Source organism: Pinus tabuliformis, chromosome 8 (assembly GCF_031772625.1).
Source record: "Pinus tabuliformis cultivar Carrire ecotype Pingquan chromosome 8, CPIR1, whole genome shotgun sequence".
NCBI classification, from domain to species: Eukaryota; Viridiplantae; Streptophyta; class Pinopsida; order Pinales; family Pinaceae; genus Pinus; species Pinus tabuliformis.
In genome coordinates this window covers 742,920,890-742,992,978 of record NC_142294.1, presented here as the reverse complement: position 1 = coordinate 742,992,978, position 72,089 = coordinate 742,920,890, and the positions used below count along the sequence as shown (strand labels likewise).

General features: G+C 35.9%; 1 protein-coding gene across 1 annotated transcript; it reads left to right on the top strand.

Moving 5' to 3' along the window:
- Positions 1–21,875: 21,875 nt before the first annotated feature.
- On the top strand, positions 21,876–28,360 carry LOC149237708 (pentatricopeptide repeat-containing protein At3g12770-like). The gene is made up of 2 exons (XM_089372759.1): positions 21,876–22,322; positions 22,468–28,360. The coding sequence occupies exons 1-2, from the start codon at positions 22,306–22,308 to the stop codon at positions 25,277–25,279; spliced, it is 2,829 nt and encodes a 942-aa protein (XP_089228885.1). The 5' UTR covers positions 21,876–22,305; the 3' UTR covers positions 25,280–28,360.
- Positions 28,361–72,089: the final 43,729 nt, after the last annotated feature.

The window sequence follows — 72,089 nt, the reverse complement described above, 5'->3', positions numbered from 1 at the left end:
AGATGGGTGAAATGACTAAGGAGATGTTAAATAAACCAAGTTGTAAACCATTGTCCTCGCTTTGTTTACTGTTTATGCACATTTGAAAGATGTATTTAAACATGACATAAGTGCTTTTGTGTAATCACTTGATATTTTTCCAACCTTTCTTCTACTTACCCATTTACTTACCATACCATTCTTTCTTCATTTTATTTGGGTGCATTTAAGCTAGCAAACCCTTATCAATCCTTTTCTTTTACAAAGTAGACTATCTAATTCTAACCTTATATCATCTAAGGGCTCAAATTAAACTGATGAGCTCCTTTTATTTTCTCTACCTATCTAATGATCTACCAAGATTAAATTGTTTGGTCAAATTTTATTCTCTCACTATAAACATAAAATTCAAAGCATGGTATAATCAATATTAAACAGTTTGATTACCATAGATTGTGGCATGAATAACAAGCTGCACGCAATCATTATTATGCATAAAAGTAAATAGTAGTGGCATTTTGACTTGCACACTTTCATGGCCTCTTTTGTTTTTGGGGTTCATATACTTTCATTTTTTTGACCTTCTCTTATTCTTTTTGTCATTTGATTTATCTTTTAGGACATACCCTCTTTACATTTTTTACTTTTTTATAATATGGAAAACATTTGTAAAAAGCAAAGGTATGTACAATATTACAAGCTTAACTTTAGTTATTCAAAATTATGACTCCTATTAGTATGGAACCTAATACTGGCTCCACTTGGGGATGACATTTCCTTGTGAAATGTCAAGAACACCGTCGACTAGTAGCCTGATCCATTGGGCCAATCCCACACATGTATATGCTCTGTTGTATAATCTTTGTGACTAAAACTTTTGAATTGAAAATACACCCTTTTTTGCAAACTGAAATCTGATCTAACATAAACTTGTTGCTGAAAACTGAATTTATTCAAACTGAAATCCTACCTACTTACTCTAATCAGCTTTCTAACTGCTGGTTAGGTAAAATGAAACAACCAATGCAACCACTCAAGCATTATATACATTGATGGATTTTGCTGCTTGTGCTTGTTTGTGATTAGAACTGAGGTTCTAATCCAAATATAACCTTGTCAACTAATAAGAAGATAAGGAAATACTTGCTTTCCTTTGTAGGCTCTAAAAACTGTACAAAAGGATCTTCCAAAATATATACACTATTGTTCAACTGATTTAAGAAACTACACACTTGTTTTGGATGGCTTCCATGCCATGAAACTGAAATATCACTTTTATCTTTAACACCCTGCAAACTTTCAAATGAGCTTCGTGATGATACTTCTACTGACTGTAATGTTTGCCTAGTGAAACTTTTATCATCTTGATTTTGACTCCCATAGTCTATTAATGGAGAGAAATTCTTATTGCATTCATCATCCAACCTATCATTTATTGGATCATAAAGAACTTGGAAGGCTTGTTGCAACTTATTACATATAGGTTTGAATGGAACTTCATAGGTGTCTACAAGCTGCTCATCCTTTTCTTTAGAGATGTTATACCACATTTCTTTTAAAAACTGAAATGATTCAACACAAAGAGGCGAAGAAGCTTCACTTATTTCCAAATTTTCTGCACTTTCTTCTTCACTTTCATAGCTGACATGGATTAGATGGTCACTATTTTCAAGGTGGTGAACTGGATTTCCTTATTTTTCAAACTAGCTTATGATTGCTCTATAAAGTTAGTTTGGATTTGAAGAACATGATTTCATCATACTGATCATATTTGGGCAAATCATCAAAGAAGTAATGTCATCAAACATACATATTAGATCAGGAGATTGCTCCTCCATATATTGCTCTATGAATCTATCTTCTGATCTATGGTAGTTGGAGTTAGTAGCAATTTGTTCGTGAATATCAACCTTTCCTTTTGTGAAATAAATGTGTCATGGTGACTTTGAGCAAAAAATTCTTCTTTCATGATGATATTCTGCATCCTTTCCTCTATTTTCTTCATCAAAATGTCGAGTTTTTCCTCTCCAGTGTTGTTTTCCTCTACTTCTGCTTTCAACTTTTCTCTTCTAATTTACATATTCACTTCTACATCTACTGCAATGTTTTGCATCTGTTCTGGTGTTGAGGGGTTTCTTTCTATTAGCTGAAATTCTATATCTGGATCAAATTCTTGGGTAATGTAAAAGAGTTGAATTAGGGCGAGGTCTTATATTTGATGGCATTAAATAATAAACTTAATTAAATATGTCTGAAAATTGTTGTATTGTTTCATCTGGCTGTCTTTTTAACTAATTATATTCTTCTTGTTAGAAAATTATATATTACGGAGCAATGGAACACATAAAATATTGCAGAAATATAAACACACAAAACACAAAAAATAAGAGAGACACAGATATACGTGGTTCACCCAGTTTGGGCTACGTCCACCCCGAACAGCCAGTCCTTCCTTTCTATTATCTAGCAAAATGAAGAGACACAACCTACAGCAAATCCGCTGTAATATCCTCTGTTTTCTCTCACAGTCTCACCTCTCTATTTCCCGCTCACAGAATACACATCTATCACACAGCCTCAAATACAATGCCCTCATACAAAGAGAGGGGTTGCCTTCTAGGGCAAAAAACCCTAAACTAAACATAAGTTCTACCGTCAGATCATCCGCCTAATGAACGGCCCAGATTGACTAGAAATTACTATACTTTTACAAGGCAATTTTATAGTTGTTTTTAGCTTCGAGGGCGCTGCCCCCGAAACCGCCCCGCTAGGGGGGGGGCTCCCAAAGGTCGCAGCCGCCCCCCCCTGGACCCCCCTGCAGCGAATATTTTACAGGCGGCATTGCTGCCCCCATTTTGAACTGGGGTCCAATGTGGCGATACCTTTGAATATAGAAGATAATCAGGCTCCACACCCAACAATCTCCCACTTGGAGACTGATTGTAGCAACTCCACCGCTACTCCATTTGCTAGACAATGACTCCTCTTTGGACCTGGTTGTTTCTCATCTTCATCGTCATCCTTGAAGACCAATTGAAACTGAGCATATTCTCAGTTTCTCCCTGGTTACAACTTTTGTTAGCATATCTGCAGGATTCTGACTAGTGTGTATCTTTTCCAGCTTCAACTCTCCATCTTCCAACACTGATCGTATGAAATGGTACTTGAGCTGTATGTGTTTAGTCCTGGAATGAAATACTGAGTTCTTTGCAAGATGAATGGCACTTTGGCTATCACTGTATAATGTGCCCATATCATGCTCCTTACCCAATTCACCCATAAACCTTTGTAACCAAATCATTTCTTTACTAGCCTCTGTAGCAGCAACATACTCTGCTTCTGTTGTTGAAAGTGCAACAACACTTTTTGAAACCCAACTGACAGTTATTCCTCCAACAGTAAATACATATCTTGTAGTGCTCCTCCTATTATCTCTGTCACCTGCCATATCTGCATCAACATATCCTTGTAGGGAGATGTTTGAACCACCAAAGCATAATGCTTTATTTGTGGTACCTTTCAAATATCTGAGAATCCATTTCACTGCCATCCAATGTTCCTTTCCTGGATTGTTCATGTACCTGCTTACAACTCCCACTGCATGTGCAATATCAGGCCTTGTGCAGACCATTGCATACATTAAGCTTCCAACTACTGATGCATATGGAACTTTAAACATATAATCCATGTCTTCTTGGGTCTTTGGGCACATTTCCTTGCTAAGTTTGAAATGGCTAGCAAAAGGTGTACTAACTGGTTTTGCATTGTGCATGTTAAATCTTTTCAACACCTTTTGTATGTACTCATTCTGAGACAATGTTAATTTACGATTTTTCCTGTCTCTAGTTATTCTCATACCAAGGATTTTTTTTGCAGCTCCCAAATCCTTCATTGCAAATGAATTTGCCAATTTTCTTTTGAGCACATTTATTTCCTGCATGTTAGATCCTGCAACAAGCATGTCATCTACATACAATAACAATATATATAGCTGCCATCATTTTGCTTTTTCAAATAAACACAATAATCAGAGTGACATCTATTATAACTTTGTTCAGACATAAACTTGTAAAATTTTAGATACCACTGCCTTGGAGCCTGTTTTAAGCCATACAAGCTCTTCTTCAACCTGCACACTAGTTTCTCCTTCCCTTTCACCTCATATCCTTGTGGCTGCTGCATATATATCTCTTCCTCCAAATCCCCATGGAGAAAGGTTGTCTTTACATCTAACTGCTCAAGATGCAAATCTTCAGTTGCTACAAGACTTAAAATAGTTCTGATTGAAGTCATTTTTAACAACAGGAGAAAATATTTCATCAAAATCAATACCTTTCTTCTGTGCAAACCCCTTCACCACAAGTCTAGCTTTGTACCTCTGTTTTCCTCCATATTCTTCCTTCAGCCTGTAAACCCATTTATTCTTCAATGTAGTTTTTCCTGCAGGCAACCTGACTAAATCCCAAGTTTGGTTATGCATTAAGGAGTCCATCTCTTCTTCCATGGCCACCTCCCACTTCTTCCTGCTTTCAACCTGCATTGCTTCTTCATAACATTCGGGTTCACCAGAATCAGTCAGCAATAAATAATATAATGAAGGAGAGTATCGTTCAGGGGGTATACTTATCCTGGTAGATCTTCTAACACCACTTTCAGGTGTTTGGGGTGCCTGTTGTTGTTTTTGTGGTTGTTGATTATTATTATTTTCAGGCACCTTTCCTTTTTCAGTGATTTCATCAAGAATTGCGTATTCCTTGTTTTCCTTTTCCTGTTTCTTTTCCTGCAACTGATTCTTATACAAGACCTTTTCATTGAATATTACATCTCTGCTCCTAATGATTTTGTGATTTTCGTAATCATATAAGCGATAACCAAAATCATTAACACCATATCTAATAAAGGTACATTTCTTTGACTTTGCCTCAAGCTTTGTTCTATTTTCTTTATCAATATGGACAAAGGCCTCACAACCAAAAGGCTTTAAAAAGGAGTAGTTTACCTTTTTACCTGTCCATGCTTCCTCTGGAACACCACCATCCAAGGAAATTGAAGGCCCTCTGTTTATTAGATAAACAGAAGTATCTACAGCATCTGCCCAAAACTGTAAAGGCAATCCTGCATGCAATCTCATGCACCTTTCACGCTCCATGATTGTTCTGTTCATCCTTTCTGACACACCATTTTCTTGTGGTGTTCTTGGAACTATCTTCTCTCTGCGAATTCCATGCTCTGAACAGTGCCTATCAAACTCTTTGTTGCAATATTCACCTCCATTGTCTGATCTAAGACACTTCAATTTCTTTCCTGTCTCAATCTCAACCAAAGCTTTCCATTTCTTGAAAGTATCAAATACATCAGATTTATTCTTAATACAATAAATCCAAGTTTTTCTAGTTGCATCATCAATAAAAGTAACATAATAACGAGAGCCACCGAGAGATGATACCTGAGCAGGTCCCCATACATCTGTATGCACAAGCTCTAATTTTTCATTCTTCTTTTCTTTCCCAACTCTGAGAAATCTGACTCTCTTCTTTTTTCCATAAATGCAATTCTCACAGAAGTCCAAATCAACATTCTTCAAACCCGGAAACAAATTCCTTGAGTGAAGAATCTTCATCCCCTTTTCACTCATGTGTCCAAGCCTATGATGCCATAGTGCTGCATCTGCTCCTTTGGAAGTTAAAGCATTAACAGAGTTAGAAATACCATTGCATAAATACAATGTACCAACCTTTTCACCTTTTTTTATTACCAGGGCTCCTTTGGTGACCTTCCAAGCTTTATCTGTGAAAGTTGTCACACAACCTTCACCGTGTAACTGCCCTGTTGAAATCAGATTTTTCTTTAGATCTGGAACATGCCTTACCTCCTTTAATATCCATTGGTTGCCATTCTGCTGTTTTACAAGAACCTTACCCATTCCAACGATTTTACAGGGTTTATCATCACCCAGACGAACTTGTCCAAAATCTCCTTGAACATAGTCATGAAAGTATTTCTTATCAGGTGTGGCATGGAATGAAGCCCCTGAATCTACCACCCAGGAATCAGTAATATTTTCGAAAGAAAGAATCAAAGCATCTTGTAACACCTCACCTGTCACATTTGCTTCATGATTGTTTTCTTGTTGTGCATCTCCTTCTTTTCCCTTCCGAGATATACAGTCTTTCTTTAGGTGTCCTTTCTTTCCACATTTCCAGCACACTATCCCCGATCTGGACTTGGATCTGCCTTTCCTTGATTTACTGCGATATCCTGAGCTCTTTCCTCTTTCCATTTTTCTTCCTCTAGACTCTACACTCAAAGCATTTCCCGATGTCTTTCCGGAGCTTTTCCGTCGCATTTCCTCGCTAAGGATAGCACCGACAACATCATCAAACTTTAAAGTACTAGATCCAGAAACGGAGTTACTAATGGCCATTACCAAACCATTCCAACTTTCTGGTAATGAGCACAAGAATAACAGAGCTCTAACTTCATCGTCAAAGTTTACCCCTACAGAACTTAACTGACTTGTAACTGTATTAAAATCATTTAAATGGTTTGCAACAGATCCACCTTCCGACATATTCATATTAAATAACCGTTTCATAAGAAATACCTTGTTTGAGGCCGAGGGGTTTTCATATAGTTTCGACAACGTCTACATCAAACCCTCTGTCGTGGTTTCCTTCGAAATGTTGAAGGCGACTGACGCAGCAAGGCACAACCATATTGTTTTGAGTGCCTTTCTATCGAGAAGGTTCCATTCTTCATCTTTCATACCCGTCGGCATCTTTGTTTTTCCGCCCAATGGCAGGTATAGATCTTTCTGATACAGATAATCTTCCATCTGCATCTTCCACAGTGAGAAGTTTTGGCCGTTAAATTTCTCGACCCTAAACTTACCATCTTCCGCCATTGCTCCCACTCGAACCAGGAACCCTTCTTTCCTGTGAGTTTATCAGCCAAATAGACCTTCGGCTCTGATACCAGTTGTTAGAAAATTATATATTACGGAGCAATGGAACACATAAAATATTGCAGAAATATAAACACAGAAAAAACACAAAACAAGAGAGACACAGATATACGTGGTTCACCCAGTTTGGGCTACGTCCACCCCGAACAGCCAGTCCTTCCTTTCTATTATCCAGCAAAATGAAGAGACACAACCTACAGCAAATCCACTGTAATATTCTATGTTTTCTCTCACAGTCTCACCTCTCTATTTCCTGCTCACAGAATACACATCTATCACACAGCCTCAAATACAATGCCCTCATACAAAGATAGGGGTTGCCTTCTAGGGCAAAAAACCCTAAACTAAACATAAGTTCTACCGTCAGATCATCCGCCTAATGAACAGCCCAGATTGACTAGAAATTACTATACTTTTACAAGGCAATTTTATAGTTGTTTTTAGCTTCGGGGGCGCTGCCCCCGAAACCCCCCTGCCAGGGGGGGCTCCCAAAGGTCGCAGTCGCCCCCCTAGACCCCCCTGCAGCGAATATTTTACGGGCGGCGTTGCGCCCCCATTTGAACTGGGGTCCAATGTGGCGATACCTTTGAATATAGAAGATAATCAGGCTCCACACCCAACACTTCTATGATCACAAGAAGATTGACTTTGATTATCCATCTATCAAGGAGAACTTTGACAAACTGTTGGAAATTTGAGATGCTTGAAATAGGTAAATTATTGAACCAACTCTTCTCTCTACTTTGCAAAGAAAGAGCAAAAAGTCTGATAATAATTTCATCTTCATCAATTTCAAATAAGTCTAGATAATTCTCAAAACCTTGAATATGTTTTTGAGCAGTGATACCATTCTCTCCATCAAACCTAGGGAGATACTTGTAATAATTGTTAGGGAAAGCATGGAGTGTAGGAGGTAAGATGAGTGGCTTATATCTATCAGGAACTTTATGAGGTACTAAAATATGTACAGGGATTGTATGATTAGTCTTGATTGTTTGATGCTCCTCAATTGGAAAATGATCTTCATAAGAGTTAGAAGATTGTTGTTCAAATGTGTAAGGAGACTTTATATCTACACTTTTCAAAGGGAAATAATAAAAAATTAATCTAAAATATTCTCTAAAATACAATATACATTGAAAAAATTTATCAATGAGAAAGAACATAATGTCTTGGATAACAATCCAAGTTAAAAGCCTGATCTTTTCATACAGTTCTTTCAGGTTCATTCCTCCAGTGGAGTCTAGATTGTAAAATTGATTTGGAGTCGCCAGGTGGATGATTTTAACCTTTGTGTCTATGATCACTGCCCACCATCATAGATCGGATCTACACCTATAAAACAATTCTAAATAAAATGATAGTTTTCCCTAGTGGAGTCGCCACTATGTTATCCCCCAGTAATTTCCCAAGGTTAAAGAAGGAGATCATCGGGGTAACCACTAACCACTTTTGGAGATCAGGACCTAGCCTTCCTAATGCTCAGAGAAGGCTCTCTCTATATGATTTAGCTTTGTTTGCTAGGATTTTAGGCTATTTCTTAATGTTCATTGGGGTTCTGGTTTTGAATTGAAGGTTGGGTGGTGGAATTCTTGGAACAGATGGATAGAGCAAGGTCTTTAAGCCATTGGGCTATGGAGTCAACAAATGGATAACAGAACTGGACCAATTCATTAAAGGGAATGTTTATAAGGCAGGCTAGCAGAGCAAAATGCAAATCTTTAGGCTTGATGGGTAAAGTAATTCTAGTCAGGGTGAAAGGGCACTTAAGAATCCTTAGGCCGAGATCATAATGAAGAACAGAGGATAATCATGAACAAAGGGCAATTAAGAATCCTTTGCTATAGATCACAAAAAGTCACCTAAACTAAGGAGCAATCAAGAATTTCTTAACTTAGATTTGTGAAGAAAACATATAGTAATGCATAACAGTCAAGATAGAGTGCATTTAAGCAATTTCTGAAATATCATGCCATGTTATAATATTTAGATTTAGAGATACATAAAATATTATGGAAAAAACTTGAAGAAAAACAACATTGAACATGAGAGAATACTTATTTGTATTTTGCTTTACACAAGAATCCTGTAAAATATCTGATCTTTATTCCTTGATCCAACAAGCCAATCCAGTCATTAATACAATAGAATTTCTGATTTGAGAGAAAAATTCTATAGAAATGTTTTGGAATCCACCCAAAATACTTCAAATGAAGAAGTATTTATACAAATTCTAAACTGAAATACCTTGAAAAAATATCAAGATTGGTTTTACAAATATCTCAACTATTTTACATTAATAGAACTTAGATAAATGACACTCAAAACTAATGAATCTATTTGGCACTATATTTATGGATTTATGGTGAAAAAGAAGAGAAATTCGAATTTGATAGCAACTCTTAATTGATGATGAGGCTTCCAAGTCACTAACTACCTCATTCTTTTGTACATTTTGCCCCAAAAATTCTGCAAAATTAGGGTCCAATGATACCTTTTTATATCTCAATCCAAGATAGATATGTAAAAAGTGAAAGAGGTTATTGTAGATAAATCTCTTTCAGTTTCCAAAAATTCATCTCCAATTGTTCACAATATTCTCTGCAAAAAGATGTCAAAAACAGGACTTTGCATAGTTTGAAAAATAGGCTCTGAAGATATACATTTATCTCCCTTTTTGTAATACCTGTGTAAAAAGTGAGATAGGATTTTGTAGATTGGCCTTTTAGGAACACAAAACTCCTCCAGTTTCTCAAAATGCATCTTGGATTGGCCACAATAGTTTCTGCAAAATTATGGCTTAAACAGGAAATTTCTGGAAAATGTACCATTTTTGCTCTGTTTTTCATCTATCTTCACTTTGATTTTTCAATCTGATACACTTTTACTGATACTCTTTCATCTGATACACTTTTACTTTGATGACCTGTCAATATCCTTTACTGTGTTTTTACTTTTATTGTACATTTTAACTTTTTACTATGTATTTCAACAATAAATTATTTTGTTTTTATATGTATCAACATATGGTAATGGATATTGATCAAGTCTCTGAATGTTTTATATGTTTGTCTTCTAACTGCAATTCGGTATGGTTCCTCTGTTTTGACTGTCAATGCTCTGTGTGACTGTTTTCTTCTCAATTCTGTGTGTAACTGTGTTCTTCTTCTGAATACAGGTTTTTGAATAGGTTTCCTGTCGTGTCTTGGAGTAAACAAGTTTTGTAACTAGTATCAAAATTGTTTATCCAAGCTTTGGTATTCGGCCGATTACCTGCAAAATTCAACAATTGTTAAGAAAGTATCAATCAGCTAGAAGGGCACTTGATTTCTTTATTTACACAGGGATGCCTAGGAAAGGGGTCGTGGCAGCGTTTCGGACATAATTTGAGGTCAAGTGGTGTTACAGAGGTTGAGGGTGGCGTCGAAGGTTTTATGGGTTTACACTGTTAAATAGGCGAAAGGCTTGAAAACATGGGTTTTCAAAGTTTAAAGTCTTTAACGGGAAATTTTTGAATATGGCATGAAATCCATATTTATGAAGGATAGGCGATTTATCGGATCGGCGAGGAGGCGGTTTTGAGGGTCATTGCACCACTTTAGTGGCGTGGGCGGTTTTTAGGGGGGGTCACCCAATGTGCTTTAGAGCATGACACGTAGCCATAGGGGGGCTGGGGAAAACCACCTTATCAGGCAGGTAAAGATAGGCTATCAAACTTCGACCAATATGGCTTTGGGTTGTTCGATGGGCGGGAGGTTGATCTAACGGCTATCGGGCAGGGGAAACGTGCAGGTTATAAAAGCTCTGGTTTAGGAGGGGCCCAACGCTTTAATCTTCGGCGGTATAAGATTATTTAAGGATTGATTGTAGGTTTAAAATGATCGAGTCAGGCTCAATGAGGGACTTTAACTCTTTGGGTAAATGTTTGGGCGTCAGGTGAGGCCGATACAACTACGCATTGTTGGATTTGAGCGCGGATGATCAAACGGTGGTCAGGTCGATGAAGAAGCACAGGTGAAATGTACGGAGGCTTAAGGGGGGCCCGAAGCTTTTAATCAGAAGTAATTTTGGGTTTATTTGGGGTTAATGGGGGATTTATATGTTTACTCAAGATAGGGGGTAATTCATACAGTTTTCATTTAAAACTAAGGGATGGGGTATTTAAATAGGGATTTAGTTTATATATGGGGAAAAGGGTTATATCGGGATTTATATAATGAAATTAATAATTAATATGAAATGCGATGGGCAGAGTGGGTTTCCTAAGTAAAAAGGTAAAGTGTAATATTTGCGATTATGCTTTATACTTAGGATAAAAGGCTTTTTGTGAGTTTTTGAGCGAAAAGGGATTTACATGGGGGGTTTTCACTTTCCTAGGTAAATGGTGTTTGACCTTAAGAAATGGGGTTTTCTTAGGGTGATGAGGGGAAATGGATTTTATGAAGGGGGGATTATTTTATGAAGGGAATTGTAGAACTTGTGTCCATAAGTCATTAAGCCAAGGGTCTGATCCCACCAAAAGTTAGAGAAATGCTCTGAGCCTCTTTGACTTAAAGGATTTAAGTACTCTGAACTTATTTATGGGAAATTAGTAAGTAGATGGGTGAAATGAGCAAGGGGATGTTAAATAAACCAAGTTGTAAACCATTGTCATTGCTTTGTTTACTGCTTATACACATTTGAAAGATGTATTTAAACATGACATAAGTTCTTTTATTAATCACTTGATATTTCTGCAACCTTTCTTCTACTTACCCATTTACTTACCCTACCATTTTTTCTTCATTTTATTTAGGTGCATTTAGGCTAGCAAACCCTTATCAATCCTTTTCTTTTACAAAGTAGACTATCTAATTCTAACCTTATATCATCTAAGGGCTCGGATTAAACTGATGAGCTCCTTTTATTTTCTCTACCTTTCTAATGATCTGCAAAGATTAAATTGTTTAGTCAGATTTTATTCTCTAACTATAAACATAAAATTCAAAGCATGGTATAATCAATATTAAACAGTTTGATTACCATGGATTGTGGCATGAATAACAAGCTACACACAATCATTATTATGCATGAAAGTAAATAGTAGTGGCATTTTGACTTGCACACTTTCATGGTCTCTTTTGTTTTTGGGGTTCATATACTTTCATTTTTTTGACCTTCACTTATTATTTTTGTCCTTTGATTTATCTTTTAGGACATACCCTCTTTACATTTTTTACTTTTTTATAATATGGAAAACATTTGTAGAAAGAAAAGGTATGTACAATATTACAAGCTTAACCTTAGTCATTCAAAATTATGACTCTTATTCGTATAGGAACCTAACAAAAGGTATATGCAATATTTGTACCACAATACATCATTTTTCCAGGTAAATGTATTAGATGTACTGGGATATTGCTGCAACTTTTGAATGAGTGCCCACACTTCTTTGTCATTCTTTCATTCGTCCCTTGCTTTGGTTATCCAATCTAGTTGGATAATATAAATGGCACAAAGAAATTATTCCACATCCTCATCCTTTCTTGAGGGTGCATCTGAAACAACAATTTTCTTCCCTTTTTTGTAGATGATTTCAAAGTCATAACCCAACATCTTTGTGACCCATTTTTGTTGCTCTTCAGAAGATAATCATCAAAAAATACTAACACAAATTTTCTAATGAAGGGTTTGAAAATGGAATTCATCAAACCTTGAAATGTGGAAGGTGCATTAGTAAGGCCAAAAGGCATGACCAAAAATTCATAATGAATCTTATGAATTCTGAATGTTATTTTCAGAATTTATTCATTCTTCATTCTAATTTGATGATATCCTAAATGAATATCCAGCTTGGTAAAGTAAATTGCTCCATGTAATTCATCAATGACATGAATGGGAAAATTATCTTTAATAGTGAGCTTGTTGAGCTCCCTATAATCTAGACACACGAACCATGATCCATCATTCTTGTGCACCAATACTGTTAGAACATAGAAAGAGCTTAGACTAGGTTGAATTATACTGGCCTCTAGCATTTCTACAACCATATGTTCAATTTCACTCTTTGGGTATAAGGATATTTGTAAGGCCTCATGTTTGGAGGAACACTTCCTGACATCAAATGAATAGCATGATCATGATCACAAATAGGTGGGAGGCCTTTGAGAGTCTCAAATACATTGGAATGATTGTTCAAGACTTTTTGGAGATCTGAAGAAATAGATGATTTTGATGTTTGAACCTCTAGTGAGCATAATTGTGCAATTACGACCCGTTGTTCTTTATTTAGAAGCTTTGTCATGCCATTAGAGATGATTATATTTCATGGTTTCCCTGCGATACCCCTTAATTCAACTTCCTTTCATTCCCAAAAAAAATTCAAGAAAAGTTAGTGAAAATTAAAATCTATCGTCCCTAAAGACTGTGACCATTGAACTCTTAATACAACATCAACTTCACCCATTGGAAGGGAAAGAATTGGACTATTCAATACATATTCCCCCATAGTTAGCTTGATATGATGGCACTTTCCAGAGCAATTTATAGTTCCTCCATTTGAAACCACCACTTGACACTCTGGTGCTGGATATAGGAATCAATTCAATTCCCTGGCTATCTTACAATGAATAAAATTATGGGTACTATCCGAATCAATCAGCACTATTACCTTTTTCTTCTTGATATGTCTCTCTATCTTGAGAGTTTGAGGAGTGGTAATTCCCGCTAATGCATTACCAGATATGTTCAGATTCATTTCTTCTTTCTTCGGGGTTAGTTCCTGGTGTATATCCTCTTCTTTTGACATTTCTTGTTCCTTTTCTTCCTCCTCTTCACAATCTATGTAAAATAATTTCTTCTCAATGCACTTATGACCTTTAGTGTATTTGCTATCACAACTGTAACAAAGCCCTTTTTCTCTTTTTCCTCCAATTGATGTGGTGTCAACCTTGTAGGTTGTGGAAGGCTAGGAGAAACTACACTTCCATATTTATAGTTGTGAGTGGTAGACTTCCTTGTTGTCATAATTTTGCTTTCAACTTTCCTTGCCACCCTGAATGCCTTCTCCAATGAATCAAGTTCCAAAAGGTGAACCTCATGTTGGATGTTATCGTTTAAAGTCCCTATGAAGACATCAATCCTATGCTCCTCTAGAATATCATTTACCCTGATATTCATTTTTTGGAAGTCCTCAATGTGCTTCACCATTGAACCCTTTTGTTTGATATTTATCAATTGGCTAAAGAAGGTGTTGCTCTTTGTATCCTCATAATGTGCTATCATTTCCTCCGTAAAAATTGACCAAGTGACAAGTGGTTTACAAGAACAAAGCCACTGATACTATACAAACTGATTGGGTTCTAAATATAAAGATGCAATGTGTACCTTTTGTGTGTGTTGCATATTATGGAAATCAAAATATTTCTCCATCCATAGTATCCATGTTACTAGATCCTTGGTGGGTCTTCAATCCAAAGTTAGAGTCTTTGAAATCATGATTAACATTCCTTTTTTTCTCATCATGAGTTTTATCTAATAACTATTCGTTATTAGGAAGCATTTCTTGTAGCAACTTTGTCAAACCTTCCTTCAAACCTTCCATCTTAGCTTCCATGTCCGCTTTTAATCTATCATTCAAACCTTCCCTATCTACTTTTAATCCATCCTTCAAACCTTTCATGTCTAATTTTAAACCATTGTTCAAACCATCCATATTAGCTTCCATTTCATTTTTGGTTACTCTTTATGAGAGCGAAATTTGTTGCACTTGGTCTCGTAATTTTGATATATCATGTTGCATTTCTTCCTCTTCTTCATGCATCATAGTAGATATTTCTGGTTTCTTACTAGGTGTTTCCATTTTATTGTTTCAAGTCATTTTGGAATCAAACAATGATATTTATGCTTCACTATGCCCCTTAAATCACTTCAAACTGATTTTTCATACAAAACTTATGCCAATTTTTAAAAAATACACACTTTTTTCTTGATTTGTAGGAGCTCGATATTGAATCTGTTTTATCTCTATAATTTCAGATCTCCAAGGTCTGAAATTTCATCTTGTAGTATCCCTTTAAGTCTTCTTTCCAACCCCACAAGTCAGATTCATATTAGATTCTTCAAGAAATAGTTATGCCCAATCTTCCACGATGGCCTAATTATAAACTAGTTCAGTCGAGTGAACTTGTACAGAGTGCCACGTGTCATTGTTTCGACCTTCAACCTTGAAAATAATAAAAAAATACTAGAGTCCATGCACTTTCAATCACTTTTTACGAAATTAAAATCTGATGTTCGGAGAGAAAGATATGACAATTTTCCCTAGGTTACCTATTTGACATTGAATTATGGAGTCTACAAAAACCATAACTTCCTTAGAACATATCTCCAAAAATATAGCAAACTAAGCTCTAAAATTTTTACATGAAATTCATCACGATTTCAGCTACATGTGGTCAAAATTTCAACTTCTGAAGCTTCATAGAAAAAAAAGTTATGTTGAAAATACCAAGATGATATGTTCGAAGAAGCGAAACCTTTGAATCCAAAAGCTCTGATACCAATTATTATGCAACCAACTCATAAAACAAAAGAAAAGATAGATCAACAACTTAAAAAGTATCATCTTCAAGGGGGACACCTCCTTTACATTACATAAATGAAAAATTCTTGGATGATACAAATGACAATACATCCTTTGTATATATAGGAGTCTAAGGGATCTCAATATAATTAGAGGCTACATAACAATAATAATGTAAGGGCACAACAATAACAATAATGGGCTTCTATGGGGTACACCAATAACAATAAGGGGGCTATACTAGTATTATAGAGACCTATCATATGATCCAAATTTGATCATTGTTTATTATCTATCTAGATGCTTTCAAGTTGGAAAACTAAGGAAATAATCTTATAGGAGTAGCTTTAGCCACAACATCCAATTTAGAGAATTGTGGTAAGAAACCTTTTGAGGCTAGTTTGAGGCTTAAATGACATTTTTTAGGGGTAAAAATTTTCCGCTTACATGTGGCACCCATTGATGCTATTCTACACACATATACATTTCCAATGGTTCAAGAGAGATGTCTATAAGAGTTTAGAAGCAAAATTTATGCATATCAGAAGTTGACCTATCATGATTGACCACCATAATTCAAGATGGTGCCATGTCAGTCCCCGTTACTCATGGAAAAGGGGCTAGCCACGTGTGCAATATGAAGGCTCTAAAAGAGTTGAGTTGTAAATCATGTTGAAGGTTGAAAGGGTCAAATTTAACCTCTAGTTGGCTATTTGGTTGTGTTATAACCACACCACTAAGAGAAAAAAGGGTTTCATTCTATTTGGATGCATTTTGTTCCATAATAGAGTAGAGTTATTGAATGTGGATAGAGAGAGAAGAATAGAGGGGGTTTGTGTTTTGCAGCAACCCATGGGCACATGTCTCAATAAAGTCCAAAGAGAGTGCCTTCTTCTTTGTATTTGCATCCTTTCCATTCTAGACAAAAGAGAGAAAAGGAGCCTCACCTTCAAACTCGGTTTTCTCCTGAATTGGTTTCCTAGATCATATCTTGGTGTCTATTATGATTGATGTTTGCTTATATTTCAATGTTATGTAGTTTTCACATTTTATATATTGTATGCATAAATAACAAAATCAATAATAACAGATATAGAATCTAAAAGAATATAACCTTCACAATATAGATTTTTAGATTATTCTACTAAATATGTTATGACAAACTATCTAGTAGAATATCCATGAGAGTTTACAAATCAATGATGAATAAGTTTACTCCATTTAGACTGTTAATAAGGTCATTAATTCAAGAATTTTGATACCTATTCTGCATAGTGATCTTGTTTAAGGCATGATAGTTAATGCACATACACCAATAAGCATCTTTTGTAACATAAACATAATATAACTACCACAAAGTGGCCTACTTGATGAGACATAAGAGATATTGGATTTGTCTTTGAATTTCATTTTCTAGTAAAACTGTATGGTACATGGATTCATTGGGTAATGATGCTTTGAAAACAATATCAATCTCGCGTTAGACTTATTGAAACTCTATAAGTATTTTTAAACATTTGCATATTATAAGAGTTTCAATAAGTCTAACGCGAGATTGATATTGTTTTCAAAGCATCATTACCCAATGAATCCATGTACCATATAGTTTTACTAGAAAATGAAATTCAAAGACAAATCCAATAATGGTTGATATATTAATTTTGGGAAGGAAATATTTTTTTATCAATAGATAAAATCCCAAATTAAATTTAATATCATATTTTGCAAAATTCAAATTATTAAATCAAATGATTAAATTAGCCTAGATCCATCTTAACACCTTATCTATCAAGCACCGAGAGAAATCAAATATCTCGAGGTGCAAACCTATTTTTTGAGTGCAAAACTTGAGGAAAGGTTTACACCTTGAGAGATTTGATCCCTCTTGGTGCTTGATAGATCCAATGCTAAGATGGATCTAGGCTGGTTTCAGTCATGTGCGGTCATACAAAATTTGTTGAACATCTAATTATTTTGATCATTTTAAATATGTTAAATATTTCTAAGATTAATTTGGTCAATTTAATTTAAAATTTGCTTAGTTACCTCAATTTGTTGAGATGAGAGAGACTGTTAGTAACTTGAATGATGAAAAATGATGAAATAAAAATTTTGAGTGCAAAGTGTCAATGTAACAATTTTGATTGATAGAAAATGTGAATAATAAGAATATAATCAATTACAAACAATATTCATTGCAATCAATCTGAAACTATTTTCTTCTACTGTTCTTATTGTCACACGTATTAGTTTTTCCATTTTCTCATATCGATCATATGAAAAGAGTAGTTGGAATCATATACCATTCAAATATTTAACTCGAGCTACTATAGTAAACAACATACCTTGTCTCTGTTTCTCTCCAATATTAATAGTAGTTTTCTCCAAAGTCAATCATTGTGACTTATGGAGTGTTAAACCCCAAATAATTTTCAATGGTAGTTATTTTCTATTACCGCGTTTGAATACAAAGTAATTAACAATGTTGAATGATGGAAAATGGGAATAATAAGAATGTAGCCAATTATAAATAGTTTATAGTTTCAAGAAGTAAACATTTTGGGTAAGCACACATTTTATTTGGGATGAAAATTCAAGTTTTGTATTTATGGTTGAATTACTATAATACATAAGTCAATGCACGTCATGAATAATTTTTATGTGATTACACTAAGAGAGAGTGTGTATGTTTTGGGGGTGATAAGGGGAGACAAGGGGATATAGAGATATATATGTGGGGGGAGAGAGGGAAGAAGAGATAGGAAAAGATAGGGAGGGAATAAGAGATATAGATATGGAGAGAGAAATGTTAGAGAGAGAGAGAGGGAGGGGAAAGGGAGCAAGGGAGAGAGAGTGTGTATGTTTAGGGGGTGAGATAGAGAGATAGAGAAGGGGAGACAATGGGAGATAGAGATATAGTTGGAGGAGGCAAGCATGTGCTTACGTTGAAATCAATGCACATTATTATCTAATTACTTTGAAATTAATATACATCATACATCTAGTTGCATCAAATCAGAAATCAACATTTACACTAAAATTGATGCATCTAGTGCAAACAATCAAATAGGATTAGAAATAAACATTTATACTAAAATCAATGCATCTAGTACAAGTAATCAAATAGGATTAGAAATCAATACCTACACTAAAACCAATGCATCTAATGTAAGAAATCAAATATGAGTAGAAATCAATATCTACGTTGAAATCAATGCATCTAGTGTAAGGTATTAAATAGGATTAGAAATTGACATCTACACTAAAATCAATGCATTAGTGCAAGCAATCAAATAGGATTAGAAATCAGTATCTACACTAAAACCAATACACCCTGTGCAAGTAATCAAATAGGCGTAGAAATCAACATCGACACTGAAATCAATGCATCTAGTGTAAGATATTAAATAAGATTATATATCGACATCTACATTGAAATCAATGCATATAGTGCATGTGATCAAATAGGATTAAAAATCAACAACTACATTGAAACCAATACATCTATTTTAAGTGAAAATCCAAAATATTCATGATTTTCTAGATATAACTTCTATGTCTGTATTTGTCTTTGTGTCTCTTTCTTCTTCCCTCTCTCTCCACTTCCATTCTGTGTCTCTCTCCCTTCCCCTCTCCTTCTCTTCCTTCCCTTCCCTCTCTCCCCCATTTCTCTCTGTCTACCTCTCCCTCCCTTTCTCTATCTTTCTCTTTTTCCCTCTCTCCCCTTGCCATCTATATCTATAACTCCCTTCATCTCTCCTTATTTGTCTCTCTATCTCATCCCCCTAAACACATGTCACACTCTCTCCCTCTCTCCCCATATCTATCTATCTATCTATCTACCTCTCCCTCTTCCTTTCCCTCTCTATATCTTCCCCTTCTCTCTCTCTCTCTCTCACTCCCTGCCCCCTCCATTTATGTGTCTATCTCCCTTCTATCTCTCTTCCTCCCTCCCTCTCTTTGCCTCTCTCTTCTACCCTCTCCCCCAGCCCATCTATATCTCTATCTCCCCTTGTCTCTCCTTCTCACCCCCAAAACATACACACACTCTCTCCATATCTATCTCCCTCTCTCTCCCTCCCTCTTCCTCTCCCTCTCTCACGTTGCCTTCTCTCTCTCTCTCTCACACACACACACACACACAAACTCTCCATCTCTCCCTTGCCACTCCCTCTCCACCTTTCTCTCTCTATGTCTTTCTTCCCCTTCCAACTCCATCTCTCTCCCCTCTCTCTCAAGTCCTCTCTCTTTTTCCTTCCTCTCTCTCCCCTTTTCTCCCACCTCCCTCCATCTCTCCCTCCATCATACACACACTCTTTCTCCACCCTCCAACTCTGTCACTATCTCCCTCCCTCTCTCCTCTCTCTCACCCCTCCATATCTATGTCTCCCTGTCTCTCTCTTCCCCTTCTTTCCCTATCTTTATCCTCTCCTTTTCTCTCTCTTCCCTTGTCTCCTCTCTCCCTCATTCCATCTTCATCTCTCCCTTGTCACTCCCTCTCTCTCCACCTCTATCTCTTAATGTCTTTGTTCTTCACTCCCTCTTTTTCTCCCTCCAAATTCATCTCTCTCCTTCCCTCTCTACCCCTTCTCCCTCTCTTCCTTTCTCTCTCTTAGTGTCTCTCACACCTCTATGTCTCTCTCCCCCACTCTATTCCCCCTTCCATCTCACTCTCTTTCTTAAATATGATCCCATTGTATTGTATTTAAGAAAGTATCTAAATTAAAAAAAAAAAAAAAAAAAAAAAAAAAAAAAATAATTGGTTGTAAAATATTAAACCTATATTTTGGATCAATCATGTTAAAGAAAATACAATAATAAAAAACTTAAAAGAATCATGCACTATCTTTCCTCTATCATTGTTAATCACTTTGTTTTCTCACTTCGCTTGGATCCTTAGTTAAGATGCATCTATCCTGGTTCTTTATAATATTATTTATATTATATAAATTTCACATATGTATATATAAAAGTATTCTCATTTTTTAATTTATTAAAACCTCCATTTAATATCTATGAGAATATTGTTAGTAGCCTTGAGGATGGAGGGTTTAGATATACCTCAAAAGTAATTATAACCTTTTTTCTCTTAGATTTAATTAATTTTTTTAATAATATTAAATTAAAATAAAGTATTTATAAAACATTTTGATTTTGAAATAAGTTATAGTTTTTGGACATGTGGTATTGTAACAAAATACTTAAAAGCCTAGATCCATAACATAATAATCAAAAGTCTAGATGGCTCATGATATTGATAAACCATGGTATTAGCCCGTGGTATTATAATTTTCTTCCTTCCTCTCCCTCTCTATCTTTCTCTTGTGGGTATTGGTCCATAATATTGTTAAAAAACCTACTTAGAAGTTAATAATATCCATGGTAAATATTCATGATTAAAAATCTTGTGATATTGTAAATATTAAGTTTTTATCTGCTTATTCGAATTTAAGCTTTTGTGATCCATATTTTGAATAAAAATATTTTCGGGAGAAATCACATCAGAAGAATTAGGTCGAGAACCAACCTATGTGATTCATTATCTGCTTATTAATTAAATTTATAGATGGAACACATCTATATTAATTATTACAAATAAATTGATTACAAGTGAGTTGACATTACAAATGTTTACTTACATTACATCTACACATGTGCTCTATACTGGCCTTTAGATGCAAAAAGAGAATCAAGTGAGGAGAAATATTACATAAAATATAATATTGCAATATTATATGTTACCCAATATTTATAACTACCCCCACCTGATAAATAATGGCTAGGGGTGGGGGAAAATACTAATTGAAATGTAATATTATGTAATAATAATAATATTACAATATTATATGTTACTCAATATTTATAACCACCCCCACCTAATAAATAATGGCCAAGGGTAGGGAAATACTAATTAAAATGTAATATTATTAAATTTTATCTAATATTCACTTCAAACCCCACCTTAAATATTACATTTTATAGATATCAGTCTTTCAGATTAATCACATGATTAAGATTGGATGAACATTTCGAGGTTTGGGTCTACTTTACTTTTAAAATGCTAAAAAAAACATTTCATCTATCAGTTAAACTAAACCTATATTTTTTTTATAAATATTTTAAAATTAAATAAATGCCATCGTTCACCCACTCGGCTTCTTTTCATTTTTAAATTACAAGTTTATCTCAAACCAACATGTTTATCATAATATCATTTGCTTCATTTCACTTTTAAAATTACAAGTTTATCTCAAACCAACTGTTTATCATAATATCGTTTGCTATATGTGTAGAAAGTTCATACATGTTAAATGCTTCACGTCTCTCCACATGAAAAATGTAATCAGTGAACCGCTTTGGTTAACCTTTACTTACTGATGTTTTTATATATGGAAAGGTAAATGCAAACTTGTTATGCAACATTTCAGAAGCAATTCTTTTGCATAGCTGATTATACCACAACATGCAGTGGCCAATCGACAGTGCATACGTTTTGTTTGATTCATTTTCGAAAAGAGTTGGGGTCAATGGTGATAACCTTCTTGGCAATGGAACTGGGAAACAACCCAAATCTTTTTAGCTTTTCAAGCAAAATGAAGAGAAGAATTTACAAATGTATCAGGCAATTTATTATTTCTTAGACCGGTTCTACAATCTGTTTCAAGGGCTCTGTATTTACATTCTCACAACGCATGGCATTGTTTAGGCATCCTCACAGCGCTTTTGACCAATTCAAAAGTTGCAGGCACATAAATGCTTATTATATCCATGTACGCTTCATTTCTGGAGTGAACCCTCAATGCACGGAGGAGACAGGTATTTCATTCTTTCCCAACACCAATGCATATGCTTCCCTGTTGCAGTCATGTGACACTTTAAACAAACTGGGGCAAGTCCATGCCCACATGTTCATTAATGGGTATAGTAATAACATTTTTCTAGCTGCAAAACTGGTGAGCAGGTATGCCATGTTCCTCAGTATGGACAATGCACGCCATGTCTTTGACGAAACGAATGAGCGGAATGTTTTCCTATGGAATGTTATGATGGGAGAATATGTGAAGAGTGGGCAGTATGATAGGGCTCTTCTACTTTACAAACAACTACCCAAGGCAGGCATACAGGCAGACAGTTTCACATATCCTCTGGTACTCAAGGCTTGCGCTGGGCTCGGTTCGGCAGCTCTGCAAGAGGGAAAAGAGATTCATGATGATATAATCAGAAGAGGGTTTGAGTCGGATGTCTTTGTGGCCAATTCCCTCTTAGCTATGCATGCAAAATGTGGAAGTATAGAGCTTGCACAACAAGTGTTTGACAGAATGCCACAGAGAGATGTTGTTTCATGGAATTCCATGATCGTAGGGTATGGACAGAGTGGACATGTTAATGAGGCCTTGAGAGTTTTTGGTCAAATGAGACTCGAAAATGTAATCCCCAACGCTGTAACTGCAGTTAGCGTTCTCAGGGCTAGTTCTGCATTAGGAGTTCTACACCGTGGCAAGCTGACCCATTGTATTTTAATCAAGAGTGGCTTAGAATTGAATGTAGCTGTGAGCAATTCTCTTATAGCTATGTATAGCAAGTGTGGTAGTGCAGCAGATGCGCGGCAGTTGTTTGACACAATGCCTGAAAGAAATGTGGTGTCCTGGAATGCGATGATTGGTGGGTATGCTCAGAATGGGTTTGACCTGGAGGCGATCATGCTTTTTAATGAAATGCATTCAGAAGTTGTGACGCCAGATTCCGTTACTCTGCTGGGCATGTTACAGGCATGTGCCCATTTAGGAGCTCTGCGGCAAGGCAAGTCGTTTCATGGTTACATTATACGAAATGAGTTTAAGTTGGATGTTTCTATAGGGAATTCGCTGGTATCCATGTACTCTAGGTGTGGGAGTATAGAGGATGCACGCCAGTTGTTTGAGAAGATGACTGTAAGGGATGCGATATCATGGAGTGCTTTGATTGCGGGGTATGCTCAGAGTGGATATGCCAATGAGGGTATGGCACTTTATTGTCGAATGCAACTAGAAAACATTATACCTGATTCTATGATAGTGGCAAGTGTGCTACAGGCATGCAGCGAATTAGGAGGTCTACAACAAGGCAAGCTCATACATAACTATGTAATTAAAACTGGGTTTGAATCGGATGTCTTTGTAGTAAATACCTTAATAGACATGTATTCCAAATGTGGAAGAGTAGATCTTGCACGTTTTTTGTTTGAAAAAATGTCTACAAGAAATGTGGTCTCTTGGAATTCGTTGATTGTTGGGTATACCCAGAATGGGCAAGCCAATGAGGCCTTGAAACTGTTTTATCAAATGCAACAGGCAGATGTTACTTCAGACTCTTGCACTATGGTAATTGTTCTCCAGGCATGTGCCCATTTAGGGGTTCTGGAACAAGGCAAGTTGATCCATGATTGCATAATTAGAAGATACTTTGAGTCAGATGTTTGTGTGCTGAACGCTCTCATAGATATGTATGCTAAATGTGGGGTTATAGAGATTGCACGCCAATTGTTCCATAAAATGTCTAACAGAAATATAATTTCCTGGAGTACAATGATTGGTGGGTATTCCCAAAATGGGCTTGCTAGTGATGCCTTAGCCCTATTTCATCAGATGCAACAGGCAGACGTGAAACCTAACTCAGTCACTTTGGTAAGTGTGCTCCTGGCATGTGCGCATTTAGCATCGCAGAAACAATGTAAGTTGATTCATGGTTATATAATTAAAGGTGGATTTAACTCTAATCTTGTTATAGTCACAGCCCTAATTGACACATATGCCAACTGCGGCAGTTTAGAGGTTGCACACCAGTTGTTTGACCAGATGTCTGAAAAAAATGTGGTATCATGGAGTGCAATGATTGCTGCCTATGGAATGCATGGTCTTGGTGAGGAGGCAATTTCTCTTTTTCACCAAATGCAGATGACGGGCATACTGCCAAACCACATCACCTTTGTTTCTCTTTTGTCTGCATGCAGCCATTCAGGCCTGGTGCTTGAGGGCAGGCAATATTTCAATTCTATGGTTCAATATTATTGCATTATTCCCAGGGTAGTGCATTATGCATGCATGGTTGATCTCCTTGGCCGAGCTGGGCATCTACACGAGGCATGGGACTTGATTAAAACCATGCCTTTAGAACCAGGTGCGAGTGTGTGGGGTGCTTTGCTTGGAGCATGCAGAGTTCACTGCAATATTGAGCTGGGGCAATATGCAGCAGAGCAACTTTTCGAGTTAGAACCTAAAAATGCTGGATGTTATGTACTGCTGGCAAACATCTATGCTGCAGCTGGCAGATGGGAAGATGTAGCAAGGGTAAGAACAATGATGAAGGACAGAGCGGTTAAAAAGACTCCAGGTTACAGCTGTACTGAGGTAAATAATAGGGTTCATGCATTTGTCATGGGAGACAGATCACACCCTCAATCAGAGGAAATTTATGAGATGCTGGAGACTTTGGAAAGGAAGATGGAGGCAGTGGGGTATGTTCCAGATACAAATTTTGTACTACATGATGTGGAGGAGGAGGTGAAGGAAAGTATGTTGTCTACTCACAGTGAGAAGCTGGCCCTTGCTTTTGGGCTAATAAGCACAAGCCCTGGAACCCCACTTTGGATTACAAAAAACCTGCGCATTTGTGGCAACTGCCATAGTGTTACCAAGCTCATCTCCAAGATTGCTATGCGAGAAATTTACATGAGAGATGCAAACCGTTTTCATTATTTCAAGGATGGAATGTGCTCTTGCAAGGATTACTGGTGATGTTGGTTTCATTGCACTAGCAACATAAGCCCATGATTAGGGACAAATGTCGCTCCACGTGTTGTTTTACATTGTGCAGTAGCCTGTTTGTGGAAGATCTTGTTTCCATTAATTAGGCTTTGGACTTTCTTCTAGGATGTAATGGTGTAACTCCAACAAACCCATGTTTGCATGTGTACATGCATATGCAAGTCTGTCTGGCTGTCTGCCATGCTCTGCAGCTGGCCAATGCTACTATTTAGCAAAAGCAACCAGGTTAAAAGAGAGACGAGGATTTAGCTTGATTAAGGTAAAAAATGAAGTTCAAGCATTCATTTGGGGAGGTAGATCTCACCTTCGACAAAGGAAAATTTATGAAATGATGTAGACGTTTAAGTTCTATGGCAGACACTGTGCAGGTGAGGCCAAGATACATATGCTTCCTACTTTACTGAGAAGGGCCATTGATTTTTCGGCCTATAAAGAAAACCCTGTTACATCACCTTGGATTACAAGCTATTGGGCGTTTGTGGCAACTGCAACAGTGTTTCTACATCCATCTCTAAGGTTATGCTTTTATAAACTCACTGTTACAAAAAATGGATCCTTGGGGATTAGATTTTTATAAACCCACTGTTACAAAAAATTGATCCTTGAGGATTAGGAAACTAATAGTCTTGATTAAAGTAAATAATGAAGTTCAAGCATTCATCTGGGGAGGTAGATCTCACCTTCGACAAAGGAAAATTTATGAAATGATGTAGGCGTTTAAGTTCTATGGCAGACACTGTGCAGGTGAGGCCAAGATACATATGCTCCCTACTTTACTGAGAAGGGCCATTGATTTTTGGGCCTATAAAGAAAGCCCTGTTAAGTCACCTTGGATTACAAGCTATTGGGCGTTTGTGGCAAGTGCAACAGTGTTTCTACATCCATCTCTAAGGTTATGCTTTTATAAACTCACTGTTACAAAAAATGGATCCTTGGGGATTAGATTTTTATAAACCCACTGTTACAAAAAATTGATCCTTGAGGGTTAGGAAACTAATATTCTTGATTAAGGTAGATAATGAAGTTCAAGCATTCATTTGGGGAGGTAGATCTCACCTTCGACAAAGGAAAAATTATGAAATGATGTAGACGTTTAAGTTCTATGCAGACACTGCAGGTGAGGCCAAGATACATATGCTCCCTACTTTACTGAGAAGGGCCATTGATTTTTGGGCCTATAAAGAAAGTCCTGTTAAGTCACCTTGGATTACAAGCTATTGGGCGTTTGTGGCAAGTGCAACAGTGTTTCTACATCCATCTCTAAGGTTATGCTTTTATAAACTCACTGTTACAAACATGGATCCTTGGGGATTAGATTTTTATAAACCCACTGTTACAAAAAATTGATCCTTGAGGATTAGGAAACTAATATTCTTGATTAAGGTAAATAATGAAGTTCAAGCATTCATTTGGGGAGGTAGATCTCATCTTCGACAAAGGAAAATCTATGAAATGATGTAGACGTTTAAGTTCTATGGCAGACACTGTGCAGGTGAGGCCAAGATACATATGCTCCCTACTTTACTGAGAAGGGCCATTGATTTTTGGGCCTATAAAGAAAGCCCTGTTAAGTCACCTTAGATTACAAGCTATTGGGCGTTTGTGGCAGCTGCAACAGTGTTTCTACTGTTACAAAAAATGGATTCTTGGGGATTAGATTTTTATAAACCCACTGTTACAAAAAATCGATCCTTGAGCATTAGGAAACAAATATTCGCTAACACCACCTGTTTCCCCCCACCCCTCCAAATCCCTATTTTGTGAAAGGGAAAACTTCTGGGAGACACTTCCGGGGCTGCTACCTGGGCATCTCATGCTGCCAACCCCGTTCCTTTTTCCTTCTGTTTTGTCTGGTGGCTTTGGATATAAACCAATATATCTCCATTTCTAGCAGAGAAAGGAAAAATAACATGGAAAGAAATAATGGAAACTATTTTGGAAAAATTACGGATTAAGAATGTTTGGCCAAAAGCCAAAGCCTTCTTGTGGCTAGCTGTTAGAGGGAAGATTCTCACTGAAGACCAACCGAGGAAGAGAGGTTTCGAAGGCCCCACAAGACGTGTCTTATGCGAGGGGCAGGATGAAAATGCAAATCACTTACAAATCAGCTTTATTTTTGCTTGGCAGATTTGGGGAGGAATTTTCAATCTGTTTGAGATAAATTGGTGTTACCCAAACGCAGTCATTTATTTGGTAGGAAGTTGGCAAGTACCTTGGAAGTCTAAGAGATTAAAGGGGATTTGGAGTATGGTCCCATCAATGACTTGTTGAAAAATATGTTTGGAGAGATCACAGAATTATCAAAGACAGACTTCAGCATCTGGAGTCTTGCAGAGAATTCCGGCAGCAATCTGTTAGACAGCTCCCTTGCTCCAGATTAAAGTGGACGAGGTTAACCAACAGGAGATAAAAGACTTTAGACAGTTGGCAAGTCCCCCTGATAAATTGATCCCTGATAATGTGGCAAGTAGGAAGAAAGCCGTGGAAATCAAGAATTCCAAATGGGAGTAGGGGAAGGTTGGCTCATAAGAGATAGTAACGGGAAAATCATTTTGTATTTTTATCAGTACTGGGAAGTGAATTCAAATACTTTTGAGGGAGAAGTGGCTTGCATAGGCCTGCAGGCAGCAACATTGTTTTTTTTTGTTTCTTAGTGGCAGGAGATTCACAAGTCATAATAAGGGGAAAGTTAAATACTGTTGATTCCAAGCTTTGGCTGAAGAAGCCTTTTCACCTTGAAGAAAGGTTCATATCATTTAGTTTTGGTTACTGCTACAGAGATGCAAGCAACTGTCAGAGTTCTTTGCAAATCAAGGAATGATGCTAACCAGTAGGAAAAAACCACCCAATTAGATGTCATAACTTGAGTTGTATTGCTATAGCGAATAAGAATTTTTGCAAGTGTTAAGACAATTAGCCTGGTTCAAAAGATTTAGAAAGGACTTGAAATGAATATTTTTGCTCATTTGGGAGTAACCATTGACCCTTTTTCAACTGATAACGATGATGATAATGGTTAACATCCATTGAGACCAGATTTGGTCTATCAGACCTTAAAAAAGGGTAAGGAATTACTTGTATTCTTTTTAATTTTATTTTTTTGTTTGAAAAGCAATAAGAGGAACGTTCCAAGATCACCATAGTTTTGATGAATTAGAAGGTTAGGAAGGTTAATACTATGACAAATAGTTTAAAATTGTGATCTAATTGTTGAAATTGTAACTAGTTTTGGTCTTCATATTGCATAGTTTGTCTTAATCTAAGTTGCACGAAGTGCTGAAACGTTTCAGAGTTTCTGAAATGGGTACGTTTAGATACCTCACCTCCAAAAAATGGAAATGTCAGCTGAAATGTTGACCTAAACATCATGTATATATATATATATGAAATTTATAAATAAGTGAATAACACATTATCTTGCAAGAAAAAAAGGAATAAGACCCGTAGATGACAATTTAGAAGGAAAACCAAGTCTATATTATTTCTTGTAGATGATTTCATGATGGTCGTGTTTTAGACGAGTTTTGGCCGAGTTTCAGAGTTCCAGGACAGGTACAACCCAAAACGCTAGGTTCGTAGAAGTTTCGTGCAACATGGGTCATAATTTGTTAAGCATGTCCTTCATGCTGGAGTCAAGATTTTGTGTAAAAAGAAAAAAATTATGAGAAAGAAAAATTGAATTTTGTCCCTCAAGTAGGCAAAGTCGGCCCTCCAAAAAGATAAGTCAACTCAGCTAAAGTGGCACTATTTCACATGAACATAGGGCTATATATTAGGCCTACTCGCATTCCTTCATGGAGCACATTGACTTACCACGTCTCTGAAGTTCTACAGGAAGTAATCTAAAGTCTTTATCTCTTCTTCAAGCAAGGTTCTGGGCATACATCTGTACAAAGTTCTTGACAGGTTTATGTGATAGTTCAAAGCTCCTTCCTAAAATTGATATGAAGTTTCTGTGGCTAGAACATTGACAAAATTAAAGAATACTAGAGGGTGGACTTGGCACTAGAAGAATGGTTATTTTATTGTACCTGTCAATTGTCTATGACTTGGATTTCCCTTGTTGAAGATGATTCTATAAGGAAAGATTTGTTGGGTTTTCCCCTTGTGGGTTCTGGCCTAATCTCTAGTGTCTCTTGTTTATTTATGTTTTTGAAGGTATAATTGCTTAATGACATAGTTAAATAAAGTGAATACTAAAAGGACACATATATAATATTCACAAGTAATTATCATGATGAGAAATTTTAGATTGTATTTGAATTTTAACACTGATATGGGTATACGAAGGACATTTTAAGGCAATGTGTTTTTCATCTTCAACCCTCTTAGTGTCACAAAGATGGTAGCTTCTTTCCCACGACATTTTGTAAATTGTTCAACATCCACTTTCACCATGGAGCTTGTGAGAGTTTGTTCTTATTTTGGCAACATTAACCTTTTTTTTTATGCTAGGAAAAATAGAGAAATGTTTCTGATCTTCTAGATTAGGGTTGATCAACTCCTAATAATATCTTAATTTCCTATTATCCTCTAAATCTTCTTTACACTACAATTTCTACTTAACTTTAGATGTAATAATGTTTTTAATATTATTGTTATTATTCAAAATGATCTATCCCTTTATTCTTCAATGACTTAACGAAGAGTTGACATCTTTAGGACATCCTTGCTTGAGTTGTAGGTAGTTTTTTTGGAACTTCAAGCAATTTTGGGAAGCCTCTTGTCTTCCATGTTTATCTTATTCTTGTATATTAAATGCCTAGTCATAGCTATGCTTTTAATGGAAGAATTGTTCATTTGTTGAGGAGGATAAGATATGAGTGTTGATTTTAATTTTGAGATTCTAAGTTATAAAATTATTTTGGATTTGCTCTTTCTCCATGATTCTCCAGAGATATTGCATCTCCAGACTTCAAATCCATATAAGATAAAAGGAGTGACAAGCATCTCAAGAAGGAGTTTTTAATTGTACCATAGTCAAAGATATGTTGATTTACAATTGTTTTTGTTGACACCTAATCATCAGGATTGGGTGAATATAATGTAAATAAATAATAAGTAATATGAACAGTCATCGGAAGATGAAGTGAAGAGACTCTCCTTCATGTATATAATAAAGACCAACCTGAAAGAATATAATATACGAATCAATTTTGCTTTGAGGAGTTACTGCCTGGCCTGACATGGTATCAGAGCCAGCTCCCAAAAATAGTTGTAACTCCCTTCTGCCTACTGCGCTCTCTGTCCATTGCCCTTGTGCGCTCTGTCTGCCATAAGTGATTCTGACCCATTCTGCGCCCACTGCATAATTATATTGCTGCATAATTGTTCTACGCCCACTGCATAATTGTATTCTGAGCGGATTGAAGGCGATCTCTGCTATGTGTCAGGATGGAGCGCTGAACCATTGCTCATTCCACGCTGATGCGTTGAGTGCATGAATCGTCTCCATGACCAAGTTTACTGCGTGAAACGCTGCTGGTGTGTGAATCAAAGCCTCTGAAGATCTACGAGGGTATGTTGCATTCGCTTCTATTTGGGGAGCTCGATGAGAACATTGCCATTGTGCTTTCAACAATCAATCCGTAATAATTGATTTCGATATTCAGCTGTGTGTTAAAAATTTTGAAGGGCTTCATATAATGTTATGTCTTCCAGTTAATTTCTATGTGGTCTATGGCTATCAGAGGCGTCTGAAGTAATGACATTATTTGATGTATATATTATTGATAAGTTTCAGTCTCAAAAATCTGAATCAGTTTGAGCCATAGCTTGCTCCTTCAGATGGTTTGATTGTTTACGTTTCACTCCAGACACATCAAGGAAGGCAGTACAGTGACTGTCATGGGTGTTGTTCAGCGGCATGAGAGTGTTTTGATGAACGGGTATCCACTGATTGTCAATTGAGCAAATTCCTCCTCGTGAACGGGTATCCACTGATTGTCAATTGAGCAAATTCCTCTTGCCAGGAAATGTTGAAGGATTGATTATTGCATGTAATGAGACCACAAAGTTTGATGGAATACTGCTTTGATAATGGAGTGCTAGGAAACGTTGCAGTGTTCATTAATACATTGTCTTTTTGCCTTTGTAATTTTAAAATTTTTTGAAGGGCTGCATTGGGTGATCAATGTAAAAAGAAACCGATATATATTTTGAATAGTGCGTATTACCAAAAAAGGCCGATATATATCTCTTGGGTATTGACATTTGCTGTCAATTTGAGTTTGTTGTCCAGTCATATCAGAACTATATTTTTTTCCCATTAAGAGTAAAATTTTTGTAGCAGAAGTTTTTTTTGTTACAATATGCATTCAATCATATCCATCGTGGGAATAGTTCTCACGGGCAAAGAGAACTATCCTGAGTGGTCCCGAATGATAAAACACACGCTCATTTTCAATGAGTTGTGGAAAGGAGTGTGTGTTGGAGACGGAGACAAAGAGCCAAAACAACCTACCTCAGACAAAGAGCTCGTCATTTGGGAAAAAAAGAACATCAAAGCTTATGCATTAATTGCAGCGTCTGTAAATGAAGAGGTGAGTCGCCATATTTTGTCATTTTCCACTGCTTTTGAAGCCTTACAAAAGCTAAAAGAACTCTATGACTCACATTCTGCACTTGAAGTTGTTCAACTCATAATTAAACTCTTCACTCTTGAACTACAAAATAATGATCCTCTTGCTCTTGCATCTGAAGTAAAGTCTATAATGCATGATATCAAATCCACTAAGGTTGAATTGGATATTCCTTTTATCGCTTTTCTCAAGGCATTTTATCCTACTTACTCCAATTATCTTGAGTCATTGCAAGCAAATGGAAATCTCAAAGATATCACCTTTGACTCTCTTGTGAAAAAGTTTGCTGAAAGAGAGAAAGCTTTTGGAAAGAAGACAACCCCTGAATGTTCTGAAGAGATTATGTGCCTTGCTTATAAAGAAAAGAATCTTGCTCAAGATTCTTCTAGAGGAAGAGGTGGTCGAAGAGGAAGAGGAAGATATTTCAGAGGCAGGGGGGCAGGTACTCTCAAGGAGAAAAGGCAGATTTGCACTGCATACGCTGCAAGAGAAATGGATCACATGATGCCTCTACATGCAAGTTACCATAGGACAAAATTGAGCAGCAAAGAAACCAATAGAAAGGTAAAACTGATGATACAGACAAAGGTAAAGCACTTGAATCCGCTCACTATGTCGTGGTACAATGTAATATTGGAGTAAATGAAGATTTATTTAATGCTTCAGTTGCTTCTTGGAAAAATGATTGGCTGCTTGATTCAGGAGCAACCTGCCACATGACTCATACAAAAGATTTTTATTGAAGAATTTACTGACAATGTTGATGGAACAGTGTACTTTGCAGACCAATTAAAAATCAAGCCATCAGGGCTTGGCACAATCAAGCTTAAACTACCTGGTCTTCCAGACTTTCTTCTGCATCATGTTCTATATCTCCCACAACTCAAGAGAAACTTGTTGTCCTTGGTCCACATCCGCCAGCAAGGTCACTCCATTCATATGTTTGATGTCAAGCTTGAGGTAAGAAAAGCATCTGACCACTCACTTGTCATAAGGGGAATAGAAGAAGAAAGGCTTCTCAAGCTGCAAGGAACCTCTGCTCGTGCACAACATTTCTCATACAATTCTCATTATGAAGAAGGTACACTTCCATCAAGTTTATTATAGCATGCTAGATTTGGACATTTGAACCATGACAACCTCCGCTTGTTGAAGAAAAATGGTGTTGCTGGTTTGCCTACAATTCCTAGGAAACTTAAGCAATGTTATGCTTGCATTCTAGGAAAGCATAGCAAACAATGTTTTCATGATTCACATTCAAGAGCACATAGAAAACTTGAACTCATTCCTTCAGATTTATGTGGTCCAATGCCTGTTCCTTCTGCAAATGGAAAGAAATATATGATGACATTTATTGATGACCACACCAGAATGTGTTGGGTTTATTTATTGAAGAACAAATCTGATGCTTTTCAAACATTCAAGAACTTTCATAAATGGATTGAAAATGATGCACAATCTCATATTGGGTCTATTCACACTGATAATGAAAAAGAATACACATCAAATGAATTTGAAAACTATCTTCGCCAACATGGGATCAAACATCAAACAACTGTGCCTTATAATCCCCAACAGAATGGTGTAGCTAAAAGAATGAATAGGACAATCTTAAATATGGTACGATCCATGCTCTTCTTAAAAAATGTAAAGATAATGTTTTGGGCTGATGTTGTTCTATGTGCTTCATATATAAAAAATAGATGTCCATCTAATGCTATTAGAAACAAGACTCCATATGAAATGTGGTATGGACATGTTCCTTCGGTAAAGCATCTCAGGGTCTTTGGTTCCACTTGTTATGCCTTGATACCAAAGGTACATAGAAACAAACTTGGTGCTAGAAGTCATAAATGTATCTTCCTGGGGTATTCAAACACCTCCAAAGCATATTGTCTCTATGATGAAGTAAATAAAAAGTTTGTTGTATCTAGAGATGTAATTTTTCTTGAATCATCCAAAACTGACAATGTTGTTGAGCGGCAACTTGATTGCTTGGATAGATTCGTAAAAGCAAAATCATTTCTAGAATTCGATAATCAGATTCCACACCTTGAAGGGGGGATTCCTATACTAGATCAACATGTGGAATCTTCTTCTGAAGAACACTCTCCCCTGCATGAAACTCCAACAACGGATGATGCTTTAAGTGATGTGATTGACAGAATTGGGAGACTCAACCTTGATTCAGTCCCAACTCAATCAGCGGAGCAGCCTGGACCATCTGAGAAAGGTCCCCCAAAGTGGCTGACAAAGACACTTGAAAGTGTTCATCCTGATGAGGTTGGAAAGACAGGAACTAGAAATTCAAACCGACAAAATGGAGGTGATGTAGATGACTCTAATTCACCTGTTGATATGGATGTTTCTTATGATTGTGAATTGAACTTGTCTACAGATTTTGAACCAACTTCCTTCAAAGAAGCTGCTTCTCATGATGAATGGAAAGAAGTGATGCAAAAGGAGTATGATGCCCTCATAAAGAATGGCACTTGGAAGCTGGTTGATCCTCCATTAGGAACCAAACCAATTGACTACAAGTGGGTCTACAAGAACAAGTATAAAGCTGATGGCTCACCTGACAAGCACAAAGCTAAGCTTGTGGCAAAAGGTTTTGCACAGAAGGAAGGGGTCGATTACGAGGAGAATTTTGCCCCCACAGCAAAATGGGCTACCATCCGGACACTCTTTGCCCTAGCAGCTCAGAACGGTTGGAAAGTCCATCAAATGGATGTAAAAACTGCTTTCTTGAATGGAGATCTAAAAGAGAATGTTTCTATGTCCCAGCCTGAAGGATTTGTTGTGAAAGGGCATGAACATAAAGTATGCAAACTTGTGAAGTCCTTGTATGGCCTCAAACAAGCACCGCGAGCCTGGTATGAAAAACTAACTGAGCATCTTCTGAAACTCAATTTCAAACATTATGATCTTGATGATGCAACTTTATTTGTAAAAAAAGTTGGCAAAACAGTTGTATATGTTGTGGTATATGTAGATAATCTTTTGATGACAGGGAACAATGAAAGCTACATTGCATCCATAAAGAAGGAATTGGGGAAAAGTTTTGAAATGATTGATTTGGGCTATGTTCATTACTATCTTGGTATTGAAGTAACCCAACATCCGAAGTCCATATTTCTTTCTCAAAAGAAATACATTAGAGATCTATTGAACAGGTTTGGCATGATAGAATGCAATCCTCTTACTACTCCAATGGAACAAAATTTAAAGCTCACATCTATTGAAGGAAAAGAATTTGAGGATGCAACAAAGTATAGACAGCTTGTAGGAAGTCTCAACTACCTAACTACTACCAGACCAGACATTTCGTTTGCTGTTGGAATCCTCTCCAGGTTTATGCAAAAGCCTTGTGAGGGACATTGGTCTGCTGCAAAAAGAGTTCTAAGGTACTTGAAGGGAACTCAAGACTTTGGAATCAAGTATACACAGGTGGACGACTTCAGCTTGATTGGATACTCTGATTCAGACTTCAATGGAGACAAAGAAACTGGGGTAGCTATTTTAGGATATGCTATGTATCTTGGATCAGGAGCTGTCTCCTGGAGATCACGCAAACAATCAGTTCCAGCAGATTCCACAACAGAAGCAGAATACGTGGCAGCAGCTGAAGCAACAAAAGAAATTGTGTGGCTCAGGAAAATTCTTGAAGATTTGCAGGTAAAACAAGTACAATCAACTCCACTCATGATTGACAATACCTCTGCAATAAAGTTGGCCAAGAACCCAAAGTTCCATGATCGAACGAAGCACATAAATACCAAATATCATCTGATTCGACATCATGTTGAGGCCAAAACAATCCATCTCTGTCATTGTTCCACTAATGAGCAAATTGCCGACATCTTCACCAAAGAACTTGGAAGAGAAAAGCTTGAATGATTCAGAATGATGCTTGGACTCACCAACATCCCTTCAGATTAAGGGGGGGAATGTTGACACCTAATCATCAGGATTGGGTGAATATAATGTAAATAAATAATAAGTAATATGAACAGTCATCGGGAGATGAAGTGAACAGTCTCTCCCTCATGTATATAATAAAGACCAACCTGAAAGAATATAATATACGAATCAATTTTGCTTTGAGGAGTTACTGCCTAGCCTGACAGTTTTCAAGCACATAATAAGTTTTTCGCCCTACATTTATTTTTTTATGGATGCTACAGTTCTAATTGAGCTTGTGATGAATATTGGTTCCGAGATATTTGTATGCAGACACTTATACAAAAACATTGTAAGTATTATTTTTAGATTTAATTATCATAACCTTTGTTTTGTTAGTGTTAACAATCATACTTGTACTAGAGTAGACATCTTTGAGGATTCTTAATTGCTCTATGAGACCATAAAAGTTTCTTGCCATAAGAACAATGACATCAACATAAAGAAGAAGGATGGTGATTATACCAATGATAATCAGACTGATACACTCTACTTTTTCCAAATAATCATGTACCTTGTCAACACATATGGCAAAAGGGGTAGGGGACAAAGGGCAACCTTGCCTGACTCTTATCTTAAAATTAATTTCTTCCAACCAACCCTTAGCCTTCCTTAACTTTGTAATAACATTCTCATACAATCTTACTGCAACAACTCTCGACTCAAAAGAAACTTTAAGTTCTTTTGACCTATACCGAAGGTTAGTCTTGGGCACCATGTCAAAAGCTTTTCTAAGATCAATGAAACAATGAAAGAGATTATTTTTATTATTGCAACACTCCGTGATGATCCTAAGCACAACAAGGTGATCCCCCATTGAATGGTGGCTCGTAAATCTGGCCTAGCCTTTGACTTTTTTTTCTACAACTTTCTAGCCATATTATAATATTCTTTTTTCCAAATATTTTTGTATAGCTTGGATAAAATGTGGCTAATCATAATGGTCCTATAATTAAAGGGATTGGTTTTATCCCCACTTTTAAAATTAGGTACCACATGGATTTAAACCCTAGGTTTAGAGAAGCCCTACCTAACTACTAAATTGAAGAGCTTGTGTATGTGAAAGATGAAGATAAACCCTCCAAATTTTATGATTTCAACTTGGTAGCCTTCATTGTACTTAGCTTCCACTTTTGTGAGTTACTTAACCCCAAACTGTATGTTTTCTCTAGAAAAAACTCTATCATCTATAGAAACATTTGGAATGTTTTCCATGACATTAAGAGATTCATAAAGATTTTTAGGAATTTTAGTCCCTTGGGGAAATCATATTATTTTCTTTAAATTTATGAGTTAGAATTTGCCTCCATAATTTGCTAGGATCTGACATAGATAGTAGCAAACACTTCTCTTGCTTTTTGTTTATATAATACCTTTTTTCCTTTTAATTAGAGCTTGGTATCTCTTTATCTTATTGGATTTTAAGGGCTGATTAGAAACACCCTAATGACTTTTAGAGTAGTTTTACACTTGTTATTGTACCAAGCATTGGTCGTTCTGTTATTATGTTTACATAATACCTCGATAGATAATTTGTTTATGGAGGTAAAGAATGTTGTCATAAAGTAATGATAGAGGTCTTGAATCTTGTTATCATAAGATAAGGATATTTAATTCGCTATTTAAATCCTTCAAAAATAAGATTAGCTTTATTTTTGTCAAAAAAAACAAGTGTCTTTGGTTATTGGAAGACTCTTCAATGAGACTTTTGCACATGACAAAGTTTAGAGTTAGCGTTAAAGGTCTATGATCATAGTCAGATTCATGGTTGTTTAAAAGGTCAAAATTAATTATTTGGTTGTATATGGATTATCAGATATCACATAATCCACGACACTACTACCCATCCCATGAGTAAAAGTCATTGAGCTGAATTTTGGCCACTTCATTAGACCATTGCAAATTATCAAAACTTGAAAACCGTAAAGCCTAATTAACTTGTTACTAAACAAATTCTCACTTAAATTTTTATAATAATTCCCTTGTTAGCTAAAATAGAATTTTCATCTAATTATAAAAAATTAGAATTGAAATCACTACTATAAATTATATAAATATTATAAATTATACAAATATTAATAAACAGTTTGTTAGCATCGATCCTATGGACCATATGCCACATAAGCAACTTTGACCATCAATGTAAATAAATTATCTATTAATCTTGTGAGCCAACTTTTTGTGAGACTGAATTGGGATATACATATCAGTGACCTTATTAAGATTATTACCATATTCAATAAAGAAAAAGGATAGTCAATATATTGATTATCAAGTTAAATGGTTTTATTATTTCACAAGATTATTATCCTTCCCAAATGTCTCTTACCACTATTTTCACTACAACTTGTTCCAAATATCTACATTAATTTTTAAACGAAATTTGTTTTAACAAAATATTTTGTTTTATAAGTGATTTTTTTATTATAGTTTTCTTACCACTATTTTCACTCCAACTTGTCCTAAATATCTACATTAATTTTTAAACGAAATTTGTTTTCTAAAACATATTTTAACAAAATATTTTGTTTTATAAGTGATTTTTTACCATAATTGTTTAACCTATTTAGCCCTTTTATGCCCACCATAAAATCTTCATTTAAAATGATATTAAAAATTCTGCATTAACACTTTCTTTTATAACAATATAGATTTTCATTGAATTAAAGGTGATAGGCCTTTTGGAAAGTCTTGATTCAACTTTTACTTGAGAAATATTCCACTTTATTTTTACTTTTGAAAATTTGAAACTTATTCACTAAGTTTTCCCCTATTTTAATACTCAATTTCTATTTTGTCTTTTAAATTTTGTTGTATATCTTTTAGCTTTCCCATCTCAGGCCTATTAATATCTTCATTTCAATATACTCTATCTCTATTTTGTCATTAATATTTTCATTTGAAAAATAATATGCTATATTTTCATTTGAAAAATAATATACTCCTTAGTAGTTGTTTTTGTCATTTAATATTATGAATTGTACTTGATTATTATAAAAAACTTTCTATATTTCCAAATCACTGGGAGATAGTATTATATGTACAATTTTTCTTTGGAAATCTCGTGGAAAATGTCCATTGATTCATTAAATGTGCTAGCTAATAACATGTTTCCTCCAATATATTCCTATTTTGAGGAGGTTGAGAACTATTTCCTTTTACTTTGATGCATTGGAGGATGAGAACAATTTTTTGGTACTTTGATGCATGGGAGGCTGAGAACATGTTTTTCGTACTTTGATGCAGGGGAGTTTAACAATATTTTCATTTTTTTATTATTATTAATAAGTATTTTAATGTATTGGGTTTAAGGATGATTTTGATATGTTTAAGGATGATTTTGATATGTTGTTTGATTTTGATAATTGGGACTTGAGAATGATTTATTTGATGTGTAGGAGGTTAACAATATTTTCATTTTTTTATTATTATTAATAAGTATTTTGTTGTTTTGGGGTTTAAAGATGATTTTGATAGGTTGTTTGATTTTGATAATGGGATTTGAGAATGATTTATTTATGTGGTTTGAAAGTTGTTGTTTTTTTTTTAATATTATTTATAATTTAGATTTAAAAAAAAAAAAATTTCATATATATTTTTAATAATTTAATGAAATCATTATGAGTAACGGTGAATTTATGAAAACGAGATGTAGTTTTATTTGTTTTTTGAAATGTAAAATGTTGTTTTTATTAGTTATTTAATTCTTGATAATAAGAAATTAGTTTAATTTTGAATTTCAGTTTGTTGGTTTTTGTAAATGTTTTATGGACATTAAATAGTGATGCCTTAGGTCTCCTTTAACTAATATTTCTCTTAAATGTGAATTGATGCTCTTTGAAGTCTTCTTGAAAGATCTAAATCTCTCACGTTGAAGTCAAACCTCAATGTAGAAGTAGTAGTGGTAAGTTTCAAACTCGAAGTTTAGCGTTAATTACGCTATGTTTAGATCTCAACCCTAAAATTTAATGGTGTAAACCCCATATTTTTGCGTAATTCAGAGTCAGTGATCTAAATGGATTTATTGTTGTTCACAATCTAGAGATTGAGATATCTTTGTAGTTATGGTAGGACCAAAGATCTCAATGATCTACCAATTCAGATGCTTCATTAAACATGAATAACACTTCGATCCATGTATCCAGGATCTGGCTTAAACTTGCAGTCAAATTATTGGTTACAACCCGAATAACCGAACACTGAATTTAGCTATTGGGTAAATAATCTGGATGGATGACGATATGTGCTGGGAACTTTTACATTTCTATCAAATAACGAACCAAAAGGAAAGGTTTAGATTTGTTAAAAGTTTGCGTTATAACAAATTTGGACCTAATATGATCTAAAGCCCTCAGACTACACTGTAACCAAATTGTGTTCTGCAAACCCTAAAACTCAAACCATAATTTGTTTCCCAATTGTTCGACCTACAATTTTGATCCTTCCAACAACTAGTAAGGAAAACAAATCTGAGTCCACACTTGCCATGGTATGAAATTATAACCTTACAAAGAATAAACATGCTATTGTATTTATTCAAGGGGAAGATTATAGATTTACAGTCTAACTACAATCTTCCTTAGGTTGAATTCGACCTCATCACTCTGATTCTTATGCACACTTCTCCTATCTGATCTCGCTAACTTTTTTTCAATTAAAAAATCTCTTACATAGAGTTCTCCTAGCCAATTCAATAAATTCAATATATTTTGCTAGATTACCTAAAAAATTCCTAATTTGGTTAATTTTATTCCTTTTCATAGTAACTAAATGATACTCATCATGTCCTCTTTAACAATATAGATTTTTTCTAGATTTACAACTAGGAAAATATTACAATTTAATAAAATTAAGGAAACCAACATCCTTTAGTAAATGGATTGACCTAAGAAGGTCAAAAATGGGTTTGGTTGGTAGATTCTCTTGCATTAGACTTCCGAGGAAGAAAATATTTGTTTATAAGATTTTTAATGCTTTTGCCATACTTGGAAATATCACCCACTGTCGCCCAAGTGGCATCTTCTGTTGGTCAATTCTTCCATTTGATCAAATACTAAAAATAGTCTTTACCTATGGTTTTCTTGGCTACCCTTTGATCCAACATCATTTCAATCTCTCTCTGAATTATATTTGATAGTTGTTTCTTTAAACCATTAGTTTGATTTTCATCATTTAGAGGTTCATCGCCTGTAACACTTCCTATCTCCTTGAAGGGATGCAAATCTGTAACGTTGAAAATTGGAGAAATCCCAATATCACTTGGGAGTTCTAACTCATAAGCATTAGAAGATATTTTTCTTAAAATCTTACATGGACCAATTTTCTTAAGTTTTAATTTATTGTATGTCCCTGTTGAAAACCTTTCCTTTTTGAGAGATGTGATCACTAAGTCACCAACTTGAAATTCCAAATGTCTTCTTTTCATATCTTCTGTCTATTTATAATTGTCACTATTCTCTTGTAAATGTGGCTTAACTCTTTCCTGCAATTCTCACATGCTTACTGCAAACTCTACACCATCAACACTCCTTAATTCACGCTTTCCCAAATTTCTTAAGCCATAAATTCCTATCAAATGCATTCCATATATTATTTGGAATGGAATCATCCCATTGCTTCTATTGGGTGAATCATTATAAGTAAAGTCAGCTTGAGAAAGTACTTGATCCCACTGTTTGGGATGCTCACCTAACAAACTTCTCAAAATATTTCCTAAGATCTTGTTTACCGCCTTTATTTTCTAGTCAATCTATGGATGGTATGCTAACCTAAATTTTAAGTCAGTGCCTAGTTTCTTCCACGGTGTTCTCCAAAAGTGGCCTACAAATCTCGTAACTCTATCTGAAACAACACATTTAGGAAAATCATGCAACCTTACAATCTCTCTAAAGAATAAATTAGCAACATTGGTTGCATCACTAGTCTTTATACAAGCTATGAAATGTGCCATCTTTGAAAATATATCCACAACAACATAAATAGTATTGTTACCCCTTTGTGTTTGAGGCAACCCCAATACAAAATCCATACTTACAGAGTCCCATGGTCTACTTGGAATTAGAAATGGCTGATATAAACCTGCATTTTGATTCCTTCCTTTAGCATGCTGACATACTCTACACCTTTCAATAAACCTTTTTACATCAACTTGCATACCTAGCCAAAAGTAAAAAGAATTCAACAAAGCAAATGATTTATCTTGTCCAAAATGTCCTTACAATACCCCTCTATGTTTTTCCTTTATCAAATTATCTCTCAGTAAGCATTTTTGGTATGCAAAGCTTGCTATCTTTGAACACCAATCCTTCTTGAATCATATAAATCAACCGTTAAGTTTTGTTATACTCACTAGATTTTCACATGCTACATGTATACATCCTTAAGATTTGCATAACCTTTGTACATGTCTTTTAGCTCATCAAACCCCAAAACATTAACTTGAAATTCATGTAGAATTAAATTAATTCTACTTAATGCATCAACTACCTTGTTTGATGTACCACTCATATGCTTAATGGAAAATGTAAAATTTTGTAAAAATTCTACCCATTTAGCATGCCTTTGATTCAATTTTGGTTGAATGCTATTAAATTGCAAAACATGATTGTTAGTATACAAAAAAAACTCTTTGGGTAGAAGATAGTGTCTCTATTCCTTTAAGGCTTGTACAATGTCATAAAATTCTTTATCATAAGAGGAATATTTCTATTTTGCTTCATTCAATTTTTCATTGAAATAAGTAATCCTTCTTCCCTCGTAGCTTAAGACAAATCCAATAACAGTTCCACTTGCATATGTCTTGACTTGATTTTATTATTATTAAAAGATGTTAAGGCTAAGACAAACTATTATGTTACCTTTTGTTTCAACAATATGAAATTTCAATGAGCTACTACAGTGCATTTGAATGGATATTTGCTTTCTTTAATGGTCTTTGCATTAGGAGCATGAATGTTACTAAAGTTCTCAATAAAATTTCTATAAAAGATTGCTAGACCATGAAAACTTCTCACCTCAAAGACATTATTTGGAATGAGCCAAGTAATGATTCCTTTAACTTTCTCCTCATCCATTTTTAAACCATCTTCAGAAATCACAAAACCCAAGTATACCAATTCCTTCTTCATAAAACTGAATTTCTTCAAATTAATCAATAATTTCTCTCTGTAAGGTATTTAAAATTGACCTGAAATGTCCCAAATTATCCTCATTTGTTTGACTATATATCAAGATATCATATGGATAGACTATAACAAACTTGTCAGTGAATTTCCTTAAAAATTCATTCATTACTCTCATGAAAGTATTAGGGGCATTAGTGGGACCAAAAGGCATCATTAACCATTCATACAATCCATGGTTTGTTTTGAAGGTTCTCTTCCATTCATCCCCTTCTTTAATCCTAATATGATGGTAATCAATCTTGGAAAAATATTTGGCACCACTCAAACAATCTATCAAATCATTAATGCGTGGTAGTGGAAATATGTACATAATTGTAATTATGATGACAGCGAGGGAATCAATACACATTCTCTATCCTCCATCTTTTTTTGGGTTGAGTACTATAAGAACAACACATGGACTCAAACTCTCCTTGATGAGACCCTTATCCAACAACTCTTGCACTTGTCTCTTCACTTCTTCATTCTCTTGTGGAGTCATTCAGTATGCTACTCTATTGGAAGACTTGCTCTTGGAATCAAGTCTATATGCTAGCTAATACTTCTTATTGGAGGTAAGTTACTTGGAAAATCATCAACAATGACATCAACAAATCCATCGAATATAACTTAGACTTCTTCAAGAAATTCATCTAAGCTTGTACCAATAAGAATTACCTTGGGCTTTTCAATCAAAGAAAAATGTACCTCTTCTTTCTTAACTTCTTGCAGTAGCTCCTTTCCACTCATTAATAGCACATTAAGACCAACTTCTTCCTTTGCTCCATCTTGCAAAGGTAACAAGACATGTTTTTGACCATTCTTCTCAAGTGTATAGGTGTTCCTCCTACCATCATGAATAACCTTTCTATCATACTTCCATGGTCTTCCCAACAAAATATGACATACATCCATGGGCATTATGTCACATAATACCTCATCCTTATAGCTACCAATCTAAAACTCCACCTTACACTATTCACTCATCAAAATTTGAAGTCCATTTTTTAGCCATGACACTTTATACAGAGTAGGGTGTGTTATTCTTTTCAAATATAATTTTTCTATCATCTCAGTAGAAACCAAATTATCAATAGTACCACTCAATCAAAACTTTGCAACTCTTACCCTTTCACTTGCATAAAGATTGAAATAAGCTTTTCCTCTAGGATGGCTCCTTAGCTTCCTTCTTTGATTTGATTAAAACTCTCATCACCAATTATAACTCTTTTTCTTTAGGGGTTCCTTTAGTTGCTACTAAATTTACACTTTGTTCTCTTAATTCTATCACATGTGCACTTCTTTGACTTGCTAGATTATTTTCTAGACATTCCCATGACATATGTCCCAATTTTCCACATTTGTAACATCTGGGTTGATAATCTCTACCTTTGTCTCTACCTCTTCAGAAATATATTCTCCCTTGAGATTCACCTCTCTTGGTGACAAAATACTTGAACTTAAACCTTCCTCTCTTGAGGATTGAAGTCTTCCTCTACCACTTTGATGTCCTTTTCCTCTTGCATGACTTCTTCCTCTACTCTCTTCAAATTTTTTTTTCTAGCTATACTATCTTATGCTTTCAAAGCAACTTAATATGCATCTTCAATTGTCCTCGATAATAAAATACTAAATTCATCTTAAATTCATACCTTAAACCATTGATTTACCTAACAAACTTTTCAACATCCTCTTCAACATGACCAACTCTAATGTTTAATTTGTAAAATTATTTAGTGTATTCCCTTACTGACATATATTATTGTCTAAGGTTATGCAATTGCTTGAAAATATTTAACTGGTAATCTTTACGTATGAACTTATATTTGAATTTAGCTACCATTTTGTCCCAAATCTTGATCTTAGACTTACCTCTCCTCTTCCTATTTTTCTGCACTTCATCCCACCATAGGGTTGCATGATCATTCAATATTGCCACTACATACTTTACTCTTTTTTATTCATCTACATCTTCATAATTGAAATATTTGTCCATGGCATTGATTCAATCCATCAATTCATCAACATTTAAATTACATTCATATACATGCACTTCCATATTTGTTCACTCATCTTACCATCTTCAGTATTTTTCCCTTCATTAATTATTCACCTTCTTCCTCACTAAAAGATTCTTCTTCTGCCTCACTGACATTTCCCATGTCAATTCCTCCTTTTTAGGTAGTCTCCATTGCCTCTAACCTCGTCTGGATGCACCTCATCTCTTCTTGTAGGGATGCATTCACTACAAGCCTTCCTTAACCTGCTCCTTGAGATACTCCTCCGCGCCTTTCTGCCATATCTAAGCACTCCTTGCTATGATACCAAAGTGATGCCTTTAATGTTTTTCAACTATTTTTTCCCTTAATTGTGGATCAATGCTCTTCGAAGTCCTCCTCTTGAAAGATATGAATCTATCACACTAAATTCAAAACTTAGCAAGGAAATAGTGGTGGTCAGTGTCAAACTCAAAGTTTAGCACTAATTGCACTTTGTTTATATCTCAACCTCGTAATTTAATGGTGTAAATGACAAATTTTTGCACAATTTGAAATCAGGGATCCAGATGGATTTATTCTTATTCACAATATGGAGATCCAAATATCTTTATAGTCACGATAAGACTAGAGATCCGAACGATATGCTAAACTTGAAGTTATATTATTGGTTACAAACTGGATAACTAGAGGCTAGATTTAGATGTTGGGTAAATAATATGGATGGACAACCATCCGTGACAGACACTTTCATGTTTCCTTCAACTAATGAATGAAAAGGAGAAGGTCAATATTTGTTAAAAGATTATGCAATAATAAATTTGGACCCATTCCAGTCTAAAGCCATCATACTACACTATAATTGGATGGTGTTCTATCAACTCTGAAACTCAAACCATAATTTGTTTCCCAACTATTCAACCTATAATTTCTATCCTTCCTATAACCATTAACAAAAAAAAATCGGGTTTACACTCGCCACAATATAAAATTACAACCCTATAGAGAACAAACACGTTATTGTATTGATCCAAATTGAAGGGGAATATTACAAATTTATAGTCTTAGTAATTATTTCACAGTTTGGATTTGACCTCTTCACTTTGATTCTTATGCACACCTCTCCTCTCTAGCCTCTCTAATTTTTTTTCAATTAAAAAAATCTCTTACATAGATATTTCACACTCAATTCAACAAATTCAATTTGTTTTGTTATATTATCTAATAAATTCCTAATTTGGCTAAGTCTATTCCTTTTCATAACAACTAAATGACACTCATCTTATCCTCTTTAACAATATAGATTCTTTCTACATTTACAACTAGGAAAATATTACAACTTAATAAAAATAAGTAAACCAACTTCCTTTAGTAAATGGAATGACCTAAGTGTCATGACCCAAATCAATTAAATTAATAAAAAAAATAAAGACATATGGCAAGAGAAACAAGACATAGGGAAATACAAATTAAGATAAGGATAATTATGACAAGTAGAGTCTTGGGATTGAGTCATTTATGATGGAAATACTATATATAAGAAAGAGGGAAATAAGAAGAGGGCATCTCTCGGAGTGGAGGGAAAATACTTGTAAATATGACAATAATAGATTAAGGCTTGGGGGTGGCCAGTGGGAGCTGAGCCTACAGTTGGGAGGAGAGTTGTTCCCATATCATCACTGCGGAGATATTAAGTAGCAAGAAGGAGCCAAATTCCAAGTATTTGGATATAATGTATGAATCTTAGTATTTTTTTTCTTAGGTATTACATGTGGTATCATAGCCATATTACATCTCAATCTATTATTTCCAATGTTTCTTATGCCTTAGTTATTATGACAAGTTTAGAAGGAAGGAGGAAAAATACTCATAAATATGGCAATAATAGATTGAGATATTCTCATACCATCACATCATCAATAAGTTGGCTCCCATGAGTTCATTAAATAAATTGGTTATTCTTTCAGTCAATTTCATCATTTTCTTCTAGAAAATAAATCCACATCATGAGTAGTAGGAAAAATCATAAATTTGTATGTCATCACATCTCCTCACGAAAGGCATCATCAATAAGTTGGCTTCCATGAGCTCATTAAATAAATTAGCTCTTCCTTCAGTCAAATTCGTCATTTTATTCTAGAAAATAAATCCACAACATGAGTAGTAGGAAAAATCATAAATTTCTATGTCATCACATGTCATCACGAGAGACATATTGTTATTATTATCAATACCATTTGCATAGATTTTAGATAACACTGTAATTCAAATTAGGACAACTCTTCCCCCCTACCAAAGGGCTATTTCCTCGGAGCAAGACGAGTCAATAGAATTTTGCCCCTTCCCTAGTAGCATCCAATATATTGAATTAATGTGTACAAAATGTACCTTAAATAAAATATTTCAATGAATATTGAGTACAAATATTTCAATCTTAACTAACCCACCCCCCGCCCCCACTCCCTTCTCTCTCTCACACACACATATATATAGAGAGAAAGAGAGATTGAAAACTAAAGCTGAAAAACCTCCATTCCAATCCAAGCAATATTATTTTATTTTATTCAAGGAATTCCTTACTTTCTCCAAGGAGCTTGGACAAAGAGGATTTAATGACAATAGAGATTGGAAAATTATGTCTCCATGTAAATTAGAATGTTGTAGGACTACAAAAAAAAACATGAATTGATTCCATAATTTACATATCTATAATTCTTTGGTAGATACAAACTATAAATAAAGAAAATATGAATAATATAAATTAGAACTAGGGAAATATGTGGGCACTCTTTGCCTATATTCTTGCAATCATTGTTGAAACTAGCTTATCACTCCAAGTAATGATCATGTCCTTTACTCAAAAGTCATCAAGATGTTAAATATTTACTCAAAAGTCATCAATATGTTAAAGATTATCATGAAAAACAATATCAAATTTCTATTTTTGTCAAATAAGAATTTGAATAAATGTAAATTTCAAGTAGTCAATGAACATTTGACTGAACTCTAGAATATACATCATTTTAGAATTTTAACATTGAAAACAAATTTATAATTTAGCTAGCCAAATTTTCTCATGGTTGTAGACAAAAACTCAAATTTACAAAGGGTACTAAAATAGTATTCATTTGAAGTTTGCAATGAAGAACCATTTGCTACAAATGATGTTTTCATAATTTATATGTGTGACCTTTTCCAAGGACCTTGGTGATAGATGATATCCCTGTCTTTTTGACAAATGTCTACAAATGACGTCCTTGTCTTGGTGATAGATGTTTGCTTTGGTGGCATATGATATTCCTATCTTGGTGGCTAGTGTCTGCCTTGGTAGGAGAGAATGTTCCTGACTTGGTGACATATGTCTTCCTTGGTGGGAGATGTTATTGCTATCTTGTTGACAGATGCCTGCAGATGATGTTCATGTCTTGGTGATAAATTTCCGCCTTGGTGGAAGATGATATTTTTGTCATGGTAATAGATGCGTGCCTTGGAGGTAGATGATATTCTTGTCTTGGTGAGGGATGCTTGCCTTGGTGGCAGATGATATCCTTGTCTTGTTGAAAAATTCCAGTAAATGATGTTCTTGTCTTGGTGACATATGTCTTCCTTGGTGGTGAATGATATTCCTCTATTGGTGACATATGTCTGCCTTGGTGGCAAATGATATTCCTGTCTTGGTGACAAATGTCTAGCTTGGTGGCAGATGATATCCCTGTCTTGTTGACAGATACCTGTAAATGATATTCTTGTCTTGGTGATAGATGCCTGTTTTGATGGCAGATGCTATTCCTTTCTTGGTGATAGATTCTTGCCATGGTGGTAGATGATATTCACGTCTTGGTGACATACACCTACCTTGGTGGCAGATGATATATCTATCTTGGTGACTGATACCTGCCTTGGTGGTAGATTATATTCTTGTCTTAGTGACAGATGACTGCTTTGGTGACAAATGATATTCTTGCATTGTTAAAATATGCCTGCAGAAGATGTTCCTATCTTGGTGACAAATACCTACCTTGGTGGTAGATGATATTCTTGTCTTGGTGATAGGTCTTGCCTTAGAGGCAGATGATATTCCTGTCTTGGTGATAGATGCCCACCTTGCTGATAGATACCTACCTTGGTGGCAGATGATATGCGTATCTTGGTGACTAATACTTTCCTTGGTGGCAGATGACATTCCTATATTGGTGACAGATGCCTTCCTTGGTGGCATATGATATCCATGTCTTGTTGATAGATTCCTAAAGATGATGTCCCTGCCTTAGTGATAGATGTTTGCCTTAGTGGTAGATGATATTCCTGTCTTAATGACAGATGTCTGCCTTGGTGGTAGATGATATTCTTGTCTTGGTGACAGATGCCTTCCTTCGTGGCAGATGATATACCTATCTTGGTCACTGATACATGCCTTGGTGGTAGATGATGTTCCTGTATTGGTGACAAATGTCTGCCTTAGTGCCAAATGATATTATGGAATAATGAATTGGGTGATTAATTTAACTTCAGGAGAAAGTTCATTGAAGTGGTTAGTATTTCATGCCCCAAATGAATTAAATTAATATAATAAATAAAGACATAGGGAAAGACAAACAAGACATAGAGAATGAAAATTAAGATAAAGATAATTATGACAAGTAGAGTCATGGGATTGAGTCATTTATGATGGAAATACTATATATAAGAAATGGGGAAATAAGAAGAGGGAATATTTTGGAGTGGAGGAAAAATACTTGTAAATCTAGTAATAATAGATTGAGGCTTGGGGGTGACTGGCGAGAGTTAAGCCTACGGTTGGAAGGAGAGTTGTTCCCATACCATTGTTGCAGAGTTATTAAAGAAACAAGAAGGAACCAAATTCCAAGTCTTTGGATACAAGGTACACATGTCAGAAAGTCTTGAAGTTAGCTCAAATAGTCGAGTCTCCATTATTAAAGCACCTTTGTATTTGAGAGGTCACGGGTTAAATTCTCTCAACACCCTTAGAGCCAAGATCCATGGTTGAGTTGATATGAAGTGATCCCTTTTGGTGGATCCGACTAGTACAAATATTCCATGGAAGTAGTGGTCACCAATCTCTAGGGTTCGTGAAACACAAAAAAAAGATACAAATATTCCATGGAAGTAGCGGTCATCGTTCCATGGAAGTAGTGGTCACCAATCTCTAGGGTCTGTGAAACACAAAAAAAAGATACAAATATTCCATGGAAGTAGCGGTCATCGTTCCATGGAAGTAGTGGTCACCAATCTCTAGGGTCCGTGAAACACAAAAAAAAAGATACGCATCTTAGTATTCTTTTTTTCTTGGATATTACACACAGAAAGTTAAAATGGATTTGATTGATAGATGCTCTTGCATCAAATAGATAAATTTTGTGATGGTTTGTTTTTAAACATAAAAAATAGATAATTTATAATGTTAATGGATGTTAATGTTTTTGGTATTAAATAATTATTTTGAACCAAAAAATATAATATGGAAATTAGACCAATTTAAAAACATTGCATAAAAATCTTCTCTTTTGTGGAGTTCACTTTTTCCTTTTATTCTAGGTAATTAAATCTAAAAATATCCTTTTCGACACGATGTGTTGCATACACATTTTACTTAATTTTGGGCTATGTATTTTTTGAGAGAGGAATTATCATATATGTATTTTTTGAGAGAGGAATTATCATTCATATATATATAGTGAGAGACATATAGTGAGAGACAGATGAAAATGGGAATTTTTTTTATAAACTGAAAATAGATTTGACATTGAATCTGATGGTATAAAATCTAACAACAAATTTGTGCAATTTCATTTTGTACAGTTCATTGCCTTTTTTCCGACTGAAAATGGCTATAGGAATAAATAAAATTTGATTCGAATGTTAAATATCTTTAGCCAAAATTGAAACAATTATTTCACTGAAAGATTGCGAGGATGATCCGTTTCCATTTTATTTTATTTTATTTTTTCACCTAAGAATTGTATTCAAATTTTTAGAACGATTTCATTATATCCACTTATATTGCGCACTTATACTGTGGAAAAGCTAAAACATAAAAGGGTTTTTTTAATTTTTAGTCTGTTAAAGTTCTTGCAAATCATATGATATTTTTTTGGGCTTAATGTTCTTTATGGCTATGTGCTTGGAAATAATTTTTGTAGAACAACATTTTCCAATTTCAAGGTTTAAATATTAAGTATGTAGGTGAAAGATATCATGAAAATAAATATTTTTTCAATTGAATTAATGATATTTATAATGGAAAAATATTAAAAATATGGAAAAGAAGATAAAGAACAATTGTTGAGAATTGAGAATGCAAATGATAATGATGATGAATAAAGGGTTGTGTGTCTCACTGATGGACATGTTAATGAAGAGCGAGTGGACACTAGATGTAATGAGGAAGTTCTTGGAATCAATAAGTAAATCAAAGAGGAGGCTAATACATTGAGTATTTTTAAACTAATTAGCAATTGCAATAATATCCAGGTTGATGTTTACTCTTACAGAGTACAATATGACCAAAATCACAGAGTTGGGGTCTAAAATATTCGATTGTACTACACAAATTTGTGTTGGTAAAATTTTCAAAATATCTCTAAAATCAATCAATGACAACACAAGTTTAAATGTTATCTAGCTTGATATAAAGTACAAGAATTTAGAAAGATTACCACATTATTGGATGTTAAAAAATTTATAAAATAGGAAAAGTTAGAGCATAAAACATTTGAAAATGCAACTATGGCAGCTAGAGCATAAAGAATATTAGATTTTGGAGTTACTTTTTAAGTGTTTACACCATGATTGAGGGTTCATTAAAAAATCAATCAATGACAACACACACTTAATGTTTTTTTTTTTTTTTTTTACAGAAACGGTTATGGGATTTCATTAAGTATTTGGCAAAAAGCCATAATTCCGGTTACAAAAAGTGAAGCTGGTTTCTTGGCATCTCTCCAACAAGTGGGACATAGCGCATATGCTTATGAATCGCCTCTTTTTACAATTTATCAAATGAACTCTTGCTACTGATTTCCCGAGCTTATGAATGCATACAAACTGATTCAATAAAAGGCAGAAGAACATAGAAAATTTAGGGAATTGGGTCCCAAGAGATTTCATTATCTCTGAGAATAGTTTCGGCAGCTAGCTGGACTGCCTTATTTGCCTCTATGTCTGCTTCTTTGTTGTTGTTTCTCAGGATATGAAAGAATTTCAAGTTTAGGAGCTTTGTCATGCCTTTAATTCTTGTAATTGTCCTTGCAAGTCGAAGATCTGCTGGATTTGTGTTGGTCGCCATTGCTTTGATGATGACCTGGGAATCGCCGAAAACAACTGCTTCCATGTGTCCCAGTTCTTTAAGCAGTTTGATCCCTTGAAACAGGGCCATGGCTTCAGCTTGTATGCTTGAGGAGTGGCCCAGTCCCCATGCAAAACTGTGTATAGATGCTTCTTCTGGATTTATAATGAGCCCTCCTGCTCCAACCATTCCTGGATTTCCCTTGGCTGCCCCGTCAAAGAAAAGAGAGGGGAGTGTTTGTTTGGACAGCCAAGATTGAAATTCTTCTTCGTTTTTCCTGATTTGCCAATCTTTGAGACATATAGGTGAGGTTTTCGATTTTTGGAAATTGAGGTTGAGGGCTGCTCCAAACTCAATATCCTGCTGGCTTAGATTTGTGTCATCGCTTTTGTCTCTTAGCCACTCATTTAACTGACCTTTCACTGTATTTGCTACTAGTCTGAAGTTTTGTTCCTTATTTATGAAAATCCTTCTGTTCCTCTCCAACCAGATTTGCCAGCTGATGAATTTGGGCAGAGCAGTCCATGCTGCTTTAACTATCTTGTTTTTTGGACTTGGGCCTGGATACCTGGCCATCCACCCAGCAAACAGGTCCGGGACAGAGTGGGGGAAGGTGGGCATAAAATTCGATGGTCCAAGGAGCTTGTGCCAGATTAGACCTGTGTATTTGCACTCCAGCGAGAGATGAAGAGCGGATTCCGGACTTTCCTTGCATAGTGTGCATCTTGATGGCCCTAGAATGCCCCTTTTCTGTAGCCTATCATCTGTTAGAATTTTTTGATGGCATAGCAGCCAACAAAAGTGATCAATTTTTGGAATGGCAGGGAAGTTCCAAATACCAACCCAAGGCACCAGATTAGGAGGTACGTGGGGTCTCTCCATGTATTTGGCGTAGCCCTGAGCCACCGTATAGCCGATCTGCTTCGGTCCCCAGCCTCTTGTGTCTTTTCTTCTTGCGTGCAACGGAGCCATCCCATGCAGCATCTTTAATAGCGTAGCATAATCTGATTGCAACGCAGGTGGGGCTGTGATCTGTTTCCAACCACACCAGTTGTCACCACACCATTTTGATATGTCCCAGAGCATTTTTATATTTATTTCATCCATCCATGCCTTAAGCTCGATCCTGAGATTCGAGTCCACCAGCGGAGGCCTGTTCATGATGCTATCCTCCCATAACCTGATGTTTTTTCCATTTCCTGGTATCCAATAGGCGTTGTTTCTTATTAGCGGGCCAGTTTTTAATAATTAGAGTGCTGAAGGGGGTTCTGTTTTGGTTTTTGGGCTGCTCTAAGCACCAAAGTCTCTGTCCTCTGAAATATTTCCTCCACAGCGCTAGTTGAACCCATCCTGGATTTGGAGCTATGATTTCCAAATCAGTTTGGCTCCCATTACTAAATTTTGTATGCTTAGATTTTTGAAGTTAAATCCTCCTTCCTGCAGCGGTCTGGAGACTATTTCCCAATTAACCAGAGAAATTCTCTTCTCATTATGTTTGCCTCCTTTCTAGAGAAATTTCCTGATTAGCTCCTCCATCTTCTTAATGATTCCCACAGGTGCCAAAAGAACAGAGAATTGAAATAGTGGCAGGCTGCTAAGCATAGATTTGATGAGCACTGATTTTCCGGCAATGTTCAGGCAGGAGGATCCCTAGGCCTGCATTTTTGCTTTGAATTTTTCTTTATGGGGATGCCAATCCTTGCTCAAAGCCCTCTTATGAAAGATGGGCAACCCAAGGTATTTAAAGGAGGTCCAAGATGCTAAAGCTACAAAGCTTGGACATCTGGCTATGGAACTTGCAGAAGCAGCTGAGATATTCCAGCAGTATATATGACATTTACCCTTGTTTAGTTCACTGCCTGATACTTTACAGTAGTCTTCCAGCACTTCTTTAAATTTGATTGCAGAGTGTTGAGTTGCAGCCCCCAGCAACAAGGTATCATTTGCGAAGAGGGCATGTTTGATCCTCTTAACCCCTCTTGCTATGCACAGGCCAGTTATATTTTGGTCTTGTTGCTTCTTGTTTAAATAGAAGCTGAGGACAGAGGCCTGCAGCACAAATAGGAGGGGTGAGAGGGCGCACCCTTGCCTCTGCCCTCTAGAAGCTTTGAAGAAGTCAACAGCCTTGCCATTCACTAACGGCGCAATCCAGGGTTCCAAAATACAAGCTCTGATCCACTTCATAAAATTTTGACCAAAGCCAAGCTTGTGCAAAACAACAAACAAAAATCTATGTCTTACACGATCAAATGCATTAGCTAGATCTAGTTTAATGATCATACCTTTTTCTTTTCGACGAACGCTGGAATGAATCGCCTCTTGGACCAAGATGAAATTATCTACTAGCTATCTGCCATGTATAAATCCACCTTGATTCTCTGGGATGATTTTGGGGAGAATTTTCTTCAACCTGTTTGCTATTACCTTGGTAATCACTTTATATCCAATGTTACATAAGGATATAAGGCAGAATCTATTAAATGAGTTTGCACCTTTTTCTTTAGGGATGAGGGCGAGAAAAGCTGAGTTTGTGCAGCCTCCAATTTTCTAACACTCTTGGGACTTCTGGATCATTTTAAAGAGCTCCTTCTCAACTATCTGCCAACAGGTCTGAAGAAATCTGGGCGTGAAACCATCCGGTCCCAGGGCTTTGTCGGGTTCCATTGCAAAGAGGGCTTCCCTAACTTCATTTTTGGTGATTTTGCCTTCAAGGGCCTGGTTCATTTTAGATGTGATGAGGTTGGGAACAACATCTAGCAAATTGTCGTTTTGGCTAGTCTCCATGTCTTCACTATACATCTTCTCAAAGTGATCTGAAGCTACCTTCTTAATGCTGGAAAAGTCCTTTAAGGTGCAGCTTTCTTTTTTGATTTCAGAGATAGAATTACGTCATTTCTTGGCTTGAGCCTGCTTGTGGAAAAATGAAGAGTTTCAATCGCCAGCTTTGAGCCATAGACTCCTTGACTTGAGCCTCCAGAATTCTTCTTCTGCCAGACAAGCCTTATGGAATTTTTGTTGTAACTGAGATTCCTTGTCCAGCTCCTCTTTGGTGATTTTGACAGCTTCTAGGTGAAGGTGCTGCTTTTCTAGGTCGCTTTGGATTTTTTTCTGTCAACAGCGGGATTGGGCAAGGTCTTAACCCAGCCTTTCAGCATAGCTTTTACTCTTCGAACTTTTTCCTCCCAAACAAAAAAAGGGGAATCCTTGACTGGATCTTTCCAGCAATCTCTAACCTTTTGCATGAAGTCTGTCTCTTTAGTCCATAGAGAGCTAAATATGAAAGGGATAGGCCCCAGATACTTAGAAGTCAACAGCTCTAGGCTAATGGGCTTGTGATCTGATACACTGCTATGGAGAATATGCATTCTAGTCTCTAACCCAAGAAGCAGGAAGGAATTTTGAACAAAAAATCTATCAAGTCTTGCCACTATGTGACCCGGTCCAACTCTCTTATTTGACCATGTGAACGTGCCAGTAACCGGCTTTATATCTAGCAGGTCCCAGTCTTGCATGAGGTCTTCCGCCCATTCTCTTGCCGGATCTCTAAGTATGCTACCTCCTCTTTTTTCTATTGAGAGGAGGGTGAGGTTTAGATCTCCGGCTATGATTATGTTTTCCAGATTCTCTAGATCTTCCAGACTTTTGATGGAGTCCCAGCAGTTTTTTTTCTCACCTACATTGTTAGGAGCATACACATTGAATAGACAAATAATCTCCTTGGATTCTAAGTGCTGCATTTTAAAAAAAATCCAATGGGTATTCAGGGACTCAAAGATTAATGAAAACTTATTTGTGTTCCAGAGCGACCCAAGCCCTCCTGATGCTCCACGGGCAGAAATTGCATGCGCTCCACTTTTATTCCAAATTTTTTTGCTTGCTTGGAGGAAAGCTGTGTCCTCCAATTTAGTCTCCTGGATGAGAAGGATATCCGGGGCTTCCAATCTTATTAAACTATTCATTGCTTCTTCCTTAGCTGTGGTGCCCATTCCCCTACAATTCCAGGAGACTATCTTCATCATTTATTTTTGCCTTGATGAGCTCCCTTGGAGCCCTGGGATTGAATCCTCGTCATCTTCGGGGTTTTTGCTAGGAGTTTCTCTAACATTGGCTGGCTGCCCTGAAGCTTGTCCTTATAAGTTTCTTGTTCTCTTTTTTCCTTTGCAGACTTGCGTCCTCTTGTAGATCTTCTAGGAGAAGACTGGGATTCACCTATTTCCCCTTCTTCCTCCGATTCCTCGGACTCTTGGGTTTCCTCCTCCTCTTTTGATATCCTCCCTTTGGATCTCTCTAGTACACTTTTGGTGGAGGGGGAGGCTTTAGATGGAGAGGCCTCCTTTGGGATTTTTGTCTCCTAGGTGGTCATGATTTCAGATCCAAGGATCTCGAATTTATTCCCTTGGCTTTCCATGGATGGTTTCTGAGCAGGACCCGCTTGAGGAGCTTTAGCATTTACATTTGCATTCTTCTTGTGAGAAGTTTTGGAGCGCTTTTCCTGGTTCCATCCATCTTCCTTCCCTTTTTCTTCCACCCCTTTGGACGGACAGTCTCTGGCAAAGTGTCCGTAGACGTGGCACTTCCGGCATTTGAACGACAGCTGCTCATAATCCAATTTATGTACATGAGTCTAGGGACCTACAACTATTTTGATGGCCTCCGGTAGTCCAACCTCCAGATCTACCTCCACACAGATTCTGGCACAGTCATACTGATCTTTGTTGTTGGCCTTGTCTATAAATTTTCCAAGGGTATTTCCTATGTGCTTCAAAGATTCCCAGTTACAGCAGTGAACTGGGAGATTGGGGAGTCTCACCCACATCGGGACCGCTGTAGGCACATCCACCGCCAAATCAAAGTCTGGCGTCCATTTATTTAAATACAGACCTTGAGGGCCCATGAAGTAGGGGCCATTCTTGAAAATGAGATCTTTGTCCTCTTTTGCAGAGAATTTAAATAGAAAATATCCTCTCCCGAGGAAGTAAGAGGTTACCTTGTTTTTTTATCAAAGGTGCCCAATTCCTGGCGACCCAATTCTTAGTTGATTTTGGGGAAGGCCAAAGTCCTGTAAATTGACCAACCAATGCACGATCTGCTAGAGACAAGGCTACTTGGATCGATCCTTCTGGCATAATGGCGATCTTAGGGATATCTTCAAGTTTTTTCACAAACTTTGCTACTTCCATGCATTTCTTCTTGGGCAGAGAGGCTAGCGAGGTTTTGAAGGCCTCAGCGACGGAAAGCAAAGGAGGAGAGGGAGGCCCCTGTGGGGGAGTCAGCTCCTCCATGAAGAGCCAGCAGATCCAGCCAGGCCGGCCGCAACCTGCAGTAGAGCCCTCGGCGGATGCTCTCGCAGGTTCAAAATGTGTGGAAAGCGGACTCGCACGTAGGCTTTAGATCACGCAGAATGCAGATCTCGCAGGTTGTAGTGCTTGCTCCAATAAAAAATAAAAAATAAAAAAATCGGAAGATATGTGCTTTAACACACACTTAATGTTATATGTATTGAAAAAGTACAAAAAAATCATAAAGGTTACCGCATTATTAGGTGTTAAAAACTCTACAAAAGAGGTAAACATAATACATAATGTATTTGAAACTGAACCATGGTAGCTAGAGCATTTGAAACATTACCAATGTTAATCTAAAAGTTTACACCATGCTTAAGGGTTTTTCATGTGATGTGGGGTGCATGGTGTGTTGATTATACTTTGATGGAGATGTACATTGTAGATAGCTTACTCATAGAGTGCAATACCTGGGTTTGATGCTTATGTGGTTCACTTTCTTATGAGGTTTGGTATCTATGTGGCAAAGTTGCATTCTTCATAAGGCATGTACACGAAGGTTGGCTGGGTGCTTCAGAGGATAGTCCTTTTGGAGGAGAATTGAATATCTATGAGGAGTGCTTCTAGCCTTAAGTAGCGCAGGGACATTTAAATATGAATCTTGGAAAGGGATTCACATGTGGAAACATGTTGAGTTGGATGATCTCATACCACCAAGGTATGTCTGTCATATACGTGAACAATATCCAACTCCACTTGTAAATGAAAATGGAGAGGTAGTAGATGCAGGGCTTTCGCCACCTGATTTTCTAAAAAAACATATCATTCTTGGGATAAACTTTAGTGATTACTAAACAAAATGTTCCCAAAATGATTCATACATGAAAGAAGACATTATGCAGGTAACCCCTTGGACTTCTCACCCAGATAGTGAACTGATGACAAGACAACAATTTGTATTGGATATTTTAGTGGGCCTGAAATTCATTTAAAGCAAGCTGCTACAAGAATGAAATGAGAGCAAATAATATCACCGAATGTTTATTGAATATTTATGAACATTTCCTACTTTGAAGAAATACTTAAACATGGATTAGTAGTATCATTTCGAAATGAGTTGAAATGTATATTGATGGAGCTTGTGTCTTTAGAGTGCAAGGATTGCAATTAGTACATGGTATGCATAAAATTGGCAGAGTGAAGACTATTGGAAGTTCTTTGTTGAAATGCTCAGGGAAGGTTTTAAGCCAAATTAGGCCTAATTTCCTAGGGCTCTCAAGGCATACATTAATCTTGTGGCCATTGAGTAGGGCAAGAAATTTCATTATTTGGCTTTGAGACTTATATGTATGTGGGAAATACCCTTACAGAGATACTTTATGATGAATTACCATTTATGAAACACTTCCTTTGTTTCCAAGTCTAGGTTTCAACAAAAGGCTGCAAAAGAAGAGGCAACACTTCAAAGACACCAAAGGATCTCTTCCAAAATTCAATATCCTCCTTACAAGTTGAAACATCAAATTCTGTTACCTTTCCTTTTTTCATATTGTAAATATTATTTTGTCATGCAAATGTAAAATACCAAATTCATGTAAGAGTTAATGCAGATTGTAAAAGTCATTAGGAAAGAAAGGTCACGAGGTAGTCAAAAGGTCACAGGGAAGGTGAAGAGTCCCCTGCCCATTTATATAATTGTATCCTCATGCCTCTAAAGAAAGGGATTTTATCACTTGTCTTTTAGCATTGTGATAGTTTTTAGCACTTAGGTAGCTATGAGCACTCTTACTCTTGGGATTTTAGACTAAGTTGCAATGAGGCTAGGGCCTTATTTTGGAGATTATATGAGTAAACTACCTTCCACTATTGGATTTTGATGGACCTGTGATCCATGTACTTGAAATTGCAACATTATCAATGAGAATGTCTTCTCTCTTGGTATAAATTCTCGTGCACTTTCATGATGGTTGTAATGGCTATCTAGTACTTCTATAGTATGTGCATATTTGCTTTCACATGAGTTGTATGTTGATGAACTAACTCATAACTTATAATTTGTATCATTTCTTATAAATATTTGCTCTTTCATTCCATGCATAACACTAGTTATTAGCTGTGAACTACCTTGCAATTAATTTCTAGTATACTTTTAACTTTGTATGTCTTAGATGGTTTTAGCTAGTTGATTCCTCTCAAGATGTACTTGGCCTTATTGATGTGTTGTTATGATCTTATACTTTCTATTGCAAGTTTATCATTTGTGGCTTGATTCGTGCTCACTCTTCGGGTATTTCACAGTCACCTCACATTAACATCTCTTCATTCAAGACCCAAGAGAAAAGACACAAACACAGTGTTAGTCGGGCTCACATGCTAGATGAGACTCCTATCCCAAACATTGTGAGGTCTAATTAGGACTTCATACTAGGGATATCTCCTTAGCGCTGGTAGTGCATTTCGCTCTGTCAACAATTCCCCAGACAAATATTTATGGCATATATTATATGGCTTAATAATAGGATTCCACACCATTCATTTAAGCATTCTTCCATAAATTGGCTTCCCCCTCTCCCCCCACACATTTACCATCTCAAATATATATTCAAAACCTCTTTATATTAAACTAGCATAATCACAAGAGATAAGAAAGTGACATAGAGTCTCCTCATAAACTTTACATAAAATACATCTACTCAAGTCTTGTTAACTCATTTTTTTCCAATAAAATCCCACATAAAAATGCTAACTCGTTTTTTTCCAATAAATTCCCACATGAAAACATTGTCTTTAAGCACCAACCAAATAAAAATTATGAATTTGAAAAGCAACTAAATTTCTAAATTGATTTAAACTTCTAAACATTATTCTCACTAAAACTTTTATAAATTAATTTAAAAATAACTTTTCCTCTCATAAAAATTTTAAACCAAATTAGTTCATCCTTTATGCTTTTATCCTAACCTAACCCACCCTTAGAACATCATTATGGCCTTCTCATAGTATAACTTCATGGCCTATAAACTTAGATGTATTTATTTAATTTAGTCCAAGTACCTAATATTAGAAACTTTAAGTGTTAAATAAATAATCTTATTTTAAATTTTAATAAAAAATACTCCACTTCAATTAACCATGCTAATAAAACTATACATATAATTATATATGGGCCTAATGGTTAAGAGCATGTGTTTCCTCCTAAGAGGTCACAGGTTCAAAACCAAAGGAGGGTAGAGTATGTATGCCTTCGTAGACTTAGCAGTCAAATTGCTACACGGAGGTGGGTCCCTTGTCCACAAACAAGGGGGTCTCATACACAAATTTAGTGTCTCGCTTGGCTGTGACCTTAAAAATAGATATTATTATTATTATTATTATAATAAAATTATTTAAAAGCTACCATTCTATAATACTATAACCACATATTCCTAGTAAACAAAACGTATGACCACTTCTTACACTTGTGCTCCAATCATTTTCTAGTATCAAGCGTTAAATGGATTGAGATGTTTGTGAATATAATCCTTGCTTCTAGAATATTCCCACATTCCCTTTTAAGGCTGATTTGATATTTGTATTTTAAAGGCAAACTGGATTGAGATATTTTGAATGTATTCTGCTTTCGAGAATATGCTCACTTTTTTTTTCGAAAATTGATATGATATTTGTGTTGTCCTTTTCACTTTTATTTTGTCATGTAAAGCTATTGATAAAAGTACATGATCTCTTTTAGAGCGTAGGTTGGTTGATCTTATCACAAATATATTCTCGATATCAAAACTGATGTGGAAAATCTTAAAGACACTATTGGATTGAATCATAAACACATGTAAATGATTGGACCTTGCAAACCATATGATTCCTAGTGATTTTGAGAGAGAAATTAGCAGGAGGTTGAAAAAATTATATTTTAATTAAAATTTAGAACCTAGTGTTGAAGTGTAGTTTTCAAATTAATATTTTTATATTTTAATTTATAATTATTTTTGTATTAAAAATTATATATATATATATAAAAGTGAGAAAAAAATAATTTAAATTCATTTTAATTTGATTTTATAAACATCAAAATACCATATTTTTAAATATATAAAGATTTGATTAATTAATAAATTTAAAGTTAAATGAATTTAAATTTATTTATTTTTGGTAATTAGAGGAATTAATAATTGGATTGAGCTAGTATTCATGTGACATATGGTCAATTCCAATCGTTACTACTATGTCTATCGGGTCTATGACTTGTCCTCCTCCTTGTAGATTTGGTTACTTTCAAAGGATTTGAACCTTGAATCTCTTAGTTTACACAATCATATCACATCAATTGTCCACTAACATCCCGAGGAAAACATTCCAAACAATCATATTATAATGACATATTCTTATGTTATAATTTAATTTTACGATATTAATTTTGAATTTTTGAATTAATATAACTAAAATTTATAAAGCTTTTTTTAATATCATAAATTAGATAATAGATTGTCGACAACAATGAGTGAGGATTGTCTTGTCTTCATCACTAATTGATGACTAAATTATGTTTTTTTTTTTTCATTTTTAAAATATATATTAACTTAAATAATACGAAACATTCACATTTTATAACCAAACTATATTTAAAATATCACAAACCCAAGAATTTGCCACTTTAACATTTCTAATGACTTGCCTTGGCCATTACAACAATTTAGAACATGGTTAAAGTGTAGCATTAGGTTTAGGTGGGTGTGGTGGGCATCACTCATTATGTATAACCTTCGAGGAACCATTTTAACCAAATACTCATACTATAGATTTTCCTATAGATTCACTAGCTCATGTAAACTACTAAAACAAGAGACAAGAATCTACTTCTACTTTCAACCAGTGGAAGGCAATAGATCGATGAAAACAATAAGAAAAATAAGAAGACAAATCAATGACACATAACACAATAAGTTTTCCTGGGGAAAGCCACTGCTCAAAACCCCACCTATATGTATTGCATTAAATAAAAAATATGAGTGAAGATACAAAACTTGTCCTCACTATAACAATTTTGCACAAGTATGCTCAACTCTCTACCTGACAAGCTTGCTATTAGTCAACACTTAGCCAATTTCCACTGCCTGCTAAGCCCCTATTTCCTTGCGTAATTCCTAGGATGAATAGCCCGTATTTACGCAATCCTAATTAGGTCATCTTCCTGATTGCATGCATGATATTTACAACTCAGTAAATCATACAACTAATAATACATTGTCCCTGCACTCTAGTCTCAACTGGGTCTTTCTCAGAACTAACATGCATGAGTTTCTGATGAGTGAATCTTTAGTTATCTGGAGTAGCACTTGTGGATGCACCAGTGCATTAACTAACTGCTAATCCTCTATTAGTTCAACAAACAGTTAGAACTAGTTTAACTGACTATAACTCAGTAAAATGAGTTATCTAATTACAACTCAATCTAAACCCATACTGGACCCCTAAAATTTATGGATAGCATATACATGACTTCCAAAATACTTCCAACTCAAAATTCCTAAGCTAATTAAGTTAATTAAACTTAATTAACTATTTACAAGTTGCTATAAGAATATAATTCGATTTTAATTCACAGTTTAATTCAAGGACAAATTAAACTGGAATTTCTTGTTTCCATTTCTCAACACATAGAGTTTGGGAATTCAAAATAGTAATCTAATGGAATTCTATGGGCTATATTAAGGATCAAAGATCACAAAGAAAAGGAGAACTAGTCAACTACATATTTTTGGCAACTTTTTGTTAAGTGTAACTCACATCAATAAAGATGCCATCACATTACATATCATAACGGTATCTATTACTTATCGCATTAAGGGATTAGTCAAATCCTTTCAACAAGGAGTTTCTATCATGTTTTAAGGGGGAAAATGCCAAAGTTGATAGGGCAACCAACTAGGCCACTCATGACAAAGAAAAAACTCTTGTAATCAATAGTGAGGTAATGTGAAAAGCACTCCTATAATAATTAATTTCAAATTTGGTAACACATAGGAAACTCAAAATGCATGGAAGAAAATTCATGTTATTGCAAGCTAAAGGAGGGGACAACAAGTCATTTCGCACCCTAAACCATGGCCCTCTCTTCCTCACATCAAATGAAATCAATGTCATAGGGTATGGTGCAAATTCACAATAACTACGATATAATAGGAGAGGAAAATGCCTTGAGGAATGAACCATTTATTTGTTGGAGCATTTTATTCTTTAGGGATTATTAAGAAAAATATGGCACATATCAACTAGGTACTACAACATGGCACAAGCTCCTTGGACTCCATTATGTAGTGTGGGATTCACAATTAGGGGCCCTCAATTGCCTTAGTAGATAGTGGATTGGAAATCTAAACTTGTTTTTGGGTAGAAGCGAGTTTTTTTTTACCAAAAAAAAAAAAAAATTCAAACATCTATTTATGCTATTCATGGGATATTTTTTAATCTTCTAGTGTTTCTAGCATGCAGGCAAACACATAGTAAATGAGATCATCCCAAGGGGTGAAGTCTTGAAGTAACAAAATAGTTAGATGTTAGTTGTAGTTAATGGAAAATATTTCTATCAAAGTAAATTTCTCTTTACTAATCTAAAAATTTCAGTCTTGATACAGTTTTCAGTTAGCAGAGTTCCAGTTGCTCTAGGTTCCACAAATTAGTAGTGTTGGTCAAAATCTATTAGTGTATTGGTTTTGGGCAGTAAATGTTGAATTGACCATTAAGAAAGGTCATTACTCTAGCAATTTAAGTTCCACAAGGGATTCAATTACAAGAAATGATTGTGTAGTATTAAAAGAAAAGAAACTGCCTAGACAGGAAAAGGCATGAAGATAAAACCAAATGGTGAAGAGAGAGTGTAAAAAGCTATAAATAGAAACAAGCAATTAAAGTACAATGCAATGATATGAGCATATGCGCAGTCATGAAGTGTGAGTGAGGGTAGCGCACACATAAGAATAATATGAACATGTGGAGAGCATAAAGGTGAAGTGATTATGCAAACTATGTGAAGGGATAGCAGATATGTAAAGATATGGTCTTGTAAGAGACATAAAGAAATCATAGAGACAATGTGGTAGCAGACTTGAGTAAACACTTGTAAATAAAGTTTGTGAAGATGAGAAGTGTGAGATCTTAGCTCGTAAGGTGTGTGTAGAACAAAGTGTTGTGTTGTGCAACATGAGATAAGACTACGAGTGAATCAGAAAGAAAAAGGCTACTGTTGAGAAAGAAAAGTCAGAAAGAAGATTTGAATTAAATAGTTTTTATCATTATAATAATTAAATAAGGTGCCTCTAGATTAAATATAAAAACTTGATGAAACAAAGATCTAGATGAAAAAATAAATTGGATCAACAGATCCACAGGGGAATGGTGTCTCTAGCAAGTTGGTACTTGCAAATCCAAGGGGATGGTGACTTCTGTAAGTTGATACTTGCAAATCCGATGGGGTTCATGCCTCTAACAAGTTGGTGCTTGTAAAGATGAGGGGATTGGTGTCTCTTGTAGGTTGGTGTTTACAAAGATTGTAACAATGGGTTGGTTCCTGCTTTAATCATATCAAGAAAAGAAGTTTCGTGGTCTTCTCTCGAATGGGTTTCCATGTATATTGCTAGAAATATTGTTTTCATTGATATCAAATATAGGGGGAGCTTTCTTATGTCTAATATAAATATTGGAAAATGCATATTTTTGGAAATATTGTTGTTGGATTTTGATGCCCCATTTGGATACCCTATCTTTGAATGCATTTTTACTCCAATGGTATATGGAACTCCCTCTAACTCCATAGGAATGAGGATATATGAAATATTTTGTTAGGATGGCCCATCAAAATTACAAAGAGGTTGATCCTACTGGTTTTACAAGCCAGCCTCATAAGTGAACATAAAAACACTATAAATAAAGGGAATATGAGTTCGTTTTAACATCAATTCATCAAAGAATAGATCTAAGGTTGCAATAGGTAATGAGGAATAAATTTTGGGGTAATTCTTGGAGTCTAAATGTTGAAGAAAAAATGTGATTTACGTAGGGAGTGAGTCATCTTGGACTTTTGCTATATCTTTTCATATGTGATGTTTCAAACCATGAAACTTGGAGGATACATATAGAAGATCTTCATGTACCCATGGTTCAAATTTTTTTACCTTGATTTTCTATTTCTTTAGAGATATGATTGAAGGAAGTTAGGATTCTTGAATTCTCATAAAATCTTCTTCAAACAGGGCAACTTGGCATTTTCGCTATACCTTTCTCTCTAAGATGTTTCAGACTATGAAATTTGGATGAGATAGAGAAGATATCTCTAGGTACTCATGGTAGAAATTTCATAATTAGATTTGAAAAATTGGATAGTGTCATGCTGTGCAAATTCGTTTTTGAGAAGAATCCAAAAGCAACAAGTTTTTGGAGGAGTGAAATTAGTGAAGGAAGAAGCAACAAGTAAACCTAGTAAAGACAGAAGAAACTAACAAAGTTGGTGATGATAGAAGAAAAAAATAGACTTTGTGAAATTAGAAGAAACTAAGAGACATTATGAAGAAGAAAGTAAGTAGGTTGGTGCCTACACATATTTATTACAGATGGGATCGGTGTCTCCTGTAGGTTGGTGCCTACAAATGATCCAAGAGAATCCATAAATGCCTAAAAAGCAAAGATCTCAAAACTTGATGGAAATAACAACATGTCAAAGATCTCAATGAGATGATTCCAATGCAACTTGAATCATGTAGAACAAAGTTTGTGTGAAGAAGTTATGGTAGCCTAAATATTTTGACTAACATGTAAAAAGTCAAACTTACTAGGATACATGGAAACATCTGGACGTAATGCATGGAAGTCTAGACAAGGTGACGTGTCACCATTTGGGCTCAACATGTGGCATAACATGGATATGACACATGACATTGAGTCAATAATGACATGGAAGGAAGAAGTGGATGCAGAAATGACTAGGCACATGGCATGGACCTATGGCAGTGTGCCACATGGCTAAATCAAAGGATTCCACATGGCATCTCAGGAGCAACATAGAATTTTTGGTGGTTTAAAAGTTTAGTTCAATGGACTAACACCAATGGGGTTCAAACACATGACCTTCGAGTTGAAAGACAAATGACCTAACCAATAGGCCACACGAGCATGTTATGAAATGGCAGTGGAAAATTCATATTTAATTTTGTTTCATATGGTGAAAAGGGGGGGTGGAAGGCCACAAGTTTGAACCCATGACCTCCTCCTCATATTCACCAAAAAAACTAACAAATGTTACAATTTAATTGAATTTCACATAGCCATATATAGATCTAGTTAAAAACTTCGTCGTGTGATTGGACCTGCCTAAGTTATCAACATATCATATAACAAACCATTGCATACATGCCAACATTTGTGGAAATCCGCTCCAACATGATTGGACCACCATGCGAACAAATATAATAATAATGTACCATTTGTTAGAAAATTATACATTATAAAGCAATGGAACACATAAAATATTGCAAAAATATAAACACAGAAAACACATAAAACCAAAGAGACACGGATATACATGGTTCACCCAATTTGGGCTACGTCCACAAAGAAAGAACCAGTCCTTCCTTTTTTATTATCCAACAAAATGAAGAGATACAACCTACAACAGATCCAATGTAATTCCCTCTTTCTCTCACACAATCTCCTCTCTCTTTCTTGCTCAGAATACACATCTACATAGACGCAATACAATTCCCTCACTCATATATAGTGAGGGGTTACCTTCTTGGGAAAAAAACCATAAATTAAACATAACTTCTACTATCAGATTTCTGCCTAATGAACGGTGCAGATTGACTACGAAATTACAACATTTTACAAGGCAATTTTACATCTATTTTTAGCTTCGGGGGCCCCGACCCCCCACCAGGGGGGGGGGGAGCGGGGTGGGGGGTGCTCTAAAGAATCGCCATCCCCCCCCCCCCTGGACACCCCTAGTAGCGTGCATAAACGGTCGACGTTGCCACCCCATTTCGAACTGGGGTCTAATGCGGTGATAACTTTGAATAAAGAAGAAAATTAGGCTCCACACCCAACACCATTATTGTATGGTTATAAACATATGTTATATTTGGTTCATTGGTTGGAAGAAGCGTTATTCAAATAGTTATGTATTAATGTATATTTCAGTATGTGATATTAATGAAGTGAAGTGTTATTTCTACTGCATCTTTGTATTTATGGTTATATCTGTATTTTTTTTTTTTCGTTCCTGTTTAAATCCGGATCAATGGTATCAGAGCAGTCTACTCTTTCTCTGCTTTTCTTTGCATGTCCCCAACGAGGTCAATATATAAGGAGTTAGGGCTTGAACTGATCAAACCTTTGCAAGACTAGCCTCGCAAATCCCGACGGCCTCCCATGGAGGATGAAAAGAAAGATGAGGGGGCAGGAGATCCTATCAAAATCTTGCCCAAAGAAGCCCTCAAGAGACAAAGGAACGCGATGATGGACAACTTTGCCCAGATCCTTCAGCGGCTACCCAAGGGTGATGCATATACTTCCGGCAGCTACTCTAGAAGTTCCACACCCTTTAAGGTACAAGTTAACTTTGACATTCCCATATTTGAGGGTCAGATAGATGCAAATGCGTAGATAAATGGTTAAATTTGCTAGAAGGATACTTTTTTGTTCATGATTTTTCTAGTTGGGAAAATATCACTTTTGCACTTCTCAAAGCAACCCCCCATGTCAAGGACTGGTGGGAAACCTATTGTGAGCAGAAGGATGAAAGTACGAACTCACTGTTTTCAGCCGCACCCACTTGGAACTCGTTTCGAGATGCCATCAAGGAGTAGTACTAACCTGTCGAAAGCTATGAGGATAAATACATAAAGTGGACAACACTGCGACAGGGAAGTGACCAAGATGTGCCAGAGTTTACCAATGTTTTTCATACCCTTCGCATGAAGTTGGGTATCAAGGATTCTGAGAAGAATTTGGTTCTCAAGCATCATGGCTGCCTACATAGGTACATCCAGGACGAGATGGAATTCCTAGACATCTCCTCGCTCAACACGACATACCGATATTCCATCAAGATCTAGCAAAAGTTTAAATAGAAGAAGCAAGACTTTGGATGTACAAATCCAAAGAAGGGGAAAGGTGCCCCCAAACTGCATAACAAAGGAAAAAGCCAAGGCAAGGTGGCCCAAGACAACCCACCAAAGCCACAAGCAAAGAACAAGTGAGTGCGGGTTCCATAAGAGCTCCACTCACAACACAAGTGAGTGTCGGGCCAAGCAGTCACTGGTGGCCTGCTATAGGGATTAATGCACGGGTGTTTGGTGATGTAGAAACCCTCAAGGATCTTCCTAGGATCCTTGGAAGAAGTCATATTAGCTGCAGTTGTCACAAAGATGCATGCATATCAATGCTTAACAAATGAATATCAAAGCGAGAATGAATTATTACCTCGAGTCTTAGTGTGGTGTTGCTAGAGAGCGCAATGTAGCTAGGAAGAAGACCCTTGAGCCAGCTCCAGATCAAAACCTGCACATAGAAATGACAAGCATCATATCACAACATAAAACCTTGATAAACAATGCCTGAACATATAAAGATATCTAGTTGCATATATCTAAGCCAATCATGCTAACAATGTTGCATAAACATATAAACAAGTTATACTACCAACATCTCAGAGTGGACAACACCATTTCAGTTCTATATTGATGTAGAAAGAGTGATTACAACCATCAGTTGTATCAGCCTTCCCTTACCCCTCCAATTCCTCTCTCTCTCTCCCTTCTTAACCTCTTCTGATGCCTTAGTCTGAGACTCTGCTCGACAATAAAAAAAGCAATCCTTTCAAATGGTTCGACCTCTTTCACAATGGCCCTAGCCTTGCATATATAGCATGTGAGGATAGGGTTGCCAAGTCCTTCATGAGTTCCATTAGGAAAAACAGTGATGTTTCCATGCCTTTGTGTTATTTCCCATTCGCATACTCTCATAGGAATTAGTAATTCCTCCAAACAAGTTGAGTTCTGATGTTTCCCTACTTTTGTGAGATGACATAGGAGAGAATCTTGGGATATTTCTCGGTCAACGCATTCCATTGACCCATAGAAACTCATTAAGGTTCACTAATGCTCATCCTGAGGTAACAGTCAGAGTTACACTAGGCAATAATGCACCCTTAACCTTGCTAGGAAGCTTTATAAAGCAGGTTGCTAGTGTTTAGACAACGTTAGCTTGGAAACTAGGCCTGTGAACTTGGTCAGTCCTTCAGTGATCATGTCTTTCTCCTCTGAGCTGATGAGTAGGTCATTTTCTGCATAATAGATGCCCCTTAAAGTGTGAGATTAGAGGTTGCGACGATGGCTGAAATACTTTATATTTAACTGTATTTTTCTTTGGAAAAAAAAGAGAGAGGATTGAAGCTTCGGGCAGTACGAGAAACCTGATACAACACACACACACACACACACACACACACACACACACACACACACATATATATATATATATATAAAATGACTAAAATCATGTCCTGAGTCGAACATTCCCATGCTCAGTAGCTATGTCAAAGTGATTTTCTCAATAAAGATATATGACGATGTTGGCCACCGATAAGCACAATGTGGAGCCTGTGTCATAATAGGATCATTTTGATGAGCTATCTCCAAAAAAAATAAACAAAACTTGGAAGAGGAAACAAGGCTGAGTAATACAAGCCTCTACCCAAGGTCTTGATTTTCGCTTCACCGCAACAACATAGATCGATACATGTGAATGTGGGTTTGAGGTCGAACATGCACGAAATCGTCTGATTACTAGTCAATAATGGAGATCATTAACAAATGTGAGGATGGCCACCGATAATGGTGATGGTCTCCAAGATGCACAGTAAAATCTAGCAAGTGTGAATAATGTTTTTGTCATCGAACACTCGTAGAATCATTTAACCAGGAGCCAATGATGAAAACCCCTGACCAAACACAAGGTGACTTGCCACTGATGTTTGCAAGTACCAAGGCACTGAAGTGTTTTTGGGCTTCTTCCTAGATAGAGTGTTGAAGTCGATAGGAAGAGGCATGTCGAAAGGTAGGCAATAAGGTGTCCTACATCAGTCGACACAAAACGGGACAAGAATGATTTTTTTTTTAGGAATATTTTGAGCATTGGGTCAAAGCAACAGTGGGCATGATGATAGGATATGCTTGATGGTTTGATGGAGGAAACAGAAGATAAAGGTTTTCCATTGAACAATAGAAGGCATGACAACAGTTTTAACCATGCAGCACTAGACTCATGAACACTAAAGAGTGTTAGGATACAAATATGCAAGAACATTGGGGTATATAGGCTAAAATCATAGGATGGTAAGATTCATATTGAGAGGCCGTCACAAGGAAGGTTTATCTGAGGGAGTGCCATGTTCAAGGGAGCGACTACTGCCAAAAAACTCTTTTCACAATACTGAACAAAAAGCAATTGTATTGTCCACTTTCCCCATATGATTAGTTTAGTGAGTCCAGACGGGTAAACTCATCAATCTTTTCATGTTTTAAGAGTCTGAAAAGGATTGTAAAAAGAGCGACTCTATGCCCTATCTGATTAGTTTAATGAGTCCAAACAGGCAAACTCATCGATATTTTCATGTTTTAAGAGTCTGAAAAGGATCATAAAAAGAGCGACTCTATTCCTCATCTGTGTAATTTAATGAGTCCAGATGAGACAACTCGGTGGTCTTTTCATATTTCGAGAGTCTAAAAAGATTGTAAAGAACAACTCTAAGGTGGTCCCTTTGTCATAGTTTTTAACCAGGTGCGACAAAGGTTTAATAGTATACCTGGAACGGTTCCTTTTCCGTAAGTTAATCTACTGAGTCCGGATAAAGAGAAACCTATGCTCAATAGATGTTTTCCTCATTTTGTTACGAGTACGAGGAGATGGAGTAAACTCGATATTCGTCGTGAAATTTTAACGAGTTGCGCAATGACAAACTCAATATACTTTCATCGAATTTTAACAAGTCAAATGAAGAAAACTCAAGGTATCTTTTTTCAGTTTAGTGAGTGAGGAAAAAGAGGTAAAAGAACTGTTCATTCCTTATTCGTAGATTTAACGAGCCCGAAGAAGGGAAAAACTCAGGGATTTTTCGATTTAAGAGTAAGAAATAGTCCCAAAAAATAAAGCGCTCATATCATCGTCGTAGGTTTTTAACGAGCCCGATGACGAAAACTCGGGGTTTTTTCGATTTAACGAGAAAGAAAAGTTCCTAAAAAGAATGCTCAGAGCTTCTTCATAAGTTTTTAATGGGCCTGAATAAGGAACTTGGGGTTTTTTCAATTTTATGAGCAAGGAAAAAGTCCCAAAAAATAATGCTCAGTCGATGTTTTTTAGTTTAGTGAGCTAGAAAAAGAGAGAAAAATAGTTGCTTAGACTGCCATCGTAGGTGTTTAATGAGCCTGATGATGAAAACTCGGGG